Raw genomic sequence first — 72,089 nt, 5'->3', positions numbered from 1 at the left:
CAAGAAGTAACATCATGGCAAAAGAGAGAGTAGTTCAGCAGAGGTAAAGATCGAGCAGATCAAGGAAGATCGGACGATCGAGATATCATCGACCATCAGAGGAGTCATCTACTGGTTCATCGGGAGATCGGAGCAATGCATTTGTGGTCTTACCGATGGTCGATGGAGTAGTGGAGTAGAAACCAACTACGGGTGTGCACTCAAACTAGAGTCCAAAAGGTAAACACTTGGACACTGAAGATGGTCTTGTCGGTGTTTATGAATACGAACCAACTCGACGTCTTGGTGTATATGGGATATTGTGTTTCTCATTAAGGTAGACCATCGCAGAGGGTTAAACTTTAAACCATTGGTGCAGTTGCAAATGGAAACCATTGGTAACAAGATTTATCTCATCCAATAGGAGGAGTTCCAAATAGAGGATGTATGTATAAAAAGACCCAGTGGGCATCTGTAAGAGGAAAATGGTTAATCATGGATCTTTGATCATGGATCATTGATCGTTGTTTGTCGATTGCCTCGGAGAACACATTTTGTTTTTTTGAAATGCAATAGAGAAGTCCATTTTCTGGTTTTCAATTAGAGTTTCATTTCTGTTCATTCCACGTATGATGTTAATGTAATTGTTTCATTTCTCTGTTCTGTGAGTTGTTGGTTTGAACCCGTGAATAAATTCAGGATCTATAAATAAAGCTTTCCTTTTTAGTTTTTGTTCCCTGTTTGCAATAATTAAATGGCTCTGACTTGAAACTCCACAAGATCTTTGGAGATTGTCAAGCAGAGCTAGAAATGTACAGTAGATTTTCATTTGAGAGAGACCAAGAAATGGCAATCGCCTTTTCTACATATTGAGCTTAGGCGAGCTTGGTGATAGTCTGACTAGGTATCAGTAATTTGAAGGAGATAACTTGCAGGGGAAGGAAACTGCTGAGAACTGGGAAAAGATCCAGAAGGCTACAGGCTTGAAAATGAGACATTGTGTAACCATATGGAAAATTTTGCTAAACCAAACAAGATGGGGGTTTTCCAAAAAGATAGCAAAGGTGTGTGTGTCCTAAACCCCTGCAAGGATTTAGTGAACAAGCTTACTTTATGAGATTGAGGAAGGTGAGATAAGAAAATGAATGGTAGGGAAGCCCTTATAACTCTACAGGGGTAGACTTGGAACTCAGAAAGGGATAGAAGCAAACCATCAAAGAAACCAAATTGATGGTAAACTAGGTTGCCTCCCTAACATATTGGTATCAGAGCCAAGTTAGACTTGGAAAGAAAGTAGTTGATGTCAGGCACTGAATCAGGAGGAGAAAATAGTCTCATAATGGTGACCAATGCAAAGTTAGCCAAGAAGGTAGAAGATCGGGAGGAAGAAAATAGACTCCTGAAAGAAAGATTGCTACAATTGCAGAGAAAACTAGATGCAAATGAGGATAAAAATGAGAAAGTAATAATCCAATTCAGTGAAGGGAAGGGTAAGGAATCAGTGGAAGAGGATAGGATACCTGCCACAGACCCTGTCCTACTTGAAGAACCTTTCCTTAAAGAAATTACAACCTTAGGAGGAAAATTCCTAGAAGGAGTGCCACTTTTTAATGAGAAAATGGAGCCTGAAGTAGTTATGGAATGGATTGAAGGATTGGAGAATCACTTTGAGTGTGATGGAATTAGTGAAGCCCAAAAGGTGAAGGTAGATAAGTCTAGATTGAGAAGAGCAACCTTGACTTGGTGGAAATTTATCCAAGAAGAAAGGCAAAAAGAGGGTAAGAACCAAATAGCTAGTTGGAATGGAATGGTAGACAAGGTGAGGGAAGCCTATGTCCTTGAAGATTATGATATCCAACTGCAGAAAAGGAGACAAAACCTGAGATAAAGAGACTTGGATGTGAGTAGCTACACTGAGAAATTTTAGAAGTTGTGTCCGAGATCCAAGGTGGTAGAGGATGAGAGCATCAAGGTAGCTAGATACTTGAATAGCTTGAGATGGAATATTCAAGATGAGTTGAGTTTGTTATATCCTAACACTGTACATAAGTGCTATCAATTGGCATTGAAGGTGGAGGAAAAGAGTAAAAAGAAGCAAGAACAAAGAAATAGAGGAAGAGGAAAAGGAAAAGATGGTAGAGGCCAAAGAGGCAGTTTTGGTGGAAGAGGAGTAGATCAAAGGTCCCAAGGAGAGTCCAAAATTATAGAGAAAAGTGAGGATTCACATAGCAAGAGCAACTATAGAGGAAGGGGATCATCTAGCAACCCATGAAGAGGTAGATCTAGTGGACCAGGAAGAGGGTCATACTTCTCCACCATGAAATGTTACAATTGCCAAAAGTTGGGTCACCCTACCTATAGATGTATAGAGAAGTCCTCTTCATCTAAAGGAAGTGAAAGAAGAGTGACATATGCGCAAGAAGATGCAGAAAGCAACAAGACACAAGGTGTGATCTTAGCTCTTGAAGATGGAGAAAATTTAATGATGAGAAGAGCCTTGATTAAGGAACAAATCAAAGAAGAACCAACTCAAAGAAGAGATTTGTTTAGAATCAAATGCAAGGTCCTTGGTAAGTTTTGTAGAGCGGTGATAGACTCAGGGTCTACTGACAACATTATGTCAGAGGAAGTAGTAAGTAAACTGAAGTTGAAAAGAATTCCACATAGTAATCCATATAGGGTCACTTGGCTCAACAAGGAGCAACATGTGGTAGTGAATGAATAAACATGGGTTGAGTTCAACATAGGTAGTTATAAGGATAAAGTCTTGTGTGACATCCTGCCTATGGATGCTTGCCATCTACTTCTTGGTAGACCATGGCAGTTTGACAGAAAGGCCATTCACAACAAAGAGAAGAACTCTTATTCTTTTCAAAAGGATGGTGTTACATACCATATTCAGCCCCTAAGTGATGAAGGAGAGAGCATCAAAACTAAAGGCCCAAATGTGTTACTAGTAGGTGAAAAATAGTTCATTAGCACTCTCAAGGAAGGAGAAGGAGTGGGGTTTTCTCTTATAGTGAAACCAAAGGAAGCAAAGAAAGAAAAGAAGGTTCAAATACCTCATGAAGTGCAACAGATACTAGACAATTTCAAAGCGATCATAAGTGATGGAGTACCAGCAACACTGCCACCTATTAGAGCCATAAGCCATTAGATTGATTTCATTCCAAGAGCATCAACAAATCAGCCTATAAAATGACTCCCTAACAGAACAAGGAAGTGGCTAGACAAGTCCAAGAATTGTTGGACCAAGGGTTGATAAAAAAGAGCACAAGTCCTTGTGTTGTACCTACAATGTTAGCATCCAAGAAAGGAGGAACATGGAGGCTATGCATAGATTCAAGAGCCATAAATAGAATCACTATCAAGTATAGATTTCCTATCCCAAGAATTGAAGACTTGATGGATTACTTGGGAGGTGTGAAGTAGTTCACTAAGATTGATCTCAAGAATGGATACCATCGTATCAGGATAAAAGAAGGTGATGAATGGAAAACAACCTTCAAAACCAATGAAGGAATTTATGAGTGGCTTGTTATGCCATTCGGTCTTAGTAATTCTCCAAGTACATTCATGAGATTCATGAATGAAGTGCTGAAAAGTTTTATTGGTAAATTTGTTATTGTATACCTAGATGATATCTTGATTTTCAGTAGAATTAAAGAGGAACATCTAGAGCATCTTAGTATTGTATTACAAAAATTGTATGATGGGAAACTAACAATAAACTTGGAGAAGTGTGAGTTTATGAAGCAGGAACTTGTCTATCTTGGATTTGTAGTTTTAGGAGGAGATTTGAAGATGGACACATCAAAAGTGGAAGCCATCACAAATTGGCCAACACCAAAGACAACAAGTGAAGTAAGAAGTTTTCATGGTTTGGCATAGTTCTATAGGAAGTTTATCAGAGGGTTTAGTGAGGTTTGTGCACCCATGCTGGATACCATCAAAGGAGGAGTTAAGACTAAGTTTCAATGGACCAATGTAGCTAACAAAGGGTTTGAACTTTTGAAACAAAAGGTAGCTACACAACCAGTACTCATTCTTCCTAGTTTTGACAAGTTGTTCACAATTGAATGTGATGCAAGTAATATAGCAGTTGGTGTTGTTTTGAGTCAAGAGAATAGACCTATAGCTTTCTTTAGTGAGAAGGTCAATGATGCCAAGAAGAAGTATTCATCCTATGATCTCGAGCTGTATGCTCTTGTCCAAGCTCTTAGGAAGTGGAGGCACTACTTGTTACCTAAGGAGTTTGTTGTTTACACAGATAATCAAGCTTTAAGTTGTCTAAATCCACATATAAGTTGAGTCATAGGCACGTTAAATGGGTTGAGTATTTGGAGTCATAATACTTTTTATATTAAATATAAGAAAGGATAGTATAATAAAGTAGCATATGCTTTGAGTAGAAGGCTACTAATAGTGCAAGAAGTGCAGATTCAGAGTATTGGAGTTGATTACTTCAAGGATTTGTACCCAAATGATGAAGATTTTGCAGCCATTTACAAGGTTTGTCAAGAATTTTAGAATCACTTTCATAGTGAATATGTTGACTTTACTTTGTAGAATGGTTTGTTGTTTAAAGGTGGATAGTTGTGTGTTCCCAAAGGACTGTTGAGGGAAAATCTGATCCAAGAAAAGCACAATGGATGTTTGAGTGGTCATTTTGGCCTTAATAAGACATTGGAACTTGTTTAAAGGTTCTACTATTGGCCAAGAATGCAGAGGGATATCAGAAGGTATGTTGAGCAGTGTATGGTTTGTCAGAAAGCTAAAGGTACAACTACTAATGCTGGTCTTTATCAGCCATTACCTATTCCTACAAGGACATGGGAATGTGCAAGTATGGATTTTGTGGTTAGATTACCCAAAACAAAGCTTGGTTGTGATAGCATTTTTGTTGTTGTTGACAAATTCAGCAAGATGACACATTTTATTCCTTGTAAAACTACTCATGATGATAGTCACATTACACACTTGTTTTTGAAATAGATTATAAGAATTTATGGTTTGCCGGTTAGTATTGTTTAAGATAGAGATGTCAAATTCCTTGGACATTTTTGGAAAACTCTTTGGAAAAGATAGGGAACTAACTTGTCTTTTAGTTCCCCCTATCATCCCCAAACAGATGGTCAAACAGAGGTGGTTAATAGGACACTTCGAAACCTTTTAAGGTTCTTGAAAAAAGAGTATGGACAGAGGTAGGATCAAGTTCTTCACTAGACAGAGTTTGCGTACAATGACAATGTCAACAGATCTACTGGGAAGAGTCCTTTTGAGACAGTGTATGGTATGCACCCATGAGGTGTTATGGAATTACGAGATCTTGGTAATCTGTCACACAGAAGTGGTCAAGCTGGTGATGTCGCTCAATCTATGAAGGAGGTTCATGACCAAGTCAAGCGAGCTCTCCAAGATTCTTCACAAAAAGTTAAAGCCAGAGTTGATACCACCCGGAAAGATTGCAATTTTTAGTTGGAGATTTGGTGATGATGATACATATGAACAAGGCTCGACTTCAGAAAGGGGTTCCCAACAAGCTAAAAATGAGGAGAATAGGCCCATGTAAATTTTTAGCCAAGTATGGCTCTAATTCTTATAAGATTGATTTGCCATCTGATATTGCTTTGTCTCCCATTTTCAATGTCGTAGATTTGGTTGTCTACAAGGGACAACTTCCCAAGGAGGATGCGCGAGTTTCATATGTTCAACAGTCACTTGCTAACCTGCCATTACTTTCTCCTTCCATGCCTCAGGTTGAGAAAGTGTTGGATTCCCGGGTTCTCAAGAAGACTAGACAATAGGTCTACATGAAACATTTGGTCAAATGGATGCATAAACCTGATTCTGAAGCGACCTGGGTCCCTGAACAAAACTTTGTTAAGTTGGGAATTGATCTTTCCTTGCTGCTGAGTGCATTCACTTGACTTCTTTGTTTTGGGGGGAGTATGGTGTAGGAGAACCTAAGGGTTGAAATGCCCTTAACCAATTTTGTCTTGTGAGACCTTCTAGTGGTCATGTAAATACATAAGGACTAGCTCTAGTCCATTTGTATGGTTGACTAATTGCAGTTTTTATCATTTCTCTTATCGGCAAGACCTACCCTCGATCGACAAGTCTTACCCCGATGAGTTCGCCAGAGTTTGGAGTGGTTGTATCAGGTATCGGAAGGAGCAGTTTCACATTACCCAATGATTAACTTGACCTGTATTTGGATGGTGATCGCGGATGATCCAATGACTGTCGCTATACCACAATGGGAAGATGATTGCCAGATAATCCTCATGACTTGGCAATAAAGAACATGTAAAAAGAGATGAGTTAATGACCATGCAGGTTGAAGGTGGATCAACGACGGTCGCTAACCGCAATGGAGAGATGCACAAAATTTATTCCTTGCGACTTGGCGACCAAGTGGTGGGACTCGACAAGAGAGAAACTCAGGCGAGTTAACGGGTGAGAAATTCCAAGATGGTCGAATGATTGTCGCTATACTGCATGATGAAGATACTCACTAGTTATCCCCCGCAACATAGCGACTGGTGAGGTGGCGATCCAGTGGCAGGTCAGGTGGTGCCAAACTGGATGTGCAGACAAACTAGGAAGTAACTGATAGTTCTGATACTTAGTATAAGTACAGATCCAATAGCCTACAAGATGAGAGTGGGGGGGTGAATCATACAAACTTAATCATCCATAAAAACATCAGATTAAACCTTGGTAACATATATATCAGTAATATAACCAAAACTTTTAAACAAGCAAACTCAAAAGCATATGAACAGTATAAACCTCATAACACCAGATTTAACGTGGAAACCCAAATAGGGAAAAACTACTATGGGATTTCAGACCCACTAAGAAATATACTCTTCTAGAGTATGCTCGGTTAAAAGGAACTCCTGTTAAAGATTACAAACACATTGCTAGATGTGACCCAGTTAAGGGATTTCCCTCAGATCTGTTAGGATCGTCACTTTGTTAGAAGTGACCTTATTAAATGATTTCAAACACTCAATCAGAATGTTACCCTGCTAGAGGGTTTACATATAAGACTGTTAAGTCCACTCGGTTAAGAGATTTTCTGTCACTTTCACAAAATAACAGTAATAAAAATCTATCTGCAACTTCACATCTAAAATGCTAAAGCAGATTCCTATTTGTTCAATACAATCTAGACATAGAACTAATCTTGTCTATTTGCTGGGCTTCTATACTCTATTATTCTAATAGGTCTTCAAGATTCTGTGCTCGGTAATCACTATGTAGCATCCTTGTGCATACACTTGCCCACATGTATTGTTTATCAACAGTTTCCTATTTATAAACAATTAGGTAACTGCTTAATCTCCTTGATCACATTTCCCATGATCAATCATAGCCATCAGATCTTCAATCTTGTCCAGGTTCACTTTCGATCTGAAAACGTTTTACCCCACCTTGGAACTTGCATAATAGTCTTGGAACTTATGCCAGGGTATTGCAGTTCAATCTGAGCTGTAGATCTTCATGCCGACTTTCCGTTGCCTTAGATTCGTTAACAAACTTCTTCCATGACTCACCAATCATTTGATCCGCTCCAGCTCATTAGCTTCCTTCATTAAATACTGCATGTAAACATTTAATGCATTCTGTTATATCTTGGTTACAACTCGGTAACAACTCGGTGAATACTAAACTCCACTCGGTAGACATTCTGCCTTCATTAACCGATAGCGATAACCTTGGGGTTTACCGACTAGGTTCTTTGCTTGATAACATAGTATAGTATTAACCTTTACAATTTACAACATATGTATGATGTTAAAACAATCTAAAACATCATGATCTCATCATTGTCTGACTCGATAGTAGTTTCCCATTAAATACCGTATTCATCCCCTTATTCATCATATTATTTCTTGTGTCTTTTACTGACATCTTTATAATCTTCATATCATACTTCTCAAGATATGGCAACATCATACTGAATTAGAAAATCAATTTCTTGACATCAATGACAAAATAATAATATCAAGATAGTAAAACATCTTTAATCAGCTATATCCATAATCATCAACAACCTTCTCAATATCCTTAAGAAATGCCAACAATCTTTCATTGTCTGTTATAATGCAATATTGCCAACAATCTCCCCCTTTGGCATTGATGGAAAAACCAATTGATTTGACCTTAATAGATTAGAATTGCTGTGATTCTGAAATGCTAAAATGCTCTCCCCCATACATTAGACTTCTCCTCATTTCTTCAGTCTTCTTCCCAATCTGTAGTCTGCTCAGTTTTCTCTTAGTCTTCTCTCCTTTATAGTAGTCTTCTCCCCCTTTGTAGGTCTTCTCCCCCTTTGACAACAATGCCAAAAAAAATAAAGAACTAAAACATAATTTCTTTCTGTAAGAAGTGATTTCTTGCTGTTGTGTATCAACTAAGTCTCGGTCAGAGCATTTGTCTTCAATTCCTATTCCCTGTATAATTACTGTATTAATTCCTCTACACTTTTAGAAAACATCCTAAAGTGTATAACTCAGCATCAACTCCCAAAAGATATTCAATAGAGTCATCGGATTGATGCTTTCACCAAAATCGGTCAGTGAGTAGAAGATAGGGGTAGGACCCCTAACTTACTTCTGAGATATTCAAAAGTGTCCTTTGGTAGTGGCTTGGTGAAGATGTCTGCTATTTGCTCCTTTGTGCTAACATATTCCAACACCACTTTCTTCTCTTCAGCTTCTTCTCTAAGGTAATGATATTTGATAGATATGTTCTTTGTCTTAGAGTGCATAATAGGATTCTTTGAAATATTAATGGCACTAGTATTGTCACAGAATATAGTTACTGACTCAATAACTTTCTCATTTATACCTTCCAACAGTTGTTTGATCCATGCAATGTTGGTACAATTCAATGCTGCAGCAACGTATTCAGCTTCTGCTGTTGACTGTGAAACACATCCTTGTTTCTTGCTAAGCCAACTCACTAGTCTTTCTCCTAAAAAGAAAGCTCCTCCACTTGTATTTTTTCTGTCATCAATGTTGCCTACCCAATCAGCATCAGTATAAACTTTTAAATCAAAATCATTTCCTTTCTGATATACTAAGCCATAATCCTCTGTGCCTTTCAAGTATCTAAAAATTCTTTTGATTGTTGTCATGTGTGTTTCCTTAGGATCTGAAGAGAACCTTGCAACTATACCTACTACATGTGCTATGTCTGGTCTGCTATGAACAACATATTGTAGTTTTCCAATCATGGATCGGTAGAGTGTCTCATCAACAGATGCAGATTCATCATTCTTCGATAATTTATAGTTGGTAGTCATAGGAGTACTTACTGGTTTTGAATCCTCCATTCCAAATTTCTTCAAGATTTCCTTTATGTACTTGGATTGAGTAATGAAAATCTCATTTTTCATTTGTAGTATCTGTAAACCTATTAAATACTTTATCTCACAGATTAATGACATCTCAAATTCTTTGCTCATTTCATTTCCAAAGTTCTTGCATAAAGAGTCATTTCCACAAAATATAATATCATCAACAAATATTGCTGAGATCAGTATTCCATTTTCATCATTCTTCATGTACATGTTGCTGTTCTCACTTGTCCTTATAAAACCAATCTTAATCAAATAAGAGTGCAATCTTTCATACCATGCTCTTGGTGCTTGTTTCAAACCATATAAAGCTTTGTTCAATTTACATACCTGATCGTTATTATTGTCTTCAACAAATCCTTCAGGTTGTTCAATGAAAACTTCTTCTTCTAATATTCCATTCAGAAATGCAGATTTGACATCAATTTGATATACCTTGAAGTTCTTGAAAGTAGCATAGGCTAACAATGTTCTTACTCCTTCAAGTCTAGCAACAGATGCAAAAGTTTCACCATAATCAATTCCTTCTTCTTGAGCATAACCTTTGCAAACTAGTCTTGCTTTGTTTCGAATGACTTCTCCTTTTTCATTTAGCTTGTTTCTGAAAATCCACTTTGTACCGATTACATTTTTGTCCTTCGGTCTTGGGATTAGTGTCCATGTGTCATTCTTCTTGATTTGATCAATCTCTTCTATCATAGCATTTACCCAATCTTCACTGTTAAATGCCTCTTTCACTATTCTCGGTTCAAATTCAAATATCAAACATGTGTTCTGTCTCAGTTTGTTCCTTGTCATCACTGGATTATCCTTATCTCCTACAATCTGACTTGGTGCATGATGTCTTCTGACATACTTGGCTAATACAAGCTCGGTAGGCTCTGTATGATCTTCTTCATCACTCAGTAATTGGATATTCTCTACATTTTCTTCAACAGTCTTCTCAGTAGGACTTCTCGGTTGAACATAGACAAATTCATCATAGTCTTCTAGTTCCTTGGAATTTCCTTCATCATTTCTTTCTGCAAATTCATCAATTTTCACATTTGCACTTTCTACTATTTTGTTACATGATTTGATCAAACATTTAAATGCTTTTCTTCTGGAAGAATAACCTAGAAATGTTCCTTCTTCACTTTTTTGATCAAACTTGCCAATTCTATCATCTTTATGAACATAACATCTACTTCCAAAGATTTTAAAATAACTAACATTAGGTTTCTTATCATACCAAATTTCATATGGTGTCTTCAAAGTACCTTTCTTCAATTGAACTTGGTTCAAGGTGTAAACAACTGTGCTTATTGCTTCTCTCCAAAATGTTTGTGGCACCTTCTTTTCAATCATCAGTGTTCTAGCACAATCCACAATAGATCTATTTCTTCTCTCAACTATTCCATTCTGCTGTGGAGTTCTCAATGCAGAGACTTGTCTTTTAATACCATGATCATTGCAGAATAAGTTGAATTCATCAGATGTGAACTCTCCTCCTCTATCTGATCTAAAACATTTCAATTGTCTTCCTGTTTCATTTTCAACTCTTGCCTTGTACCATTTAAATATTTGAAAAGCTTCTGATTTTTCCTTTAAAAACATTACTGACATCATCCTTGAATAGTCATCCACAAATAATATGAAATACTTATCACCATAATAACTTTGAACTTTCATAGGACCACAAAGATCAGTGTGCACTAGATCTAAAATTCCCTTAGAAGTGTAAGACTTACTTGTAAATCTTGATCTTGTCATCTTACCCATCTGGCATCCTTGGCACATAGCATTCTCAGGTTTTTCAAGACTCGGTAGACCTCTTACTCTGTGCTTCTTACTTATTTTGATCAGATTATCAAAATTTACATGACGAAACCTTTTATGCCATAGCCAGGTATCATCAATCTTTGCATGCAAACACTTATTTCAAGTTGAGTCAAGGTGAAATGTATTACCTTTTGTTTGTGTCCCGGTAGCAGCTAACTCCATTCTTGTCATGAACTTTGACAATTCCTTTTTGAAATTCTATTCAGTAACCTGTGTTGTTTAGCTATGCTACACTCAACAAATTGTATTTCAAACCTTCAACCCAATAAACATCATTGCATCTTGCATTATCAAGAAGTGTTATAGATCCTTTACCTCTTACCGAACATGGTGCATCATTACCAAATCTAACATAGCCTCCATCATAATCTTCTAACATAACAAACTTGTGTTTATCTCCTGTCATATGATGTGAGCATCCACTATCTATAATCCAAGAATCATTAGTGTTTATGTGAGATATTAGGGATTTTTCTTCATACCTTTCTTCATCTGAGCCATCCTTGATAGCCACATAAACTACTTCCTCTGTATCAGTCTCATCTAATTTATCATCGTTAGATTCCTCATCAGCTATTAAGCATGTCTTTCTATCTCTTCTTCTGAAGTCTTGGTGTCCTCTGTAATGATTATCTTTCTGTCTGTCATCTTGGTAATCTCTCTTTTCAGTAAAATCTTTGTCAGGATATTTAGAAGCCATATGTCCTATCTTATCACAATTGAAACATTTCAAAGGTAGTTTTCTTTTATACTTACCTTTGCCTCTCGGTAACCTTTTGGTTAAGAGTGCTTCAAACTCTTCTTGATTTCTGATTTCCTCATACAGTTTGTATACTTCTTCCATGTTCTTCTGAAATCTTTCACTTGCTCCATTGTGATCTCCTTCAGAGTAGTTATACTTTCTTTCATTGTAATCATTATATTCATCAAGATGAAAAGAACTAAATGTAGATTCAACTTTATTTACCGAAGATCCACTGTTATCAAAATTACTTAACTCAAATGCATGTAGCTTACCAATAGTAGCATCCAAATAAACTGGCATATTAGGTATAGACCTCAATTCATTGATTACAGAAACTCGAATTGCATAAGCTGGTAGAAGGGTTCTCAACAACTTACTTGTTATATCCTTTTCTTCAATAGTTCCACCTGCTCCTTTGATTTGATTGACAATCTCCTTTAGTCTTGTACTATACTGAGTTATTCTTTCACCTTCATTCATCCTCATAGATTCAAGTTGTCCTCTCAGATTGTCTACTTTTTCTCTTTGAACATGTTCATCTCCTCCATATACTGATATGAGCTTATCCCACATTGCCTTTGCATCATTGCAGCCTTCTAGATCATTAAACTCTGAATCGGTCAATGCAGATGTTATTTCAATCATTGCTTGAATATGTTCTTGCTTTGCCTTTATCTCTTCCATAGTTAATGGATAGGTGCTCGATGTAACAAAATCATTCTCCAGATAGTATACAACATATTCTCCAACTCCTGATAGATGTAGCTTCATCCTTTTCTACCATGTAGAGAAACTTGACTTGTTCAGCTTCGGTGCATCCCTCTTATACATCTTTGGATCTTTAACTCAAGTGCCTTTAAGCTTTCCTTCTAGAGTCCAAAGCTCTGATACCAATTGATAGTTTTGATACTTAATATAAGTACAGATCCAATAGCCAACAAGATAAGAGGGGGGGGGGGGTGAATCATACAAACTTAATCATCCATAAAAACATTAGATTCAACCTCGGTAACATATATATCAGTAATATAACCAAAACTTTTAAACATGCAAACTCAAAATCATATGAACAATATAAACCTCATAACACCATATTTAACATGGAAACCCAAATAGGGAAAAACCACTATGGGATTTCGGACCCATTAAGAAATATACTCTTCTAGAGTATGCTCGGTTAAAAGGAAATCCTATTAAAGATTACAAACACATTGCTAGATGTGACCTGGTTAAGGGATTTCCCTCAGATCTGTTAGGATCTTCACTTTGTTAGAAGTTGTTAGGTCCCAGAGACAACTGAGAGGGGGGGGGGGGGTGAATCAGTTGTCTAATAAATTCAAATCAAAAACTTATTAACCAACTTAATACTTAATACTAGTAAACCAGTTTAGTATGCCCGTAGATAGTGTTAATAGTAAATTGCTCTACCGGTAAGAATTAATGCATGAAACATAAACATAAAGTCATCCACAACACATGACACCAATATTTGTACGTGGAAACCCTGTAAGGGGAAAAACCACGGTGGAAAACCTTACCCACAATCAGATGATACTACTGCAGATAGTGTTGGCATATGGACACTCCAATGAGACATTGTGTGTGATTGAAGGTTTTGTCATTGATGGCAACCTTGCAATCCTACGGCACCGGCAAGACATTCTACTGGCAAAGCATTATTCAAGCAAGACAGTGCACCGGCATATGCAAGACCACTCTACACCGGCATCGGCACCGGCACAAAAGAAAAGATGTATACCGGCATAGAGGCCGACATGATTTTTGATATGTAATATTTTGTTTATTATTGTAAGCCGACTTGGAAAATTGTAAAATGACTCTTGTATATAAGAAAGATCATTGTAGACATTTGTAGGAGATATATAGGAAGTAAAAAGAAATTTATTAGGAAGACCTAATGTGCGAATTATAGGTCAAGGGTATATGTAAAGAACAGAGCATGAACCGGTACTGAATCTGGCATTGAGGATGCTATTGTAAAGCAGTACAGAATATTGGATTAACTTAATCCTCATTGTAAGTTAGTGTGACTTCTTATTGAGCAGTGTGCTCTAGGCAGTTGGCCTTCCTGCATGTGCAGGCCCCTATTGTAAGTAATATTCTCTTATTGGCTAGTAAGTGAATATTGTGGGTCACAAATCCCACCGAGGTTTTTCCCACACCGGGTTTCCTCCTTAAACATCTTGTGTTATGGTGTTCTTTTCATGTGGATGTTTTTGATTCTGTTAATTACATTAATTCTTGCATACCGGTATACTGTTACATTATGTTCTGCATGTTTTATATTAATAAAATTACATTACCGGTCAGATACTGATTCACCCCCCCTCTCAGTATCTGTGGGAACCCTAACAAATGGTATCAGAGCTTGGTCCTCTATTTTTGGAAGCCTAACAGCTTGAGGAAGATCTTGACATCGGTAAAAATGGAAAATCTGATGAAACAACTTGAAGGAGCTCTTACTGACTATGATGCAGAGAAGTTGAAAAATATCAAATTAGAAGATGATTTAAAAGCAGCTTAGGATATCATTCAGGCACTTCAAGAAAATCTTACTGTTACAAGAAATAAGAGAAGAGAACTTTGTGAAAAATTGCAAAATGAGAATGATGAAAAGGAATCACTTAATGATATGATAAGCAAGTTGAAACAAGAGATCATGACAACAAAAAATGAAATGCAGGATATGACTATGAGATTTTGCAAAGAGATTGAGGACAGAAAGAAGAATGAAGAAGAATTGACCAGAAGACTAAGTGATGCAGCAAATGAGAACACAAGACTTAGCTATGAAAATGACATGTTGAAGATAGATCTAATGCATACTCAGAATGACTCAAATGAACTAATGAGACAAAAATAAATCTTGGAAAGGGAATTGGAAACTGCAAATCAACACAAAGAAAAATTCAAGAAAATCTCATAAGAACTTGGTACCTTATTGAAGAATCAAAAACCCAAAGGTGACACTTCTGGAATTGGATTTGAAGTTGGAGAAAGCTCCGGTACTGTAAATACTCAGGATCACAGCAAACCGGTAAGACCTCCTAATACTTATAAATTCAATGGAAAATGCTTTAACTGTAATAAATATGGTCATAGGGCAAACGAATGTAGATCTAGGAATTATCACAATATCAATCCTCCCACCGGTCAATGCTCCAAATGCAACAAAATTGGTCATAACTCTGAAAATTGCAGAATGAATGTAAGATCTTATGTTTGTGGAAGATTTGGACATTTATCAAATCAATGCAGAACACAAATCGGCATAGGTTATGGGAAAGCTATTCAGAAAAATAATGTAACTTGTTATGCATGTAACAAAATTGGTCATATTGATAAATTTTGTAGAAGTAAAGGTACACCGGTAGACAACAAAAGTACTAGCTTGAAAGGTAAAGAAAAGGTTGAAGAGGTTAAGCAAGAATTCTCAAAGCAATGGATTAGAAAAGCTGATCTAAATATTGGGGATACTCCACCAGTAGAACCAACAAATGCTCCACCGGCAGGACAATGTGATGCTCCACTGGTAGGACAGAGCAGTGCTCCACTGGCAGGAAGTTCTTCATCTAATTGAAGAAAATTATCTTGAGGGTTTGGCAATCTAATGGCACATGTGCTATTATTCCCTCGGTTAGAGAAAAGAGGTTGAAAATCACTCATTACCGGCAAATAAAGTTAAGTTAATACATTACCGACAAGCAATTAATATGGTAGGTAGCGGAAAAGACTTTATAAAATAAGGTTTTGGCTCCATTTCATTTCACCATGATTTCAAACTTTCAGAGAGTGCGAAGATTTCCGAGCTAAGGCATTTCAAGCAAGAAGCAAGCACACTCCAAGCAATCATTCATTCAAGACAGAAAAAAGGTATTTTATCATGGCATCCTCCTCTGCAATTGAATACATAGTGAACCCTATTACTGTGGAAGTAATTAAAAGACCTAGGCCTGTATTTTAGCTAGTTCCCGAGGTAGCTAAGAAAGATGACAATATAGGTGCTTTTTCCCAAATTCCAAAAGGAGTTGTTAATGCAGAAGATCCTAGAATCTATATCCATTGCAACATAGAGGAATTAGGAGATGAAGAAATTAAAAACATGTATAAGACTGTTATATGTGACAATTCTGAAAATGTAAAACCTGAATATAAAGTTGTTGAAACCCTAGGATTCACTGAAATCCTCTACATTCCTGAATTTCCCAAGGAAGTGATTAGGATAGTTTTAAGCAGGGTACATGGTTCATTCTTTTGGCTTGATTCAGTTCACAAAATTACAAAGGAAGCTGTGAAAGCAGTAACAGGGTTACCTTCCACCAGTAACAAACCCGACAAGACTAAGAAGGTCTCCAATGACCTAGTAATGAACTTAACTGGTGCAACATTAGATAGAAGGTCTCTAAGGGTTAATGATGTGACCGATATAAATGTTAGATTTGTTAGCATGATATTAGGTTACAAAGCCACTCATGCCAATAGACTCAACTCAGTTTCAAGTTTGTGCATCAAGAGTGCTTATGACATAGTAACAGAAAATGCAAAAATTGACACCTGTGAATGGCTAAAGGATGAACTGATAGAGAACCTTGGGAAGATAAAGAAGGATAAGAAAGGAACCTTCATATTTGGGAATTTGTTAGTGTGTCTAATGCTTCATATAACAAAAGAAGTTCCTGGTATAGGATATAAATATTTCGGATATGACATACCGGTAGGAAACCAACTGACAGAACTGTTCAATACCATGGGCAACAATAAGGAAAACATCATTCATGACTTTTTCCAAGCACTAAAAACAAAAATGAAGAAAAGGACAAGGTTATCACAGAAGATTGTGGACAAATACAAAGATGATATATGCTTTGTTATCAAAAAGGATGAAATATGGATGGAAGCAGTCATCCCCAGGACAATCTGGGTAACAGAAATAGGCTATGAAACAGATGACCACATAGTGGAAACTTATGCCAAAGCACTTCTGGAAGCCCCCAATGAACCTAAAGAAGAAATATTTGGTAGTGCTGAAACCATAGAAAGCCAAATTCAGTCAAAGAAAAGATTGAAAAAGGTTGAGGCATTTGTGAGAAAAGGATCCAGACAAGCAAAAGCCATAAAGGAAGATATATTAAAGAAAACTGACTTAACTGAAGATGAGTTGGTAGACCCACAACCTGAAGCTCATCTATCACCGGTAGGTACTTCCTTAGAAGGAGATATACCAGCAACTTTTAAAAGAGTTGTTAGGAAAAGAGATCCCTCACTGACAACCACTCCTTCACCTAGAAGGACAAGGCAAAAGCAACAAACTGTGAGATCTCCGGTCAGAAAGGTCACACCTAAAAAGAAGCTGACCCCTAAGAAAAAGAAAAAGACCACAACTGACTTGGCACCTCTAGAAATTTTGTTAAATGAAATCATAGAGGAAGGTAAATTGAAGCACATAGAGAAAATATATGACACTTTAACAACTGATGAGAAAGAACAAGTAGAAAATAGTGTTATATTACATATGGATATGTACAAGAAGTTTTTGATGGAAGTAGTCAGTGAAATTCCAGATGAATTATTTCAAAGACTAGAGGCAAGAAGACAGGCAGTGATAGAATTGGATAAGAAAATAAAAATTGAGAAATTACTTGCTGTATATCCGATAAACTCACCTAAAGAAATTGATGACCTAATTGCTCAAGCAAACCAGTTAGTATTCTCTATTGCACACTAGAAAATTTCACTAATGGCAGGAAGAGTTAATGAAGTGACAGAGGAAACAGAAGATGGATGGGATATATTCTTGGTTGAGAAAGAAGAACAAGAAGAGTTCAGGAACCCCAAACCTATAAAAGTTTATCAGAAAGATAGAGACAAGGGGAAAGGTAAATTTGGTGGACCACCAAGTATCAAGGTTAGAGACAACTTACCCCCACCTCCTTTAAATACTCCATCTATAAAATCAACAACTATTGAAGATCAACTGGCAACTAAGAGCATGGATACAGAGGATGGCAATACTAATCCTGAAGTCCTATATACTGTGAATGTTGATACTCAGAAGATCAACATAGTGGTAGATAAAGATACAACAGATAAATCAGATATAGCCAAAGAGCCTCCAGTAACAGGAAATACAGAGCAACCGACAACGGATACAGGGAAAAAGGTGGAATCTGAAGCACAAACAGAGAAATCAACAGAGCTAAAGGCTCCAGAACAGATGCCACCGATAAGAAATGAAGCAGGAAAACCAGTGCTTAAAGAAATGTAGACACAAACAGACCTACCAGAGGTCAATACAAGCATGGTCACTTCTACCGGTACTCAGTTTGTTGGGTCACCATCAAAGTCAACAAATGTGACTGAGGTATTACTTGAATCTATCAAGAAAATAACTGACTATAGCTCACAAGCTTACAAAGCAATAGATGATTCAATCCCATTTTTGAAATCAATAGCTCCTAATTGTAATATAGATAATAAAGATTCTTTAGGACAGTTGGATACACTATGTAAATATATTTCTGGAAATTTTGAGCAAATAAAGGTAGAATCTGTAAAGGACATTGTAGAAAAGAAGAAACATAAATTCTTTGAGGAAGGAATTAAGAAGTGTAACAGAGATTTTGACACACTTCTACCAGAACTGTGTAGTTTGTTAAAAGAGTACAAAAACCTGTACAAAGACACATGCAAAACAAACTTCCTGACTATAGATATAGACAAGAAGATAAGCAAGACACAGGAAGAGATAAACAAGCTTGCAGACAATTTTGTCAACTCACCAGATTCATTATCTATTTTTGAAGATAAGTTAGCAAATTTTAAGACAGAATTACTTAAACGGGAGAAAGAGAAAGAGGCAATAATAAATAAGGCAAAATACTTGAGATCTAAACTGAGTCCAAGACTAGATTATCTAGCATCTCTACGGAAGGAAATCTCAGAGGCATTAACATCGGGAAGTAAAACACCGATAGAGAAATTGCAGCATCTCATCGGCACTGTGAAGAGAACTGAAACCACAATTAAAGATAGCAAAAAGTTTATGGATAGTATAAATTTAATTTTGGGCGATCTTTTTTAGATAATAACTACCCAACTCAAGGTTGAGGTTATGGACTGGTATAATTACAAACTCTACTAACCTTTTTCATTGATGCCAAAGGGGGAGTAGTAGGATGAGAAAATTCAAAATACAGGGATCATATGCTCAGGGGGAGTCACTCACTTTTTTGGTAAATTTTTTGGTCTACACATTTTTGGATATCTTTTTGAAATTTCTCATGAGTGTTGCCATCAATGCCAAAGGGGGAGATTGTTGGCATATGGACACTCCAATGAGACATTATGTGTGATTGAAGGTTTTGTCATTGATGGCAACCTTACAATCCTATGGCACCGACAAGACATTCTACTGACAAAGCATTATTCAAGCAAGATAGTGCATCGGCATCAGCAAGACCACTCTACACCGACACCGGCACCGACACAGAAGAAAAGATGTATACTGGCACAGAGGCCGACAGGATTTTTGATATATAATATTTTGTTTATTATTGTAAGCCGACTTGGCAAATTGTAAAATGACTCTTGTATATAAAAGAGATCATTGTAGACATTTGTAAGAGATATATAGGAAGTAAAAAGAAATTTATTAGGAAGACCTAATGTGCGAATTATAGGTCAAGGATATATGTAAAGAACAGAGCAAGAACCCGTACTGAATCTGGCATTGAGGATGCTATTGTAAAGTAGTACAGAATATTGGATTAACTTAATCCTCATTGTAAGTCAGTGTGACTTCTTATTGAGCAGTGTGCTCTAGGATGTTGGCCTTCCTGTATGTGCAAGCGCCTATTGTAAGTAATATTCTCTTATTGGCCAGTAAGTGAATATTGTGGGTCACAAATCCCACTGAGGTTTTTCCCACACTAGGTTTCCTCGTTAAACATCTTGTGTTATGGTGTTCTTTTCATGTGGATGTTTTTGATTTTGTTAATTACATTAACTCTTGCATACCGGTATACTGTTACATTATGTTCTGCATGTTTTATATTAAGAAAATTACATTACCGGTTAGATACTGATTCACCTCCCCCTCTCAGTATCTGTGGGAACCCTAACAGATAGTAAGTGTACAAAAGGGGTCTACACATGCAGAAAGGCCAACAGCCTAGAGCTCACTACTCAATCACAAATGGGAGTCACACTGACTACAGTTGGATGGTTAAATCCAATAAGAATGTACTGCACAAAATCGCATCTTCATATGCTAAATTCAGTACCAGTGTAATGCTGATATGCTTCTACAAAAACCTAACTTCACCTTCAAATGATGTCTTCATGTATGCCTCTGCTTTATCTCGCATATACCTTCACTTGAATCTTTTTTGCATTCCACGCTTGATCTTACAAATAAGATCTTACATTTATACCATACCCTAAGACCAATTTTAGTAGGTCGGCTCTACATGATATTACAATAAAAACATTTTACAAATAATATAATATCCGATGCAATAACCGATTAATCATGTTGGCTTAATGCATTTACAACAATAATAAATCATCTCCATAGTGTGCCATGCTGATCTGGAAAAGATAAACCTGCCGGTGTAACCCTAGATAACCTGGACCTATTTGCCGGTAAAAGAAAATATGCAAATATGAATATACCAATGATTATTACTTCAAAATAAAGTGTCCACATGATGTCTTCGAAATTACCAAGTGTCTTCCATGTCATTCTAGGTACCGGTGAACATTATATCGTGCCGGTTAATCATATACCAGTAACTGTTGCACAGATTACTACTTGCCAGTGAATGTTGCTGGATTTCCAAAGTAGGTGTATTTAGTAGGTGTTGACATCAATGACAAAACCATACCAAAATACCAACAATCTCCCCCTTTGGCATTGATGGCAACACAAGATGGAAAAACCATCACAGTGCCAAAATAGAAATGCCAAAAACTAACAATCTCCATATCTCCCCCTGGGAGTAACAATCTTTCATAACAATTTCTTCTTAAATGTGTTTTTCAAAATTTCTCCCCTAAAATCTCTTTTACCAAAAAGATAATATGTTTTTCCATAGATATCTCTCCCCCTTTGACATCAAATGCAAAAGTTAGAAAGGGTCAAGTTCATACAAAATACCAACCAATTCAATATACCAACTACTCCCCCTTTGAAGTAGCTTCCTCATCAAATACCGGAATAAAGATTTGCCCATTTAATTCTGCTGGTTGATGACAATCATCAACTGTCTAAGTCTCTACCAGTGGTGGTATGACTCCAAACTAATCTCTAAGATACTCAAAAGTTTCCTTAGGCAAAGGTTTTGTGAAAATATCTACAGGTTGTTCTTTAGTATTCATATAAACCAGTTTTATCTCTTTTTTTTCAACTTTTTCCCTTAGAAAATTCAGTTTGATAGAAACATGTTTTGTTTTAGAATGTAATACTGGATTTTTAGATATATCAATTGCAGCAGTGTTATCACAGTATATAGTAATAGGTTCCTTGCATTTTACCTTTATGTCTTTCAACATTTGCTTAAGCCAAAGTACTTGTGTACAATTTGTTGCTGCTGCAACATATTCTGATTCTGCTGTTGATAAAGATGTACAACTCCATTTCTTACTCAACCAAGAGACTAATCTTTTTCCAACAAAGAATGCTCCTCCAGTGGTGCTTTTCCTATCATCCACATCTCCTACCCAATTTGCATCTGTATATGCACATAGATCAAAATTTTCATCTTTAGGATACCATAATCCAAGATTTGTTGTGCCTTGTAAGTACCAGAGAATCCTTTTTACTGCTGATTCATGATTTTCCCTAGGATTACTCTGAAATCTAGAAACTATACATACTGCATTCATAATATCAGGTCTGGTTTGTGTCAAATACAGTAAACCTCCTATCATAGATTTGTATCTAGTTGGATTAATAGGTATAGATTCATCCATTTGAGATAATTTGTCATTTGTAGTCATAGGTGTGCTTACTAGTTTAGAGTTCTCCATCCCAAATTTCTTTAGTAGTTCTTCCAAGTACTTAGATTGACTCAAAAATATACCTTTATCAGTCTATAAGATCTGCAATCCTAAAAAGATTTTTATTTCTCCAATCATAGATATTTCAAATTCTTGCTACATTTCAAGAGAAAATTCTTTGCATAATTCATCTTCTCCTCCAAAGATTATATCATCAACAAATACTTCAATAATCAAGATGTCATCATTAGTTACTTTGTAATATAAATTGTTATCTGCATTTCCTCTAGTAAAACCAATTTTTAAAAGATACTTATCCAATCTTGCATACCAAGCTCTTGGGGCTTGTTTTAATCCATACAGAGCTTTTCTTAATCTGCAAACCATATCATTGTCATCTGTCAAAGAAAATCCATCAAGTTGTTCAATATAGACTTCCTCTTCAAGATCTCCATTCAAAAATGCACATTTAATATCCATTAGATAAACTTTGTAATCCTTGTGAGCTGCAAAAGCCAAGAATAATCTAACTGCCTCAATTCTGGCTACCGGTGCAAAGGTTTCATTGTAATCAACTCCTTCTTTCTGAGAATATCCCTTACACACTAGTCTTGCTTTATTTTTGACAACCTTACCATCTTCATTAAGTTTGTTTCTAAATACCCATTTGGTTCCAATTACATTTTTATTTTTAGGCCGGGGAACTAATGTCCAAGTATTATTTTTCTCAATTTGTCCTAATTCTTCTTCCATAGCTTTAATCCAAAATTTAGCTTCACATGCCTGATTGATAGATAATGGTTCAATTTGAGAAATAAGACATACCTCTTCATTTGCCAATATTCCTCTTGTCATAACTCCTTTAAATTTGCTTCCAATTATCTGATCTTCAGAATGATTCAGTCTTACATACCGGGGTGTCTTAGTCTATTGTTGTTCTTCAATTACTGTGGAATCCTCTGATGATACCGGAGTAACTGGATCATCATTATGTACCGGTGGATTTATTGTAGGTTCATTTGTCATAATTTCTATTTTTGGTTCAGAGTCTATATCTTGAAGTTCCTCTGAATTGTTCATCAATCTTTACATTTGTACTCTCAACAATTTTTTGTAATCTTTTATTAAAACATCTATATGCCTTGCTCTTAGATGAATAACCAAGAAATATTCCTTCATCACTTCTAGGATCAAATTTGCCAATATACTCATCTTTTCTAATATAACATTTACTTCCAAAAATTCTGAAATACTTAAGAGTAGGAATATTACCAAACCATAGTTCATGAGGGGTCTTACCGATTTCAGCTTTGATGTGAACTTTGTTGAATGTATAGACAACAGTGCTTACTGCCTCTCTCTAGTACACATGTGGTAGATTTGCTTCTGATAACATACTTCTTGCTGCATCCAAGATAGTTCTGCTTTTCCTTTCAACAACTCCATTCTGTTGTGGTGTATGAGGTGCTGATAACTGTCTTTTGATTCCATTCACTTCACATAATGTATTAAAATCTTTAGATGTGAATTCTCCTCCTTGATCTAATCTTAAACATTTGATTTTCTTACCGGTTTCATTTTCAACCATGCTTTGAATAGTTTGAACTTCCCAAGTGCTTCTGATTTTTCTCTGAGAAAAGTAACCCAACACATTCTAGAGTAATCATCAATAATTAGCATGAAATATCTATCACCTTGTAAGCTTTTAGTTCTAGCTGGACCACATAAATCAATGTGAATTAAATCAAGAGCATTATTGGATTTTTCTAGAATACTTTTAAAACTAGCTCTAACTTGTTTTCCAAATTGACATTCCTTGCAAATTGTATTTTGAGGTTTCACAATTTTAGGTAGATCTCTAACTGCCTTAGAAGTACTGATTTTTACCATGCAATCATATTTACATGACATAGTCTTTTATGCCATAACCAACTTTCGTCTATATGTGCAATTAAGCATGCCTTTTCACTGTTATTCAAATGAAAGATATTACCTCTAGTCTGATTACCGGTTGCAATTTCCAAACCAGTTCTATTCATGATTTTGCATTTTCCATTTTTAAATTGTAACTGAAAACCTTTCTCAACTAATTGACCAACACTTAAAAGATTATGCTTTAATCCTTCAACATAGTAGACATTGTCAGTGTTATGTTTACCATCAAGAGATATGGAACCCTTACCTTTGATTGAACATGCTTTGTCATCTCCAAATCTTACTAAACCTCCATTGTATTCTTGAAAGTTCAAGAATTTACCTTTATCTCCAGTCATGTGATGTGAGCATCTTGAGTCAATAATCCATTCATCCTTTGATTCAACTTTAGCTACTCGGGCTTGTTCTACCGGTTGAGCAGTAGGTGCCGGTTGATCTTCTATTATAGCAACAAAAACCCATCCATTGTCTGCTAGATCCTCATCAGAATCATCAGTCACACCTTCATCAACAATGTAACAAGATTTATCTTTGTTCTTCTTAAATCTATATCTCTGATATTCAGGATTAGGCTTGTATGTTCTTCTAGCTTCTTCTCTTAGTCTAGCATGTCTATCAGGGCATCTTGAAGCCATATGACCAATCTTATTGCAGTTAAAACATTTAAAGGGTGCTTTACCTTCATACTTACTTCCAATTGGACCTTTTGGCATTTTTCTTGCAAATAGTGCTTCAAGTTCTTCAAGCTCTTCATTCTCCTTCCTGGTTTCTTCAAGTTCTCTTGCATAAAAAACTCTCCAGTTTGATTTGTCAAAAGATGGACCAGATGATGTTGATGCTTTGAAGGCCAAATCAGTCTTTATAGTAGCAACAAGACCAAATTCCTCAATTTCAAAAGCTGAAAGTTTTCCAATCAATGTATCCCTAGTTACTGATGTATTAGGCATTGTTCTCAACTCATTTATAGTAGTAACCTTCATTTTATATGCCGGTGGCAAACCTCTTAAGATTTTTGAAACAATCTCATCCTCACTCAAGGTTCCTCCACAACATTTGATACCCAAAACAATTTCATTTACTCTTTCCATAAAAGCAGAAATCCTTTCATCTTCTTCCATTTTCAGATGTTCATACCTGACTCGAAAGCTTTCAAGTTTTGTAATTTTGACTGTGGAATCTCCTTCATTCAGTGTTTCCAAATGATCCCAAATAGCTTTAGCAGTAGACCTATCTGATAATCCCATGATTTGTTGATCTGATAATGCACTCAAGAGTGCTTCTCTTGCTTTGCAATCATTTTCTTCATCTTTGGCTAAAGTAGTTGGAGTAGTCTGACCAGCTATAGTAGTAGTATAACCATTCTTAGTAACTTCCCAGATGTCTTTATCGATGCAATTCAGATGTGTCTCCATTCTTATCTTCCATATCCCATAGTTGGTTCCATCAAGCTTAGGACTATCCTTCCTGAAATAATTAGTAGACATTGGATCTCCTCAAGTTGTTAAACTTCTACAAAAAGAGAACTAGGCTCTGATACGAATTGTTAGGTCCCAGAGACAACTGAGAGTTGGGGGGGGGGGTGAATTAGTTGTCTAATAAATTCAAATCAAAAACTTATTAACCAACTTAATACTTAATACCGGTAAACCAGTTTAGTATGCCAGTAGACAGTGTTAATAGTAAATTGCTATACCGGTAAGAATTAATGCATGAAACATAAACACAAAGTCATCCACAACACATGACACCAATATTTGTACATGGAAACCCTGTAAGGGAAAAAACCACGGTGGGAAACCTTACCCACAATCAGATGATACTATTGTAGATAGTAAGTGTACAAAAGGGGTCCGCACATGCAGAAAGGCCAACAGCCTAGAGCTCACTGCTCAATCACAAATGGGAGTCACGCTGACTACAGTTGGATGGTTAAATCCAATAAGAATGTACTGCACAAAATCACATCTTCATATGTTGAATTTAGTACCGATGTAATGCTGATATGCTTCTAGAAAAACCTAACTTCACCTTCAAATGATGTCTTCGTGTATGCCTCTGCTTTATCTTGCATATACCTTCACTTGAATCTTTTTCACATTCCACGCTTGATCTTACAAATAAGATCTTACATTTATACTATACCCTAAGACCAATTTTAGTAGGTCGGCTCTACAAGATATTACAATAAAAACATTTTACAAATAATATAATATCCGATGCAATAACTGATTAATCATGTCATCTTAATGCATTTACAACAATAATAAATCATCTCCATAGCGTGCCATGCTGATCTGGAAAAGATAAACCTGCTGGTGTAACCCTAGATAACCTGGACCTATTTGTCGATAAAAGCAAATATGTAAATATGAATATACCAATGATTATTACTTCAAAATAAAGTGTCCACATGATGTCTTCAACATTACCAAGTGTCTTCCATGTCATTCCAGGTACTGGTGAACATTATATCCTGTCGGTTAATCATATACCAGTAACTGTTGCATAGATTACTGCTTGCTGGTGAATGTTGCTAGATCTCCAAAGTAGGTGTATTTAGTATGTGTTAACGTCAATGACAAAACCATACCAAGATACCAATAGAAGGGACCTTGTCAAAGGATTTCAAACACTCAATCAGAATGTTACCTTGATAGAGGGTTTACATATAAGACTGTTAAGTCCACTCAGTTAAGAGATTTTCTGTCACTTTCACAAAATAATAGTAATAAAAATCTATCTGCAACTTCACATCTAAAATGCTAAAGCAGATTCCTATTTGTTCAATACAATCTAGACATAGAACTAATCTTGTCTATCTGTTGGGCTTCTATACTCTATTATTCTAACAGGTCTTCAAGCTTCTATGCTCGGTAATCACTATGTAGCATCTTTGTGCATACACTTGCCTGCATGCATTGTTTATCAACAATTTCCTATTTATAAACAATTAGGTAACTGCTTAATCTCCTTGATCACATTTCCCATGATCAATCATAGCCATCAGATCTTCAATCTTGTCCAGGTTCAATGCATCTTTCGATCTGAAAATGTTTTACCCCACCTTGGAACTTGCATAATAGTCTTGGAAGTTGTGCCAGGGTATTGCGGTTCAATCTGAGCTGTAGATCTTCATGCCGACTTTCCATTGCCTTAGATTCGTTAACAAACTTCTTCCACAGCTCACCAATCATTTGATCCGCTCCAGCTCATCAGCTTCCTTCATTAAGTACCGCATGTAAACATTTAATGCATTCTATTATAGCTCGGTTACAACTCGGTAACAACTCAGTGAATACTAAACTCCACTCGGTAGACATTCCGCCTTCATTAACCGATAGCGATAAACTTAGGGTTTACCGACTAGGTTCCTTAGGGTTTACCGACTAGGTTCTTTGCTTGATAACATAGTATAGTATTAACCTTTACAATTTACAACATATGTATAATGTTAAAACAATCTAAAATATCATGATCTCATCATTGTCTGACTCGGTAGTAGTTTCCCATTAAATACCTTATTCATCCCCTTATTCATCATATTCTTTCCTGTGTCTTTTACCAACATCTTTATAATCTTCATATCATACTTCTCAAGATATGGCAACATCATACTGAATTAGAAAATCAATTTCTTGACATCAATGACAAAATAATAATATCAAGATAGTAAAACATCTTTAATCAGTTATATCCATAATCATCAACAACCTTCTCAATATCCTTAAGAAATGCCAACAATCTTTCATTGTCTGTTATAATGCAATATTGCCAATAGTAACACCATGGAAAAATAGAGAATAGTTTAGCTGAGGTAAAGATCGAGTAGATCATGGAAGATCAATGATCGGGATTTCATCAGCTATCAGAGGAGTCATCTACTGGTTCATCGGGAGATCGGAGCAACGCTTTTGTGGTCTTACCGATGGCCGATGGAGTAGAGACCGAATATGGGTGTGCGCTCGAACCAGAGTTTAAAAGGTAAACACTTGGACACTGAAGATGGTCTTGTCAGTGTTTATGAATATGAACTGACCTGATGTCTTGGTGCATGTGGGATATTGTTTTTCTCATGAAGGCAGACCATCACAGACAGTTAAACTTTAAACCGTTCGTGCAGTTCCAAATGGAAACCATTGGTAACGAGATTTATATCATTCAATAGGAGGAGTTCCAAATAGAGGATGTATGTATAAAAAGACCCAATGGGAATTTGTAAGAGGAAAATGGTTAATCATGGATCATTGATCGTTGTTTGTCGATTGCTCTGGAGAGCACATTTTGTTTTTTCTGAAATACAATAGAGAAATCCATTTTTTGGTTTTTAATTAGAGTTTCATTTCTATTCATTCCACGTATGTTGTTAATGTAATTGTTTCATTTCTCTGTTCTGTGAGTTGTTGGGTTGAACCCATGAATAAATTTAGGATCTGTAAATAAAGATTTCCTTTTTAGTTTTTGTTCCCTATTTGCAATAATCAAATGGCTCTGACTTGAAACTCCACAAGATCTTTGGAGATTATCAAGCAGAGCCAGAAATGTACAGTAGGTTTTCATTTGAGATAGACCAGGAAATGGCAATCACCTTTTCTGCATACTAAGCCTATGCGAGCTTGGTGATAGTCCAGCTAGGTATCAGTAATTTGAAGGAGATAACTTGCAGGGGAAGGAAACTGTTGAGAACTGGGAAAAGATCCAGAAGGCTGCAAGCCTGAAAATGAGAAATTGTGTAACCATAGGGAAAAGTTTGCTAAACCAAACAAGATGGGTGGTTTTGCAAAAAGAGAGTGAAGGTGTGTGTGTCCTAAACCCCTACAAGGATTTAGTGAACAAGCTTACTTTGTGAGCTTGAGGAAGGTGAGATATGAAAACAAATGGTAGGGAAGCCCTTATAAGTCTAGAGGGGTAGACTTGGAACCCAAAAAGGGATAGAATCAAACCATCAAAGGAACCAAATTGATGGTAAACTAGGTTGCCTCCCTAACACTTGTTGTTTAGAATATGGAGCTCTATAGCAACATTCTAATGTGTGTCCCTTTGTCTTAAAGCATGTATGCTATGTGCATTTTGTATTCCTTTAGATAATATTAACTAATGCTTCATAATTCAATGCAGGCTTAATGGCTTAAATTTGTGCAATTTCGGCCAAGCATGGATCATCTAGAAGAGGGTGATGTGCTCTATTTGCTCGCTTAACTTGGCTATGAGGATTCCAAGCAGAAACATATTCATCAAAGAATGTTTTAGCTATTTGGACTTCATAATTGTTGGTCCATTCAATGGTGTCCATATTGGGCACACTGGGAAGCCACAAGAAACCATGAATATGTGTTGAACCATGATGTTGCCATTCATACCTATATACCAGTGGTCTTTTGATTGGAACAACTTTTGGATTACTTATAACTGAGTATTGTGAATCTTTGATGTAAGGATAATGCTATTATGTGTGGATTGTGGACCACATTATCTAAAAATTAATTTCTTAAAGATTGTATATTTGGGCTATCAATGTGTGGGAGTAGTTAATGTAGGTTGGGCCATTTTGTATCAACTGAGCTCAATGTGAAAAATATGGTGGGGGTTCCCACTTGGTGGATCATTATGATGAGGTATTTTCAACATTTATTCCAATATTTTCGTGTGCCTCAGAGTGATGCTCCAAATTGCATTAGTTGATTCAACAATTGATCACCAGGAATGTCTTGTAACCGTTGGTGTAGGGCTTGTAAAGTGGTTGGGATACTTTCTTCTAAGTTATTTTTGATATAAACAACAACAATTTGCTGGAGCGATGTCTCATTATTATATTATAGAGGAAATAGTGAAATCTAACATGTTTTCCAAATCTATGATCATGGTATCTCATTAAATGCAGAGCATATTCATACAAATGAACATGTTTTCTACGTGGTTGGAGGGGAAGTGCAAATCCAGTTGGGAATAGTGTTGGAAAATCCATGCTTAGTAAACTTTCAGTAGTGTATTCATTTATTGGGAATGAGTTTATTTCAGGCCAAGGTATAGTATTATCCTCATTAGTGTCCAATTGTAGGATTTTTTTAATGGCCTCTAGTTCATGAGTTACATTTGGTAGTTTGGGAATAAATGATGATGAGTTCTCAAAGTCATATTCATTATTTGTATTAGAAGTTTATTGTGTTGTTGAAACAGTTGTTTCATCAACATTTGATTTTAAGTTATGCAGCATGTTTGATACATCAATGCTAGTATTTGGCAATAAATTGACAACATTGAAATCTATGGCAACATCGCCATAGTATTGATCATGTTGAATTTTATAGTTCAGTGCATCCATAACATGATATTTATTTAAATAAAAATCATACTATTTCCATTCTATGTTGGATCTATGAATAATGAGGACCTCAAGATCTTGCAATCTGTGTGGCAAAAGTCGTGCCATGCTTGAGATATCTTGAGGGAAACTTATGGTTTGGCCAGTGTATTTGTATTGGCCTCCTCTTGCATGAGTGAATTGCAGAACTAGATCAACCCTATCTATAAGCATCTCCTCTACTTGGGTAAATTTTTTTAGCACGAGAGGTTGCTCACCAGGGTCTAAGTTATTTGCTAGAGAAAAACAATGAATGCCTTTTTCAACAAAATGTAGATTGCACATATAATGTGTGTCTGGTTTGGCCGTATATGCATACCACTATATTTTCCTTAGAAATGGTGCATGTTTTCAAGATTGACAATGCATCAATGCACTCTCAGAAAGATTTCAATGATTCTATGTATTTTGGTGAATAAAAAGGGTTTGTCATTATTATTTATTGTTGCATCATGTAGTATGGTTTGATTGAGTAGAACTTTACCAACTGCAGGTTGCTCAATTTTTTATGTTGTGTTAACATTTAGTAGAGGTTGTTTCATTCTAGGCAAAGCCATGTTAGTGATTGCATATTCAGAAGTAGACATTTGTTCTACCATAGCTAGTTTTATGTTAGTCCCAACCGGTGCTGAGAGGGGAGGGGTGAATCAACACTTTACCAGTTTTACAGAATTAAAACCTTTTTACTCAAGTCTACATTAACTTAATCTTCATCAATACAAACAGTTATTGCAGGAGAACATGCATGCATGAAAAGATACACAATAACACCAAGATTTATCTCATGGAACCTAAATGGGAGAAAACCACGGTGTGAGTAGAAACTCACAAAATTTGCACTCTTCTAGAGTACGCCCAGTGAGGAGCCATCCCTATTAGGAGATTACAAAGACACTGTTAGGTGCCACTCGGTTAAGGGATTTTATTTAAGGCCTGTTAGTGCCTTTACCCTGTTAGAGGTAGCCTTCTTAAAGGACTTAGGATCATCAATTAAGATGTCACCTGATTAAGGGATTTTACAAAGAGACCCGTTAAAGCCCACCCAGTTAAGGGATTTTGAGTTGCAATGGTTAGAAAATAATAGGAAGTTGATCTATTGGAATAGCTAGTGATAGCTTTATCAGACCACAATGAATCTCATACTCTGTTTGCACTGGTTGTGTTTGCTCTGCACTACACCGGTTTTATGCTCAGACCCTCGACTCTTCACTCTGTCGGTCCTCTGCTCATACCCTCATCTCTGCACTCTGTCAGTCTACTTCACACACACTCTTCTCTACTAAATCACTTAGCACTTCCTCACTCTTCACTCTGCACTTTGGATCACATCTCATAGGATTTGCACTTTGCAAAAATTTTTATCAAAATGTTTTGCATGAACTCAAAACACTTTATACTCCCTCTGTCGTCACCTTCAGGTGTTTCCTTAATGAATGCAATCAAAAATATCCATAGATTTGAAATTAAAATCTTCCCTCTCTTTCTTTGCACGCCCTACAATAATTCCACCAATACTCATCCAAATCTATCACTGCATCCCCCCAAAATAGTAACTTCTGGGTCGAGTCAGTCTTTTAAATGCGAACCAAAAAATCCACAAGAAATCATGGCTTAACTGCATGATGACTGAGGTTGAATTCACTAACCTTTAGTTTGGTGTTATCACAAACTAACCAACTCAGCTTTTGCCATCACAACTTTGTAATCGATCACCACTCCTAGATTTATGGTGACCACCTATCTTCCTTGTGCTTCACTGGCCTATCAATATACCATTGCGCTCTTCACTACCGGTTCATCCTTTTCTACTAGTTTGCAGTACTTCCATCAAGCCTCTTTTTATATTTTCCAATGAGGTTTCGGTTCATAGGACCTCAAGCATTCTTGCCTAAGTCACCTTTTGTGACTACATCATCATTAGAATAGCCAACTTGAAGATCTGACCTTAACACAGATCTTCTTGAATGACAAACCGGTTAGCTTAGTTTGTCTTCCCTTGAGATGATTGAACCTTTATCATCTATCTCTGATTCTTCTTCCATGTTGTTTGCAAGCCATCACCTTTGCTACTGAGATACACCACTCCACTAGTCAGTGTTAGTCATCAATGAAAAATATCAGCTAATACACCGATTCATTGGATTAACCGGTTTACTCAATATCAGTGATGCCAACAATCTCCCCGTTTGGCATTGATGGGAAAAATTCAGAATCTATCTTATCAGTTTCTCCTGCATGTGCTTTCTTCATTTCTTTCTTTATTTCTGTACCGGTCATTACTTCTGCTCTGAGTAATGAGTATCTCCCCCTAACACTAGCAATACTCAGTTTCCAACAAACTACTCTAACCACTTCTAGCAACCCTCTAGTTCAGCAACTTCTGCTCAACACTACTTCACACATTTTGCCCACTACTCAACACTACTCTCTCAAACACTTTAATAATCTCCCCCTTTGACAACAATGTCAAAGGTGTATTCTAGACATCCTATTTCACAAACCGCACTTACTGCTCCCCCTAACAAGAGTAGTCCATAATCATCAATCCAAATAAATAGATTTTTTAAGAAAATCATACCGAATTGATGTTGTTCTGGTCTTTACTCACCTTAGAGTATGCAGGGGAATTACCCCTAGCTTACCTCTAAGATATTCAAAGGTATCCTTCGCTAGTGGCTTGGTGAAGATATTTGCCACCTATTCTTTTGTTGGTATATACTCCAACCTTACTTCCTTGTCTTGAACTTGTTCCCTGAGATAGTGGTATGTGATAGCTATATGATTTATCTTGGAATGCATCACCAAATTCTTGGATATGTTGATAGCACTGGTGTTGTCACATTGAATCACCACAGGTTCAATCACCTTTTCTTGGATACCTTCCAATATCTACTTGATCCATACTACATGTGCACAGTTGATTGTAGCAACCACATACTCTGCCTCAACTGTGGATTGAGAGATGCAATTATGTTTCTTGCTTATCCATGACACAATCCTATCTCTAAGAAAGAATGTACCTCCACTAGTGCTCTTTTTGTCATCAATGTTCCCTGCTCAATTTGCATCGATGAAGATACTTAAGTTGAAATCTCCCTTATATGGATACCAGAGACCATACTCATCAATCCCCTTAAGGTATCTGAATATTCTCTTAATCACCACCATATGAGTCTCTTTTGGATTTGCAACAAATCTAGCAACCAAGCCAACGACTTGTGCTATATCCAATCTACTGTGTACTACATACTGCAACTTACCGATCATAGATTAGTAAAGTGTCTCATTCACTTCATTAGACTCATCATTTTTGGAGAGCTTGCAACCTATAACCATTGGAGTTCCAATAGATTTGGAATCTTCCATTCCAAAAGTCTTCAAGATTTCCCTTATGTACTTGGTCTGGCTAATGAATATACCATTCTTTAGCTGAGATACTTGTAGACCGATGAAGAATTTTATTTCACCGATCATGGAAATTTCAAATTCTCGCTTCATTTCATCTGCAAAATCTTTGCTCATCTCATCACCTCCCCCAAAGATGATGTCATCTACAAAAATATCTACAATTAGATGTTTTCTATCTTCTCCAATTTTCAAGTACAAGTTACTATTGTCACTGGTTCTTATGAATCCTATACTTAGTAGGTATGAGTGTAGCCTCTCATAGCAGGATCTTGGTGCTTTCTTTAATCCATACAGAGCCTTCTTTACTTTACACACCATATCTTTTCCATAATCTGAAGAAAACCCTTCCAGTTGCTCTATGTACACTTCTTCTTCTAGAACACCATTCAAGAATGTTGATTTGACATCCATTTGGTAAACTTTTAACTTCTTGTAAGCAACATAAGCAAGCAGAATTTTGACCCCTTCCAATCTGGCCATCGGTGGAAAGGTCTCTCCATAATCCAAACCTTCTTCATGTGCATACCCTTTGTATACTAACCTTGCTTTGTTTCTTACTACTTGACCTGTTTCATCCATTTTGTTTCTAAACACCCATTTGGAGCCTATCACATTTTTGTTCTTCGGTCTAGGCATAAGAGCCCAAGTTTTATTTTTCTCAATCTACCCTAGTTCTTCCTCCATGGCTTTGAACCATTCTTCATCTTTTAGAGTCTACTTTTCTATTTTGGGCTCAATTTTGGAGATCAGACTAGTACTCTCTCTTTCTCTTCTTCTAGTCAAAACTCCAACATCTTTGTCACCAATGATATTGTCAGCAAAGTGATTTTTTCTGACATACCTTGCTAGTAATGGTTTGTTTCTTGGAGCTTCTTCTATCGGTTTTGCATTTTCTACTTCACATGCTTCCTCATTTGCCGCTACAATAGGATTCTCTTCAACAAGTTTGACCGGTACAGTGTACTCGAATCCTTGATAATCCTTTGGTTTACTCTTACTATCTTGTTCATTTTTCTTAGAGAACTCATCTACTTTGACATTGGCACTCTCCACATTCTTACCGGTCCTTTTGTTCAAACACCGACATGCTTTACTCTTTGTGGAGTAACCTAAGAAGGTTCCTTCATCACCCTTGGGATCGAACTTTCCAGAGTACTCATCCCTCTTGATATAACACCCGCTTCCAAATACTTTGAAATAGCTCACATTGAGTGAGTATCCACACCATAATTCATAGGGAGTTTTATTTGTCCCTTTCTTCACCTGTATCTGGTTCAAGGTATACACAACAGTGCTTAATAATTCTCTCTAAAAGATATGTGGAATATCCTTCTGTATCATCAGAGTCCTTGCACAATCAATCAGAGTTTTGTTTCTTCTTTCAACAACCCCATTTTGTTGAGGTTTATGGGTGCAGAAATCTGTCTCATAATCCCCTGTTCTTCACAGTAATTTATGAACTCTTGAGAGGTGAACTCTCCTCCTCTATTTGATCTCAAAAATTTCAGACTCTTACCAGTTCCTCTCTCCACTCGAGCCTTGAAGACCTTAAACATGTGAAAGGCTTCAAATTTTTCTTTCAAGAACACAACCCACATCATTCTTGAGAAATCATCTATAAACATCATGAAGTATCAATCCCCATAGAAACTCTTAGCTCTTATAGGACCACACAAATCTATATGCACTAAGTCTAGCACATTTTCAGATGAATAAGATTTGTTGTTGAAGCTAGATCTGGTCAACTTTCCTAGTTGACATTCTTTACACAGCATTCTCAAGGTTCATAATGTGAGGCATACCTCTGATAGACTTAATTTTACTAACCTTTGCTATACTATCAAAATTTACATGACACAATATTTTGTGCCACAACCAACTATCTTCTACCTTTTCCACTAGGCAACTTCCTACAATTGAGTCTAGGCATAACAAATTTCCTCTAGTGTGTTTACTGGTAGCAATCAGACTTCCTGATTTGTCATTTATTTTTCATATTCCTTCATTGAATTCTAACCGGTATCCCTTATTGTTAAGTTGTGTAACACTTAACAGATTGTATTTTAGCCTTTCTACCCAATAAACATCTTCAAAATTTGTTTTATCACTTAGGGCTACAGATCCCTTACCTTTTACTACACAAGGACCATCATTGCCGAATCTCACCATTCCTCCATTAGAGTCCTCCATGCTAAGGAATTTGTTTCTGTCACCAGTCATGTGGTGAGTGCAACCACTTTCAATTACCCAGTCTCCACACCGGTTTGAACTAGAGATCAATGCCATATCACTTTCCTCTATGTTATCTTCCTTTACCACTACAAATGCAATTCCATCTCCATCAGATCCTTCTGATTCTTCATCGATAACTCCTTCTACAAGATAGCAATCCTTCTTGCTCTTATCTTTTTAGCTTCTAAAATTATCCTTCCTATCACTGTCAGGACATCTAGATGCAATATGACCTATTCTATAACAAGAGAAACACTTCAAGGGAAGTTTACCTTTATACTTTCCTTTTCCTCTTGGCAAACTTCTTGCTAATAAAGCTTTGATCTCATCTTGTTCCTATTCTTTAGATAACAGGTTGTCACATTCATGAGAATGATCAGTTCTTGTAGTAGAATTGTTTTTGGTTTCTTTTCTTCTCCTTGTTGGTGCAAGTATCATGGAAGCTTTGAAGGCAACATTAATATTTGGTACACTATTATCATAGTTTCTCAGTTCAAAGGCAGTCAACCTACCGATCAATGAGTCAAGTGAAACACTAATTGTTCCCAAGGATCTAAGTTCCTCAATTGCAGAAACCCTTATGGCATATTGTGGTAGCAAGGTTCTTAAGATTTTGCTAACCACATCATCTTCTTCAAGCTTTCCTCCAACACTTCTGATAGAATTTACCACATCCTTTATTCTTTTGCTATACTGTTCTATATTTTCTCATTCTTGCATCCTCATCTCATCAAATCTGCCTCTTAAGCTATCCACCTTAGCCTTTTGCACATGAGGATCTCCTCCATAAACAGTCTTCAACTTATTCCACATCTCATAGGCTATTTTCAGATCTCATTATTAGATAGAGTGCTAGTAATCATATCCATAGTTGTAGTTTTGTCTTGCCTTTCTTTGATATGATATGCAATGAGAACCCCTGTAGGTTCATTATACTCTATGCTTACATGATTCCAGTATTGATCTCCTAGGGTTTTTAGGTAGAGTTTCAATCTACCACACCATAATGTATAATTCTCCTTAGAGAACTTGGGGCCTTCCTTTCACATCATCTTAGATCTTTCCTTAAGCTATTAAGCTCATCTGAATCTAAGGACCAAGGCTCTGGTACCAATTGTTAGTCCCAACCAGTGTTGAGAGGGGAGAGGTGAATCATCAGTTTATCGATTTTACAGAATTAAAACCTTTTTACTCAAGTCTGCAATAACTTAATATTCATCAATACAAACAATTATTGTAGGAGAACATGCATGCATGAAAAGATACACAATAACACCAAGATTTATCTCATGGAAACCCAAATGGGAGAAAACCACGATGTGAGTAAAAACTCACAAAATTTGCATTCTTCTGGAGTACGCCTGGTGAGGAGCCATCCCTATTAGGAGATTACAAAGACACTGCTAGGTGCCACCTGGTTAAGGGATTTTCTTTAAGGCCTATTAGTGCCTTTACCCTATTAGAGGTAGCCTTGTTAAAGGAATTAGGATCATCAATTAAGATGTCACCCGGTTAAGGGATTTTACAAAGGGACTTGTTAAAGTCCACCCAATTAAGGGATTTTGAGTTGCAATGGTTAGAAAGCAACATGAAGTTGATCTATTGGAATATCTCCTGATAGCTTTATCAGATCACAATGAATCTCATACTCTGTCTACACCAGTTGTGTCTACTCTGCACTACACCGGTTCTTTGCTCAAACCCTCGACTCTTCACTCTATCGGTCCTCTTCTCATACCCTTGGCTGTGCACTCTATCAGTCTACTTCACACACTCTCCTCTACTAAATCACTTAGCACTTCCTCACTCTTCACTCTACACTTTGAATTGCCTCTCACAGGATTTGCACTTTGCAAATTTTTTGATCAAAATGTTTTGCATGAATTCATTATACTTTATACTCCCTTTATTGTCACCTTCAAATGTTTCCTTAATCAATGCAATCACAAATCTTGGTAGATTTGAAATTCAAATCTTTTCTCTCTTTCTCTGTGTGCCCTGCAACAATTCCACCAACTACTCATCCAAATATATCACCGCATCCCCCAAAAATAGCAACTTCTGGTTCGAGTCAGTCTTTTAAATGTGAACCAAAAAATCCACAAGAAATCATGGCTTAACTGCATGATGACTAACGTTGACTTTACCAACCTTTAGTTTGGTGTTATCGCAAACTAACCAACTCACCTTTTGCCATCACAACTTTGTAACCGATCACCACTCCTAGATTTACGGTGACCACCTATCTTCCTTCTACTTCATCGTCCTACTGGTATACCATTGCACTCTTCACTACCGGTTCATCCCTTACTACCAGTTTGGAGTACTTCCATCAAGCCTCTTTTCCTTTTTTCCAATGAGGTTCCCATTTGCATAGGACCTCAAGCCTTCTTGCCTAAGTCACCTTTTGTGACTACATCATCATCATAATGGCCAACTTGAAGATCTGACCTTAACACCGATCTTCTTGAATGACAAACCGGTTAGCTTAGTCTATCTTCCCTTGAGCCAATTAAGCCTTGATCATATATCGATGATACTTCTTCCATGTTGTTTACAAGCCATCACCTTTGCTACTAAGATACACCACTCCACTAGTCAGTGTTAGTCATCAATGACAAATCTCAGCTAATATATTGGTTCACTGGATTAACCGGTTTACTCAATATCAGTGATGCCAACAGTTTTGTTCCCATCATTACTAGAGTTTTAGTGCTGACATAGATAGGGCCATTTTTTGGTTTAAGCATTGGAGGTGATAAATTTTGGAGATTTCTTGCACAACACAAGAAATAAAGTATGAGCTTTTAAAAAATGTTTACGTTCTTGGAATATAATGTATGTATTTGTATATGCACATACATAAGCATGAATTTAAAGATATGCATGTTCACATGCACATTTAAATGGACAGAAACAAAATATATGTGTATATGTGTTACCCCTATCTTTAATCTTTGCATCCCATCCTCCCTCGATTGATTTCTGACTATAGTCTGAAATGTCCTTCATGGCTTTCTCTAACTTTCCCATCGGATTTAGTTCCTTATCAATGAATGGAAAAATTCAAGAACTTGCATCCTTAATTCTTCAGTTTCCAAAGCTATCGATCACCCGATTGTTCTCCAACATCCTGAGGCTGAATGGTTCTTATCACCTTTATAGTCGACCAACCAGAGATTTTTCAAAACTTGGGAACCCATTGGCCAATATAGTTCAAAGGTTCTAAAATCACTCAATGATCCAACCTAAGGATCTCTCTGTCTCTCGAGGCATAGTCTTTTAAAGGTTTTTATATGTAAGGTGCATTAATGAATGATTAGATGGCAAAGACATATGGGTTTTTGGCACAATTTTAGAGATGAGATGGAAGTATTTTCATTGCCAAAAAATTAAATGAAGTTAATGTTGCCTCAGAAGTAATATCAGCTAGAACATGTGGAGAGTACTGACATAATATTTGAAAATGAATAACATTATTGCATTACTTTAGAAAATCAATGTTATTCGTCAGGTGGCAACATTCCTAGTTCTGTCCTTTTTTAGAAACTTAGCCAAAAAACGATTACTTGACAAGCTAGTGGCCCTGTATAGATGATTCTTATCTTTTGAAAAAGGATAGAAAAAGATTCACAACCATCTTTTACAAGAAGAAAATAATTATACTCTGAAAATCCATCGCCCAAAAATAGACTCATCCTGCAGTAAGTCTTCAACATAATGGTACTTCCAAGGGATGGCCTCATTCCAGTTATGCAACAGGGCGAAAACATGATGGAAACCCCATAGGAAGATATTCTTCTCGGGCTCACCATTTTAGCCTAGAAATATCACTATAGTGATAGATAATTCATGATGGTGACTATAGTGCCAATCGAAGAAGAAGAGAAAGATGAAATGATTGATGCCCATATCCAACAAATGATTGTGGAATCTAGAAAACTTGCACCTTGAAACAATTGAGATATTGTATCTTATCGATGCTACAAGTTATGCTTTTGTAAGGTCTAAAATAAAGTAATTTGTCGGTTTTCTTTTGAAGAACGGTCATTTTCAAATACTGTTATTTCCAGGAATAGTTACAAACTTTATATGTATACACACACACACACATACACACACACATATGCAGAGAATCAATTAGTTAGCAATTGTGTGTTGTTTTTAAGTTAAGTTTTAGGATTTGACAATATGTTTTCCTTTTCAGAAACATAATTTTATATGCAGAAAATGGAGACTTTGTGCTTTTGAATGTGATTCTAAGGATGGGAATTTGTTTGAGGATTTATATTCATGCATGTTCTTCTGGTTAGCATTTACTTTGAGATTTGCAATTAGTAATTTGAATTCATCTACATATTATGTTATGGATGTATATGTTTATATAAGTTTGAGTCATAATGCATTTACATTATCTGAGAAGAATATCTATCAGTTTTCCATGGCTGTTTGTCACGTGTAACAAATGGGTGGTCTTTGAGTCATCTATTTGTGTTCTTATCAGCCCTGTTCCTTCCTTTATTTTTCTTTTGTGTTTTCCTTTCTTACTTTCTAGTTAAAAGCATACCCCGTAAAAATCTAAATGATATCATAAGAGGGAGTTGTACCTCTAAAATTTAGAGGAAATATGCTAACTCAATTAGCCACTTCTCCAATTGTTTGTTGCATGTTTGTCTCTATCATAGGGTGCAAAGGGTTTTGTTTTATATTTTAAAAGGGATAAATCTATACACGAACAATATGTATAGACTTATACATGTGCATATGCATATGTATATCTACACACACATACAGACAAAAAAACACACACACAAATGTCTGTGTGTATATTTATAAATTTGTAAAGTGTGAGGACAATCAATTTAATTATAGGTTCAATCTTATTTGCTTTCGCAAGAAAAGAGATATACATATACATTCATATACATAGATACATGCATACATACATACACATATATATATAGACATACATGCATATATGTGTGTGTGTATATATATGTGTATTATGTATATCTATGTATGTATGCATGCATATATGTAGGTGTGTGTGTGTGTGTGTTGTTATCAGTGTTTAAGAAATGGGTTTTCTTTCCCCATGATTGGCTAGGTTTTTTGAAATTTTGAGTCAGGTATGCTTTTAACTACTTCAAAGATGTGTTAGGTCTTTAAGGGTTAAGGGTTTTAGTTTTAAATCGCTCAAATGTCTGATCAAAACCCTCTGGTTTCTATTCCTGCGTTACTTTATTCACTTAAGTAATGGGTCTTGGGGTCATGTGAAGTGTCCCCCCTTGTTATCTACCTAGGCGGTTGTTAAATAATCATAAAAAGTCTATGCCTTATGTCTTTTGCCTTCTAATGTTGTCGGGTCTAGTAAGTGTTGCGCAACTTCCAGATGAATCTAAGACTTTGGCCATTTTGTTAGGCGAAGTTGCGGGTGTGTTAAGCTATGCGAAATAGCGAAAGGAAAAAGCATGTTCAACTGTGTACATTTGATCTGGTTTAACAAGACTCCATCTCGCTCAAGATCTAACTGCTGGCGTTGATTCACAGCTGAAATGAGCAAGTAAATTACCTTTCGCAAAATGGTGAAAAGGTTTGGTGGGACCCAACGATGAAGACTTTTCCATGGCTAAAAGGTGATCAAGTTCAAAAGAAATCAACGGCTCTCATTGTTTCATGGCTGATAGATGCTCACATGTTATGCCCTGCGAAACAACGAAATTTTTTTTGGCCTGGGCAAAAGAGGTTTATAAGAAGCATAACAGATGCGCAGGTTCTCAAAGATCTAATGGCTAATGCAGTTTCACAGGAGAAAGATGCTCGAAAGATAGCTTTCGTGAAACAGTGAAATGACATGGCGTTCCAAGCAAGCAGTCCAGCTGGTTGAGATAGCAAGTAAGATAATGACACGTGGCCGAAAATCAAAGTGGTCAGTGAATTGGATTTAAGGACTAACGGGTGGGTCCAAGAGGATGAGTCATGTTGTGGGATAAGAAGTGACCTGGCAAATATAGGTGGCAAGGATGAGGTGGATCTTGATGTTTTCTCTCAGCGAATAAAAAGTTGACATGTCAGTTCGGGAATGACTAGACACCAGGTGGATAAAGCTAAGTTAGATGACCCATGTCTGCCGGATTCAAGTAGGTTGTTAAGAATCAAACAAGTTTGATATAATCTAACGGTCCGTGTGTGTTCGTGAAGGTAAGATGCTTGTGTTTTAAAGCCTGCGAAATGGCGAAAGAGCTAGTGGGCCCAAAGAATAGGTAAAGCATAGAGGTAAAAGAGGATCAACTCTGTTTTGATCCAAGGGTTCTCGTCGTTTCATGGCTACAAATCAAACGAGGATTAAGGCCTGTGAAATAGCGAAAGAGAAAAAGAGGTTCTTCTCGACATGACATGGAGTGACATCTGTTACTTCTTGTAAAGCTTGATGGTGATGTGTCGATTTACGCGTAATTCAAAAGGTGATTAAGGGCTCACCAAGGTGTAGCCGGTGGTTATGCAGGAAGTAAGACACGTGGTTGACTCTGAACTAAACCCGAAGAGTTTTCTAGGGCTAATGGTCAAGTGCCACGTGGCCTTTGTTAACCGGTAAATAATTGGGGTAAACAATGTCCGGATAAAGGTCTCACTTAAAAGATGGTCATCTCAAGATTGATCCAACGCTTCTCGTTGTTTCGTGGCCTGAAGATGTAAGCGGATTAACCTCTGCAAAATAGCAAAAAATCGTTAGCCATCAGGATGAGGCACGGTTAGTGAAAAGTTGATGGCCCCGGTAGGAGTTAAAGGCCAGGCAGTTAGAATTCTATCTAATGCTTGGCATAGCTTCACGAAAGGAAAGTGCTCACGAGATAAAGCTTGCGAAATGGCGAAAAGGAGGTAGGGCCCGATGCAAAGGCAAAGAGGTTAAAACAGTGTAAAGACCGATCAAGTCTCATCTGATCGGACGGCTAGCGTGATTTCATTTGGCAAAATTGCTAGAATGTTATGCTCTGTGAAATGGAGAAAGAGCGAAAAGAAAATATATAGGCATGTTGTGACCCGTTGGAGCAAAATTTTCAAATTCTTCTATGAATTCAATTCTGAAAGGATGGCCGAAGCATGCAATATCAATGTCACAGTTAAGAGCCTGACTACCATAGATGATCTCGGATCAATTGAATGAAGGCATCATTTTGAAAAGTTGTTGCAGAGAAGCAGTTGCAGAGCAAATTTCTTCACTTGCAAAGCAAATTTCTGTAGTTGCAGAGCAGATTTCTTCAAGCAAAAAATAGGTTCTCTTGTACTCCTATCTGGCAATTACTTAACAGTGTGTTTTAATTGGGGTCTTGATTTGTCACAGAATAGTTGGGGCTAGTAATTAAATTGCTTGCATAGTAATGGTATTCATGTTATTGTTGATATTGTTGTTTTTGATATTGGCTAGTATCCGGTTTGAAGAGCTTTGTGGAAGATGTTGTAAACCGGTATGTAAATTTTGTGAGTTGAACCGGTGAATTGGTATAAAGGGTTAAAACTTTCTAAGAAATGTAACCAGTAAACCCTATCAGCCATTGAACCCTAACCCATCAGTTTGATGGTTTATTATCTAATAAGTGATAATGATTAAGACATGTGTGATCATTGTATGAGGATATGTTCAAATTGTTTTGGCACATTTGTTTTTGTCTAGGGAAGGAGCAAAGTGGATTGCATCTAATGCACAATGCGTGATGAGTTACAAAGTCCGATGAAGTGGTGATCATGGAGCAGTTGGAATTTTCTTGAAGAATGTGAAGAGATTGTCATGATTTCTAATGGTCAAGATTGTACCGACTTGTTTGTAATCTCGATGATGAGAATTAGGTTTTTGTTGTGTTACTGACCTAATTGATTTGTATTTAAGGTTGATGAAGTTGTTTGTAAAGGTTGTTGGCAAGATTGATTGAAATTAGTTGAGTGTGTAATTGCATAACTGATGAATTGATTTGCACATTGAGTGAAGGCAGATTGAAGCTTAGAAGGATCTGATCAAACAAATGTAGTGCTACTTAGACAGATCAAGAAAACCTGTTGTTTTCTAACAATTGCAGTAGAAGTGAAATCCCTTAACTAGGTAAGCTCTAACAAGCTTGGTTAGTCATTAAATCCTCTAACAAGGTGGTCCATTAGATTGGATTCTTAAATCCTCCAGCGAGGTTACTCCTAATAGGGTATTGTGCTTTTCATCAAGGCATATTTGTAAATCCCTTAACCGGGTGATTCCTAACCAAAATTAATTCTTAACAGGACTTATTGTAAAGCTTTAACAGGCTTGGCTTGTAACACAGTGAACTTCAAAAGAGTTCAGATAGCTATCCTTGTGAGTCTCATCTCACCGTAGTTTTTACCTATTTGGGTTTTCCACGTATAAACATTTGTGTCAAGTGGTAAATGCTTTTGTGGTTGTGATCTTATTTGTTGATTTGGTTAACTTCTGATAAGGCATGATAAGTAGAAGAATTGAGAGATGAATATGTTGGGTTATGATTAAGCATTGTTGATGTTTACAAGTTTGAAGTTGTATATTGTTAAGTTGTTATAACAGTTAAACCGGTTGATGTTAAGTATTCTTATGAATATTGATCTTGATTGAGATATGTTTACTTTGTTTGACTGAGTTTGAGTTTGGGAACTTTGTATCAGTTTTTTGATATACTAATTCACCCCCCCTCTCAATAGCTTACCAGATACTTATTCTTTCATCATACCATCAATTGGTATCAGAGCATCTCAGGTACTCTTAATCTAAAAGCCTAACATCTTGAGGAAAAGATCTTGTAGATCATGATGAAGAAAGAACATCCGAAGTTCAACAAAGATAACTATATAATATGGAGTGACAGAAGGAAGATTTATTTTAAGAGTCTTGTTAGTCAGTATTGGGATCATATAGAAAATAAGTATATTACACCTACTGAACCCCTGACTGATGATCAGAAGAAAGAACAACAAGAAAATCACCAAGCATTAGAGGCTATTATTAGTTCCCTGTCTGATGTTGAATATGTAGATGTTCATGGTCTTGAAACTGCATATGAAGTATGAAAAAAATTAGAAGAGATTTATAGTGGTGATGAACATGTTAAGATTGCCAAAGAGGAGAGTTTAAGAGGAAAATTTGATGACATGAGAATGTCTGAAGGTGAGAATATCCAGCAGTACGATCAAAGGATTAAAGAGATAGTTGGTGAGATAAAGAGTGCAGAATGGAAAGTGGAAGATGCCACAGTAATCAATAAGGTACTGAGAACCCTTCTACCAGTCTATGCTATCCGAGTTGTAGCTATTCAAGAGCTAAAATACATTGACAAGATAACGATAACTCTTGACTCTATTATTGGCAAACTTACTGCTTTTGAACTAAATGGCTATGATGGTACTGTACAAAAATCAGAATTTGCATTCAAAGCTTTTGTCTATAACCCATCTATGAGAAGAAGTAGAGATACCTGCCATAGCTATGAATCTAGATCCAGTTGAGATGCTGAAGATGAAGACAACTTAGTGGAACTTGAAGCATTGTTGGCAAAATGAATACCTAGAGGCACCGGTAAATATAGAGCTAAGCTACCTTTAAAATGTTTTGCATGCAACAAGATTGGTCATATAGCAGCAAATTCCCTAATGGTGAAAATAAATATAAGAAAGACAAATTTAAGAAGTATAAGGGTAAAGGAAAGAGAGATTGTCTTGTAGCTATTGACAATGGTATTACTGATGAAGAATCTGATGATGATGCTAGTGAAGATATTGTGTTTGTAGATATTAAGGAAGAAATATCATATCAGAAGGCACTAGTATCTAGAATGGATAACTCTGATGATTGAATCATCGATAGTGGTTGTTCACATCACATGACCTGTGATCAGAGCAAATTTGTTTTCTTAAAGGAATTTGATGGCGGTGCTGTCAGATTTGGCAATGACTCACCCTGTATGGTTAAAGGTAAGGGAGTTATTTCTCTTAATGGGAAGAGTAGTATTGATGATGTCTATTGGGTTGAAGGCCTAAAGCACAATCTTTTAAGTGTGGCACAACTTAATGACAGAGGATACCCACTAGAGTTTAGAAATGGAAATTGAAAAATATTTGACAACAAAGGTGAATTGATTGCAATCGGGAAACAAACCAGAGGTAATCTATTTCATCTCAATCCTAAAGTTAGCAACTGTTTGATTGCAAAAATAGATGATAGCTGGCTTTGGCATAGGAGATTTTGTCATATAAATTTTGACAATATTGTTAAAGTAAGAAAGTCTAAGACAGTGAGAGGTCTGCCTCAGCTAGACAAACTGGTTAATGCTCTTTGTAAAGAATGTCAGCTAGGAAAGTTGACTTCTTCAACTTTCAAGAGCAAGTCCTTCTCAGCAGAGCACTTGTTAGATTTGGTTCATACATATTTATGTGGACCAATAAGAACAAGAAGCATTCAAGGTGACAAATACTTCATGATCTTCACTTATGATTATTCAAGGATGATGTGGGTCACATTCTTGAATTATAAGAATGGATCTTTTGGTAAATTCAAGGAATTCAGAGCCTTAGCTTAGAAAGAGAGTGGCAAAAAGATAAAATGTCTAAGAACAGATCGAGGTGGTGAATTCACTTCTATGGAGTTCACTAAGTATTGTGATGATAATGGTATCAAGCGGCAGCTTTCTGCACCAAGGACACCACAACAGAATGGTATATCAGAGAGGAACAATCGGTTAGTGGTTGAAGCTGCTAGGACTATGTTGATACAAGGAGGTGTAGCAAAAACATATTGGAAATAAGCTATAAGTACAACTATCTACACAATGAGTTGAGTTCTGGTGAAAAGAGGTAAGGACAAGACCCCATATGAGTATTGGTATGGGAGATCACCTCTTGCTAGCTATTTTAAGATATTTGGAAGCAAATGTTTTATTAAAAGAGGTGATTACATAAGAAAGTTTGAAGCTAAGAGTGATGAAGGCATATTTCTTGGTTATTCCCACCAAGAGTAAGGCCTATAAATGCCTCAACAACCAGACATGGAGAATTATTGAGAGTGTTGATGTTCGAGTAGATGAATGTCTTGAAGTTACAGAAGGAAACAATTCAGACAAAAAGGATGAAGATCCTTGCATTTTGCTTTTGGAACCTGAAACTGTTAAATTAGAAAGTGGTAAAGCAAATCCTGATGTACTTGTTCAACCAGAACAAATAAATTCAGAGGAAGATGATAATGAAGAAGTTGAACCTGAAGAGAATGATCATGTTATTCCCAGGTATGTGAGATTGAATCACAGTCCTGAACAGATAATTGGGGATAAAGATGCCAGTGTAATAACTAGAAGGAGAATAAGAGAGAACTCTTGCATGATCTCCACCTTTGAACCTAGAAGTGCTAAGGAGGCATTTGGTGATGATCAATGGGTGAAAACTATGGAGGAGGAGTTGGATCAAATTGGGAAGAACAACACTTGGACCCTGGTACCCCAACCAGTAAACAAGAATGTTATAAGTACTAAATGGGTGTTCAAAAACAAGTTAAATGAAGATGGTGTTGTAGTTTGCAATAAGGCAAGTTTAGTATGCAAAGGTTATGCGCAAGAAGGAGAAGATTATGGAGAAACTTTTGCACCAGTAGCAAGACTAGAAGGTGTAAGAATGTTACTTACATTTGCAGCTCATAAGAAGTTCAAGGTATACCAGATTGATGTTAAGTCAACATTCTTGAATGGGATAACGGAAGAAGAGGTTTATATAGAGCACCCTAATGGTTATGCATTGACAGATAAGGAAGACATGGTATGAAAATTGCATAAACCTTTGTATGGATTGAAGTAGGCACCCAGAGCATGGTATGAACAGATTCTTACTCATCTGATGAAGATAGGATTTGCTAGAACCAATGATGACAACAACATTTATCTCAAGTCTTAAGGAGATGAAATACTGGTCAGTGAAGTATTTGTAGATGACATTATATTTGGAGGTAATGATGACATGAGTAATTGTTTTGTAGATGAAACGAAGAATGAATTTGAGATGTCATTAGTAGGGGAAATAAAAAATTTCATAGGCTTACAAATACAATAGATGAAGAATGGTATTTTCATTACTCAATCCAAGTATGTGAAAGAGGTTTTGAAGACTTTCGGTATGAGTGTCTGTAAACCAGTTGGAACCCCAATGGTTACAGGTTGTAAATTGTCCAAGGAAGATGCATCTAAGTCTATAGATGAAAAGGAATACAGGTCAATGATTGGAAAATTACACTATGTTGTTCACAGTCGACTGGATATTGCCCATGCAATTGGTATTGTTGCTAGATTTCAGAAGAATCCAAAGGAGGCACATCTAATGGAAACCAAGAGAATTTTTAGATATCTGAAAGGTACTATTGACTATGGGTTATGGTATCCATATGGTGGAAATTTTGATTTGAAAGCATACATAGATGCTGATTGGGTAGGAAATATTGATGACCGAAAGAGTACTACTGGTGGAGCATTCTTTCTAGGAGGAAGGATAGTTTCATAGAGTAGTAAAAAGCAGAGTTGTACTTCACAATCTACTGTTGAAGCTGAGTATGTAGTAGCTTATATGAATTGCACACAAGCTATGTGGATGAGGCACATTTTGGAAGGTTTGAAGATGGAAATCTCATAACCAATAAAGATTTTGTGTGATAATACAAGTGCAATAAACATTTCTAAAAATTTTGTTTTGCACACAATGACTAAGCAAATTGAATTGAAATATCACTTCTTGAGGGAAAAAGTTCAAAGTAAAGATGTTATCTTGGAGCATGTTTCTACCCAGGAGCAGCTTGCAGATATCTTTACCAAACCTCTACCTAAGACCACTTTCGAGTATCTTAGAAGTCAATTGGGGGTTGTCCCTCTTCATGAAGTTAGTTTAGCATGATGTTGATCGCATCAGTCCCTGAACCACTTGCAGAATTTTACATGGATTGATGAAGAAGTGGATTTATTCCACAAGGGGAACATCAAGTTGCAGAATGATGCTGATGCACAGTGAGAGAAAAATTACATGTTTTAATTTCACTTTGGCATTGCAATCAAAGGGTGAGAAGAATTATGTGAATGAGGAGAAGAATTATGTGTCTGATTAGGTGAACCAATGGCAAGATGAAAACAGAAAGAGCAAGGTGAATACTTGGTAATGTAAACGAGGATTCCTATTCACCAATCTCAGCATCAATCAGAGGCATTGATATTTGTATTGCCATCAATGTCAACAAAAGAGATTGTTGGCATTTTGAGTTTGTTGGCATTTTTCATAGAGATTGCATTAATGATATGTTGTCATTGATGTCAATTGAATCGGTAATGGTATTCATGTTATTGATGAAATTGTTGTTTTTGATATTGGCTAGTAACCGGTAAGAAGAGCTTTGTGGAAGATGTTGTAAACCGGTACGTAGAGTTTGTGAGTTGAACTGGTGAACTGGTGTAAAGGGTTAAACCTTTCTAAGAAATGTAACCGGTAAACCCTATCAGATGTTAAACCCTAACCAATCAATTTTGATGGTTTATTATCTGATAAGCAGTAATGATGAAGACACCAGTGATCATTGTATGAGGATATGTTCAAATTGTTTTGGCGTGTTTGTTTTTGTCTAGGGAAGGAGCAAAATGGATTGCATCTAATGCACAATGCGTAATGAGTTACAAAGTCCGATGAAGTGGTGATCATGGAAAAGTTGCATTTTTTTTGAAGAATGTGAAGAGATTGTCATGATTTCTAATGATAAAGATTGTACTAACTTGTTTGTAATATCGATGATGAGAATTAGGTTTTTGTTGTGTTACTGACCTAATTGATTTGTATTTAAGGTCGATGAAGTTGTTTGTAAATGTTGTTGGCAAGATTGATTGAAATAAGTTGAGTGTGTAGTTGCCTAACCGATGAATGGATCTGCACTTTGAGTGAAGGCAGATTGAAGCTTAGAAGGATCTGATCAAGCAAATGTAGTGCTACTCAGACAAATCAAGAAAACATGTTGTTTTCTAACAATTATAGCAGAAGTGAAATCCCTTAACTGGGCAATCTCTAACAAGCTTGGTTAGTCATTAAATCCTCTAACAAGGTGGTCCATTAGCTTGGATTCTTAAATCCTCCAATGAGGTTACTCCTAACAGGGTATTGTGTTTTTCATCAAGGCATATTTGTAAATCCCTTAACCGGGTGATTCCTAACCGAAAGTAGTTCTTAATAGGACTTATTGTAAAGCTTTAACAGGCTTGGCTCCTAATAGGGCGAACTTCAGAAGATTTCAGATAACTATCCTTGTGAGTCTCATCTCATCGTGGTTTTTACCTATTTGTGTTTTCCACGTATAAACATTTGTGTCAAGTGGTAAATGTTTTTGTGGTTGTGATCTTATTTGTTGATTTGGTTAACTTCTGATAAGGCATGATAAGTAGAAGCATTGAGAGATGAATATGTTGGGTTATGATTACACATTGTTGATGTTTACAAGTTTGAAGTTGTTTACTATTAGGTTGTCATAACAGTTAAAACGGTTGATGTTAAGTATTCTTATGAATATTTATCTTGACTAATATATGTTTACTTTGTTTGACTGAGTTTGAGTTTGGGAACTTTGTATCAGTTTTTCAATATACTGATTCAGCCCCCCCCTCTTAGTATTCTACCGGATACTTATTCTTTCATCATACCATCAATTGGTATCGGAGCTTCTCAGGTCCTTTTAATCTAAATGCCTAACAGCTTGAGGAAAAAAATTTGTAGATCATGATGAAGAAAAAAAGTCCAATGTTCAACAAAGATAACTATAGAATATGGAGTTACAGAATGAAGATTTATATTAAGAGTCTTGGTAGTCAGTATTGGGATCATATAGAAAATAAGTATATTACATCTACTGAACCCCTGACTGATGATCAGAAAAAAGAACAACAAGAAAATCACCAAGCATTAGAGGTTATTATCAGTTCCATGTCTGATGTTGAATATGTAGATGTTCATGGTCTTGAAAGTGCATATGAAGTATGGAAAAAATTAGACGAGATTTATAGTGGTGATGAACATGTTAAGATTGCCAAAGAGGAGAGTTTAAGAGGAAAATTTGATGACATGAGAATGTCTAAAGGTGAGAATATCCAGGAGTATGGGCAAAGGATTAAAGAGATAGTTGGTGAGATAAAGAGTGCAGAAGGGAAAGTGGAAGATGCCACAGTAATCAGTAAGGTACTGAGAACCCTACTACTGGTCTATGCTATCCGAGTTGTAGCTATTCAGGAGCTGAAATCCATTGACAAGAGAAAGGTAACTCTTGACTCTATTATTGGCAAACTTACTGCTTTTGAACTAAATGGCTATGATGGTAGTGTACAGAAATTAGAATCTGCATTCAAAGCTTCTATCTCTAACCCATCTATGAGAAGAAGTAGAGATGTTGGCCATAGCTATGAATCTAGATCCAACAAAGATGCTGAAGATGAAGACAACTTAGTGGAACTTGAAGCATTGTTGGAAAAACGACTGCCTAGAGGCACTGTTGGAACCCTAAAATTTTTAAATTTTAGAGTTCCAGATTCATGCAAAAAAGCATATTTCTATGTTCAATCATGTGTCACATCTATAATCAAGCAGGTTCTTCCATTTCCAACTCTAAGAAACTAAGTTTTGTGCATGAACAAGGTGGTCGATTTTCAAGTATGTATGTGGTTGCAAAGGCAAAATCATTCTAGGTACGCCTTTTTGAATCATAATTTCTTCTCACCTAAGCACTATTATGTCAATTTAATTGTTCATATACATTTTATATATCATAAATATGTTCTATGCCAAATTGTAGATCCTCTTGATAACAGTTCTTGTTTCTCTTGAGTCTAATCTATGTGCATTTTCTTAGAATGTATAAATCACAAATTGAAAAGTCATATTCAAGCATTGATAGCTCTTTCCCATTAAACCCTTATGTCAAACTATCTATTTGTGCATATTATCTTCATCTTAACGAAGCCCAATGCTGAATTTAAAAGTGTTGTGAATCTATTTGCTATTTTCATTGGCTAAAACCAAATGGAGTTTTTTAAGAATTGTTGTTTGCAGGATTACAATGTTGACCAAGTGCTCTCTTTGGATTTTAACATCTATTGGCCGGATAGATATCTTATCAAATAAAGTGGTCCACATGATTCCCTGTATGGAAATAAAACTATTTTCCAGGTTTCAGATCTTTGTTAGCCCATTTCTCATATTTTGAAGGCAAAAGTAAAGATAGTTTTCAGATGTTTGTCAGTGAAATTTTTAGGATTAAAAAGTTGTCAACTTTGGTGATTAAAATCTTCGCGCTCAAAAAATATCTTGGAAAACCGTTTAGTGAAAGTTTCTTTGGTATATGGGACTATGTGCCTGTAAGATTTCATGATAATCAGAGAAGTTCTAACCTACCTTTTAATTGTTTTCTGATTGATCCCGACATAAAAATGTGTCTGAAATTTTTTTTGAATTTGAACAATCAGAGGACAACCCACTTAATATTCTGATGTCAAATGCTTCTATTTTAATTTTCACAGAGATCGAAGCTCGTTTGATATGTTATTTTAAAATTTATATTGCCCGCGACTAGCTCTGGCAAGCCATTTTACAAAGCAAGTATCAAAATTTGATGAGCTACTTGAAATTTGAAATAAAACCCATGTTTTATTTCAATTATCATAACTTTGGGCCAATTTTCATGGCATTTGGATACCTAGTTAGTCGGCAATGAAATTACTCCAAAATAGGCCGCAAGAGAAATTAAATTTTTTATTTTCTTGCATAGTTTGAAGCATTGACAAAGCCAAAGGAGAAGTCTTCATTGCCATCGGGTATCAGTGTAGGATATAATGTGCTAATCCCGAGAGATGAGGTTACAAAGATAATATTGTTTTAATTTTTGACAAGGGTAAGTATATTAGTTTAACAGTTTATTAGAGGTAGAATGATTATAAAATATCATTTTTACTTTTTAATCTTAAAAGTAATTATTTCTCAAATGATTTTTAAATATCTTTACATTTTGAGAATTTATTTTAAGTGATTTTATTTCTTAGTTCATTTCTAAGAAAAATCACTTAATGATTTGAGAAATGACACTATAATCTTTTGCCCTAAAATTATGAACAAAAAGATAAATAGATTTCTATTAGGGCAAAATTATTTTTTGCATAAGGGATCATATCATTAAAGATTTTATTTTTCTAATTATCCCTAATATTATTTTTTTCATCAGTAAAATGATTATGCCATTTTGTGTGCAGAAAGGTTATACTTATTTCCAACCGGGCAGTAAGTATTTCTCACTTGAGGTTTATTGTAATGATTTTCTATTTTTTAATATTTTAAATCATTATCTTGAAATGGCATTATTACATTTAAACTTGCTGTGTAAATAATATTCCAATATTATTTATTTTTTGATATCTTTTGAAAATTGAAAAGGAAATGTTTTGCTAATAGGATGAAAGATATTTATTTCGAAACTGCTTTAAGTAAAATCACGGATAACATTGGATTTTAGTATTATAATTTTTTTTATCCTCTTGTAAATATTTTTACCTTTAATCAATAAATTTAATATTTTAGGGTAAATTATATTTATTGAAATGAATAAATATCTAATTATGTTTTTTATTGTGCAGAAAGTTTTCATTATTTCTTCCATGGGATAGGAAGTATTCCTTACCCTAAGAACTTCATATAATCAATATCATACAGAGAGGCATAATGATTTTTATTTTTTACAATAACACTTTGATAAGGATTTAAATATTATTTTATTTCTTGCCTTTGAAAAGTTATAATTGTAATATTTTTATCAAAAGGGAAAAGTGTAAGTGGTGTATGATGACCTAAATAGGTTTTGATACATTATTATGTCATCTTATATTCCCTTGATGTCCTTTTCACCCTAGGTAAATAAATTGAACATATTCATTAGGGTAAATTATTTACATCATATGATAATTTTTGATTGATTTTTGCAAAGTATTTATCCTATATGATAAAATATTCCCAAGAAAGATGAAGTTGCCCTAAAAGGATGAAAAGGTATTGCAAAGTTGGAATATTTATCCATGGATGTCATTTTCCAAGGGAAGTATTATTATTTAGTATAAAGTATTTTACCATCTGTTATTATTTGGAAATATATACTAGGGTAAATATTTTGTTTTATTATATGAATTAATGTTTTTAAAGTCCCAAGTATAAATATCACTTTGCAAAATATCCTCTTGATGATATACTTTGATTAAGGAGGATTAATCTTGCATTAGGAAAAGGGATTATTAATCTTTCATAAGAAAAACCTAATCGAGAGTAATTAATTTTTTAATCAATGAATTTGATTGGCTTATCTTGTGTGCAGGAGATATTGAGAAGATGATGAATATTTATCGAGGAATTTTATCAAGGTAGAGAATAAAAGAAACATTATTAAAGCATCATTTAGTATTTTTTAGGATTCTCATTTGTAATTATTTATTAAACCAAAGGGTGTGTCCTTTGGAATGCAACTGTCTGTAACTCCCTTCTGTGTATGAAAGGGTCTGTCCTTTCATATATGTCTATTGATTCACATACTTATAGTGAGTCATTTTGTATGAAGAAGGCATCTAGGATAGAGAATTTTAGAAGAATTACAAAAAAAATAACAACAATCATTGTTGTCGGTAAGGGCTTGAGTCATATGTATTAGGGAAGTCTATAGGAAGAAGAAGTATCTTTTTGTGCAAACAAACTGTAATGGAGTATCTTCAAGTGCAGCTTATGTATGCAATCATTTTCTAAAGATTAATATACAAGGTTCACTGTTTCTTTTTCTAAAAATTGTGCATACTTTTGTGTTGATGAGTTATCTTTGTCCTCTTGATAAATCTGTCATTTGATTTGATATGATGTTCCATTACATGTTGTTCCATTAAATGTGAGTCTGGGTTTTCATTGTTTGTGTAGCACATACTGAAACCTTCATAGTTGATGATTAATATTGTCTCTAGAGTTGATAAGATCTCTTGTCCACAAAGTGTCATAAATATCCCTGGATAGAGGCACTGGTCTATTATTTATCGTTTTAGGTCCTGGTTTGCTATGCATTTAAGGTCCTTGATAGAAAAACACTCTTTTCAAATCCTATATGAACCGATCTCTGCATATTTCTTTTAAGTCCTGAAAGCATCTTATTCTCAAGATACAATCATAATCATTTTCATTTCTTTTCAAAAGCATTCACTTAAAGCACATAATAAAGCATAATTGCAGAACAATCATTTGCCAGTTTTGCATTTGCTAGTCATAAGGCTTAAATCCACTTTAAATAACCTCTTTAGTGCTTGAGAGAGAAAGGTATACCCACCTAGGTTCAGTGGAGCCTTAAGTGCAGAGGGATTTGGTCTTTGACCATCTCTGTTCATTGGCCAAGGCTGGCTGGACTAGTTGAGGATTTGGCAAACCCTTAAGTTTTCCAATCTATGGTTTTGGAAACCAACACCCCTGCCCTAATCAGATTCTAATCTCGGTTTGACCTTGGTTAGTTTATCATGTTATAATGTTATAGTCATATTTTTTGATTATTCTGTGTACCTGTTAATGTGGTTTTTGCATCAATTTGTATGTAAGTTTATTAGTTCTCCTGATTCATGTTATTAATCTCGGGCTAACACTTTCATTATATATATATATAGGAGATTGTAGGTACAGTACCGCATAGGTACGAGGTTCATCTCCATCTGGTTTTACAGGTTTGAGTGTTCCTCTTTGGTCCTTAGAGATTGGATTAGGTGGTCGTAAGACCCTCGTTTAACCATAGTCTTGCTCAAGTGAGCGTTGTCAGTATCCCCTTTGGTGGGGTATGTAGGTCGTCTGTCTATTTGGCTTTCTTGGGTTGTGTGTTTTTTGTGGTATTAAATTGAGTATTTAATCCTTAGTATTTAATTTGATGTAATGTGTGTTTATGCATTAGTGTTTTAGGGACTAAATTAAATAGGTTCCCTTTTATGCGATTAATTGTCAATTAGAATTGTTCAATTCAAGTTGGTAGCAAGTTTGATTAAATGGTTAATTTTAAATGATAAATTTATTCAGTTTATGCTTTTGGAAAAGAAAGATTTAAATTTATTCGAAATAGAAATAATTTAATGTCTTCGGCATTTTGGAATAGAAAGGTTAATTTTAATTATTTGAGAAAATCAATTTATTATATAAGCAAGTTTGATTAATAGTTTTTTTCAAAATTGTAAATTAAAACATTTGAATGCATTTTGGGAGAAAGGTTAAATAGAATTGGAAAATTGAAAATATTTTGCCCTCATTAACATTTTGAAATATAAATGTTAGTTTTTGTTAGAATTGAGAAAATTAAAATTAAATGAGAGAGAGAATCATTTTGATTTTTAATTAGAAATGGATTTTTAATTGTGTAAAAATAATTTTACCCTAAAATGAGTCTTGGCCAAAAAATGATTTTTTATAACCTATTTTCTTCATGGGTTTTGGAGAGTTATTTTTTTGGATGGAAAATTTGGGGAAGAATTTGGGGCATTTTTGTGGAAGGATTTTGGGTATTTTGTAGGTGGAGCTCATCTTCAACACCTCCAAGATAGCATTCAAGGTTGGCATTTTGGTTAACCCTTTGTTTTTGTTGAAATTTGCTTGAATTAAAAGGAGCTTCCTGTGTGTGTGTGGCTGACTTTTTCTTTAAGAAAACTCCTTCATTTTGGATATGAATTCAGGAATTAATTTAGCATTGAATCCTTTGTTTCATGGATGCAAATCCATTTCTTCATTTTGGGAAAGAAATGATGTGTTTAAATTTAAATTTTTGTGTGTATATGGGATTTGGGAAGAAATCCGAAATTCCTTTATGAATCTTACAATTTGTTTTGTAGATTGTTAAATTAGTTAGATTTCATGCTTTTCGATTGAGTAATTTTGCTAATTTTACCCCTGAGAGGGGTTATGCTAGCAAAATTTTGCCAAAATGGGTTGCTTGGGAATGAAAATATTTTTTAAAAATTAACTAGATCCATTCTCTTTTTGTCTCCGAAAATTTTTGAGTCTATTTTTCATTGGGGGTTTCGTTTGAGATTAAAAATAATAAAGATATAAATTTTCTCGATATGAGAATACCCAGAAACTGGGGTGTTGTTTTTAATTAATTTTAATATGATAAAAAATATACATATATTACAAACAAGGATATTGTTTGGGTCTTTGGGGGGAGAGCCATGGTCTCGACCCATGGCTGGGGAGAGCCGTGGCTTCCCCAAGCCATGGGGAGAGCCATGGCGTGGAGACCATGGCATGGTCTCCACACAGCCGTGGTTGTGGGGAGACCATGTCATGGTCCCCACAACCCCTTCCCAAAGGGAAAGGGAACCACGTGGTGGGGCCTGTGGGTTTCCCAAGGGTTACTCTTTAAAAAAATATATTAAGTTCTTTTTTTTATTTGTTAAAAAAGTTTTTTTTTGTTAATAAATTTTATTTTATTTAAAAAAAGAAGTTTTTAACATAGTTTTTTATTATTAATTATTATTTAATATATTTTGTAAATTTTATTATTAATTATTAATTGTATATAATATTTTATTAATCACAGATTAATATATATATATATATATATATATTCATATTCAATTTGTACTTTTCTCTATATATGCAATGGAGTATCGGTTTAGTTAGGAAATGACTATCGATTTTAATTTTCCTTTGTAATGTATATTTCCATTTTTGGAAAGTATGAAATTGTGTCGCATGAGATAAGACTAGATTGTTGATTTCGAACAAGTCTAAGAATGATGTTTTATTTGGAAAAATGAATATCATATTATAGCTAATTAATGAATATTTGATTTTATACCATTGTGTATACTGCATAGATTATAATTGTTATCATGTGATTTTGGTTTGAAAACACACGATGAAGTATTTAAATTATTGTATGATGTAAATGAACTTCAGTGAGTTAGTAAACCATGAACGACCTATACCTAGATAAGGTAGACAAACTGCAATTAAACTTAGATCCATTAGAAAACTGGATCGATTTAAATGTTTAATCAATATGGATAAAGGTTGTCTTTTCCGATCTATGCCTTTACATGCTTAATTTTTTGTATTCGCATTTGCTTAAGAAAAGGCAAGTCCTTGAGTGTGATTGTTGGATATTGTCGCATGTTGATTTGGGTACCTGTTTATGTCCTCGATCTCGAGTTTTGACTGTTTTGTTGTGATGATTTTGTATCCGGTCATGTCCTTTATGCGAGTGTTGAATGTTGGTGTTGGCATTTTTTATGTTTATGTTGTGATTGTCATTGATGCACACACACTTGCTTTGAGATCACTTTTTGTATGTATAAGTTATGCTCAACCGGTATTTGTTCCAAACCGGTATTGCATTATAGTCTATAGGCTATTGGTGTTTTGCAGAAAGTGTTTTACCGATCTCAAGCAGTATGGAGACCTCAAGCAGTTCGAGGATCTCAAGCAGAGCGAAGAAACTGAAGTGGCAGTTATCATTTTCCCAGTCTTCATTTTTTGGACAACCGGTAATCGGTTTAATGTTTGAACCGGTATTACTCTGTGATGAGTTACCAACCGGTATTTATGTGATGAGTTACCATCCACCAACACTTTGACGGTGATTTGTGCCGTGTTATCAAATGTGTCTAGATGCAATGAACCTAGAAACTTGCAATGCAATCCTATTGGACTGACATGAAATCAGATTCTTTTTTAAGGACATCATGTCTAGGGTTTTGTAGTGAGTAGCTTTAAGGGTTTTTGGTGGTTGATGAGTTTTTGTATGTGCGATCTTAGAAGAGAAGATCAAGTCTGTGTGCTATAATAGAGTGTGGATTTACTGAAGACTGAAGTAATACCAAAATGCATTAGCAATGAGCTATCATGGATCTAACCAAGCAGAATGTGCTATTTGCTAGATCATTCACTTGTTGATTACTCACATCTTCGACAAGTCTGAAACCCTTAACCGGGTAGGCCCAGAAAAGTCTTTGTAAATCCTCTAACAAGGTGGTTCACATCTGTGGATCTGAAATCCTCTCACAAGGTAGTCTTTAATCTGACTTATCTCCTAACAGAGATTGAGATTCCTAATAGGATCTATTCTGGTAAACAACATTGTATGACCTTAACTGATCTGACCTTAACCGGTCTGGTTGCTATTCTGCAGATAGTTACTTGTGAGTTTCATCTCACTGTGGTTTTTCCCATTTGGGTTTCCACATCAAAATATCCTGTGTTATGGTGATTGTGCTTCTATGGGTGAATGCCTTATTTGCTGTTTGGTTTGCATTTGTGTTAACCGGTTTGTTAGTTAAAATGTCATACCAGTTTACTGCTAAACTGTTAAAGTGTTTAAGTTCAGTATTTTTTGGTATACTAATTCACCCCCCCTCTTAGTATTCAACAATTGGTATCAAAGCCAACCTTTCTATAAGTTTAACCACTTGGAAAGAGATATGGGGGAATACACTGTGAGGGAACTTACTCATCGCCTCACTTAGTCTGAGAAAGCCTATGATGAACTCAAAGTCAAGTATAAGGCCTCTCTGGCAAAAAGGAGAGAGCATGCTGAGAAACTAATGGAGCTAACTTAAAACAACTCTTCTGATGAAGCGAATATGGATGCCCTAGTTGGAGAAGTTGAAAAACTGAATGAGTCTAATGCCATTCTAAGAAGGGAATTGGAAGGACTAACTATCAAGATGTGTCAAGAGCTTGAGAACTGGAGGAAAGCTGAAGATCTGGTAAAAGACAAAGATCATGAGATCTCCAAGCTGAAGTAAGAAATCAGTGCACTTACAGCTCATCTCCAAGAAAGCAAAGTGGAAAAAGAAGAAATGCAAGGTGAACTAAACTTGGCTATTTATGAGAATGCAACCTTGAAGGAGTTCAATGCTGCTATTACCAAAGAACTCACTGAGTCAAAGGAAATACTTGTCAAATTCAATAAGATCACTATTAAGTTAGAACATAAGCTTGAATCAACAAAACCATAAAGAATACCACTGGGCTTGGTTTCTCTGAGTATGAAGAAGGTGAGACCTCTAGAGAAAAAGATGTAGCATCAAAGAAGCAACCAACATCAAAGGATAAAGGTAAGAAAAAGTTCAAACCTGTTTGTTTTAATTGCCTCAAGGAAGGACACACTGCCAATATATGTAGAAACAAGGCTTACAATAATTTTCCTTACTTTTTAAACAATAAGCCTAGATCTAATAGATTCAATGGAACTTGTTATGCATGCAACAAGTTTGGGCATAGAGCATCTGAATGCAGGTCTGTCATGCACAACACTGGAAGGTATCCTCAAAGGAGTCAAGGAGTTTTTCCTGAACCCTCTGGGAACCGGAATCCTAACCAGTTTAATACCTACAATTATCAGTCAAGAATCAATAGCTATCAAGCAGCAATTGGATGGAGAGAAACCTGTTTGATTTGTCATTGTAGTGGTCACACTACTACAACATGCAGAAGGACAAATGGAAACATGAATAATGGACCTTGGAGAGCACCTGGAATGATTTGCTATCATTGCAACAAATCGGGTCATACAACAAGATTCTATAGAATGAGAAATAATATATCGGATGATATACCGGTCACTTTGGAAGGAAAGATTGATGTTGAAACTATTCAAATAGATATGAAGAAAACTTGGAAGAAGAAGCTAGAAGAAATGTCTCAAGAAGAACCGATTTCCGCACCTAGTGTGGAAGTCGTTGAACTGGCAAACTAAGCTAAAGAAAGGCTTAGGGGGAACAAATCGGTGAAATGTTTTGAACCCCCAGTTTACATCGGTAAAAGACCTTAACCGGTATGCGATACCTGTCAATTGGCAGAAGACCGGAAATGGTAAAAGGCAAATTAGGGTTTACGCCCTAATAGTGGAGCATTTATTGTGGTAGGTGAAGAAATCATTTAAAAAGGGATTTTCAAGTCATTTTCACTTATTAGTTTTCGAGCGAAGGAGTTTTCAAGTGTAGAGTGACAAAAGGCGATTTGTCTTGCAATTCGAAGAGATTTCAAAACCTTGAAGAAGAATCTGAAGATTTCATCAATCGGTCAAGTGTGGAACTCAAAGCGGTAATCCAACAACTAAAGTAGTGAGTGACGAAGTGTAATTTGCAAGCCCTAAATCTTGACTTTCGAAGGTATTTTTTGAGTTTATTTATTTATCATGGCTTCAGCATCGCACTCTAGTTCTAGTGCACCCTTTGATTGAATTGATTTCATACAACAGAAGGCAAAATATAATGCCCTATCCCAAATACCCGCTCATGTTATAGTGGAGGAAGGTATTTTAGATTACATTGACTATAAAATTGAAGACCTAGGATCTCTGGTGATCCATTCTTAGTTGAGTTTGTTCTGCAGGAAGGACAAGAAGATCAAACCGAAATTTAGCATCTTGGAAAAGAAGCTTCACAATGTGGTCTATTTCCTTGAAGAATTCATAGATGATCACATCCACATCATTCTAAGCAGAGTGCATGGTGAAAAAATGTATTTGGAGTGGACACATGACATCACACCGGAAGCAATTCATGTCGTCACCGGTTTTTGTAAGATTGGAGAAGTGCCAGCCCTAAGGAAGATCGGCAAGACCAATATGACCAAGCTCACTAGTTCTGTGAGCGACCAATAGGGAATGACCATCAATACCATCAAGGATGATCTGGTCAAATATGCCTACATGGTGATAGGTTACTGGACATTCTATGCTAGCAGGATCAACTTTGTCTCCGCTGCAGTGGTAAATGCTGGGTACAGGATGATTATGGAAGATGCCTCATTTGATTTATGCACTTGTATGCAAAGGCAACTCCTGGTGAACTTGAAGTCAATAAAACAAGACAATGCCTTGAGATTTAAATTCGGACAACTATTGGTTGGATTGTTCTTCTACTTCCAAGGCTACTTTCTAGGAGTCGGTGATATTCAGTGGTCTGCTGACCAATCGGTTTCAAAGCAAATCAGGGAAAGTCTACAAGCGGTTGGAACCGGTTACCTTGAAGTTTTGAGCAAATACTTTGATGAGTTCAGACACAAGATGAGCCAAAGAGTGAGAATATCCAATGATATTGTCAAGAAATATAAAGAGGACATCTGTTTTATCATCAAAGTAGATGAGTCCATAATGGAAGCTATTGAGCCCAAAAAGGAAGAAGTGGAGCCTATGGGTTATGAGGTAATGTATGACATGTTGGACGGGTATGCTTCTACCCTACTTGCCTCACCGCTTGATCCTAGAAAGAAGAGAACCGACACTTATCTGGAAAGGGTTACACTGGTTGAGGAGCCCTCAGTAAAGAAAGGAAAGGCAGTGCCATCTGTATGAGCACCGGTTACTCCAGTGAGTCCTAAAGTGACCAAGTGGTCACCGGCAAAGAAGAAACCGGAAGTTGCTCCTGCCAAAGTCTTTGAGAGAAAGCGAAAAACAAAAAGCAACACACCAGACTTAGAAGACATTGTATCTGAAGAACCACCTAAGAAGACTAGGCAAATGAGGAAGAAGACAACGACAACCAGCAGTGAACTGGCATCATCAGCACCGGTAAATATTGATATCTCCTCTTACAAACCTTTGACACATTTTTAAAGAACCATTAAGAATATTAAGAGGAAAGTGTTGAGTGACTTAGTAGATTATTTTGATGATTTCAATGATAATGAGAAGGAGGAAGTAGAACAGGCAGTCATTCAATATTTATGTATGAATGACCGGTCGCCATCAGAAATTAAATCTGTGACACCAGATTCTTTATATAATTCTTTGGACAACAAATGGCGCATTGCCATAGAAAAAGAACAGGAAATAAGAGAGGGAATATTTGCACAATATTTTCCTGATGTGTCCAATTCCGAACTCTATGAAGTTATGGAAAAATATAAAGGCCTCTTCTTTATGCAAAGAAGGAGACTCTTGTTGCTAGAAGGGAAAGTCCCTGAGGTGGTCAAAGATACTCACTCTCATGCTCAAGCTACTCTGAGACTGCATCAAGTGTCTGAAGGCAACAAAAAGGCTGATCAAGAATCGGAAATTACAAAACCGGATGAAGTGTATAACAGTGAGGGAGAATAGGTCACTGAGCAAATGGACCCCATTGATGTTGATGCCTTGAATGGTGAAGATGTTACCCCTGATACACCATCAGAAATGGTAGGACAGGAGAAACAAGATGAGGAGAAGAGAAAGGAGGAAGAGAAGAGGAAACATGTAGAAGATGAGAAGAAGCAAAAGGAAGAAAAGAAGCAAAATGAAGAAGAGAAGAAGAAGGAAGAAGAGAAGAAACATGAAGCAGAGAAGAAGAAGAAGGAAGAAGAGAAGAAATAGGAAGAAGAGAAGAAATAGGAAGCACAAAAGAAGAAGAAGGAAGAAGAAAGGAAAGAGGAAGAGAAGTAGAAAGAAGAAGAAAGAAAGAAGGAAGAAGAGAAAAGAAAGAAAGAAGTTGAGGATCAGAAGAAGGCAGAAGAAGTTAAGTAAAAAGACAAGGAAAAGGAGGAAGTGGCAAAAAGTTTACATGCAGAGACCCCAAAGGCAACCGATGGTAAAGCCAAACTAGCTGACATCACTAGTCCCATTGACCTCCAGTCTACAAATGAAACGGAGCTACTACAAAGCATTAAGCTTTCTCAAGAGCGATTGGATGCACTACAGAGGAAAAAGGAGGAAGATGTGAATCAAACTGCAGTGGAAACTCTCACCAGTTTGATTCCTGGTACTAGTCTCCCAAGTACCGATTCCACTCTAGCTCAATTGAATCTCTTACGCACGGTTGTAGAGGACCAAGTGCAATGTCTGGAAGATGTTGTTAGTTCTGATACTTAATATAAGTACAAATCCAATAGCCAACAAGATGAGAGGGGGGGGGTGAATCATATAAACTTAATCATCATTGAAAACATCAGATTCAACCTCGGTAACATATATCAATCATAGAATAAAAACTGTCAAACATGCAAACTCAAAAGCATATGAACAATATAAACCTCATAACACTAGATTTAACATGGCAACCCAAATAGGGAAAAACCACTGTGGGATTTCGGACCCACTAAGAAATATACTCTTCTAGAGTATGCTCGGTTAAAAGCCAATCCTGTTAAAGATTACAAAACACATTGCTAGATGTGACCCAGTTAAGGGATTTCCCTCAGATCTGTTAGGATCTTCACTTTGTTAGAAGTGACCTTGTCAAAGGATTTCAAACACTCATTTAGAATGTCACCTTGTTAGAGGATTTACTTATAAGACTGTTAAGTCCACTCGGTTAAGATATTTCCTATTACTTTCATAAGCTAACAGTAATACAATCTATCTGCACCTTTACATCTAAAATGCTAAAATAGATTCTTATTTGTTCAACACAATCTAGACATAGAACTATTCTTATCTATCTGTTGCGCATCAATACTCTGTTATTCCAATAGGTCTTCAAGCTTTTGTGCTCGGTGATCACTATGTAGCATCCCTGTGCATACACTTGCCCACATCCACTATTTATCAACAGTTCCTTATTTATAAACAATCATCTAACCGCTTAATCTCCTTGATCACATTTCCCATGATCAATCATAGCCATCAGATCTTCAATCTTGTCCAGGTTCATTGTATCTTACGATCTGAAAAATGTTTTACCCTACCTCGGAACTTGTACAATCATCTTGGAACTTGTGTTAGGGTAATGCGGTTCAATCTGAGCTGTAGATCTTCTTGCCGACTTTCCATTGCCTTAGATTTGTTAACAAACTTCTTCCACGGCTTGCCAATCATTGATCCACTCCAGCTCATCAGCTTCTTTCATTAAATATCACATGTAAACATTTAATGCATTCTGTTATAGCTCAGTTACAACTCGGTGAATACTAAACTTTACTCGGTAGACATTCTATCTTCATTAACCGACTGTGATAACCTTAGGGTTTACCGACTAGGTTCTTTGCCTGATAACATAGTGTAGTACTAACCTTTACATTTTACAACATATGTATGATGTTAAAACAATCTAAAACATCAAGATCTCATCATTGTCTAACTCGGTAGAGTTTCCCATTGAATAACTTATCCCTTTATTCATCATATTCTTTCTTGTGTCTTTACCGACTTCTTTATAATCTTCATAGCATATTTCTTAAGATATGGCAACATCATACTGAATTAGAAAATCAATTTCTTGACATCAATGACAAAATAATAATATCAAGACAGTAAAACATCTTTAATCAGTTATGTCCATAATCATCAACAACCTTCTCAATATCCTTGTTATATTGCCAACAATCTCCCCCTTTGTTATTGATGGCAAAACCAATTGATTTGACTGTTAAGAATTTGGATTGTTGTGATTCTGAAATGTTGAAATGCTCTCCCCCATACATCAGACTTCTCTTCTAGTTTTCTCTCAATCTTCTCAGGGCTTCTCCTCCTGGTAGTCTTCTCCTCCTTGGGTAGGTCTTCTCCCCCTGGTAGTCTTCTCCCCCTTTGACAACAATGCCAAAAAGAAAAGAACTAAAACATAAGTTGTTTCTGTAAGAAGTTATTTCCTGCTGATGTGTATCAACTGAGTCTCAGTCAAAGCATTTGTTTACAATCCCTGTTCCCTGTATCATTGTCTGTATTATCCCAATATTGTTCCTGTACACTTTCAGAAAAGCATTCTTAAAGTGTATCATTCCAGCATCAGCTCCCTAAAAGATATTCAATAGATTCATTGAAGTGATGCTTTCATCGTACTCGGTTAGTGAGTAAGAGATAGGGGTAGGACCCCTAACTTACTTCTGAGAAATTCAAAAGTGTCCTTTGGTAGTGGCTTGGTGAAGATATCAGCTATTTGTTCCTTTGTGTTAACATATTCCAACACCACTTTCTTTTCATGAGCTTCTTCTCTAAGATAATGATATTTGATAGATATGTGCTTTGTCTCAGAGTGCATAACAGGGTTCTTTGAAATATTAATGGCACTAGTATTGTTATAGAATATAGTTACTGGCTCGGTAACTTTCTCATTTATACCTTCCAAAAATTGTTTGATCCATGCAATGTTGGTACAATTCAGTGCTGCAGCAACATATTCAGCTTTGGTTGTTGACTGAGAAACACATCCTTGTTTCTTGCTAATCCAACTCACTAGTCTTTCTCCTAAGAAGAAAGCTCCTCCACTTGTACTTTTCCTGTCATCAATTTTGCCTGCCCAATCAGCATCAGTATAGACTTTCAAATCAAAATCATTTCCTTTCTGATATACTAAGCCATAATCTTCAGTGCCTTTCAAGTATCTGAAAATTCTTTTGATTGCTGTCATGTGTATTTCCTTAGGATCTGTAGAGAATCTTGCAACAATACGTACTGCATGTGCTATATCAGGCCTGCTATGAACAACATATTGTAATTTTCCAATCATGGATCGGTAGAGTGTCTCATCAACAAATGTAGATTCATCGTTCTTTGATAGTTTGCAGTTTGTAGTCATAGGAGTACTAACTGGCTTTGAATCCTCCATTCCAAATTTCTTCAATATTTCCTTTATGTATTTGGATTGAGTAATGAAAATTTCATTTTTCATTTGCAGTATCTGTAAGCCTATAAAATACTTTATCTCACCGATTAATGACATCTCAAATTCTTTGCTCATTTCATTACCAAAGTTCTTGCATAAAGAGTCATTTCCACAAAATATAATATCATCAACAAATATGGCTGAGATTAGTATTCTATTTTCATCATTCTTCATGTACATGTTGTTGTTCTCACTTGTCCTTATAAAACCAATCTTAATCAAATAAGAGTGTAGTCTTTCATACCATGCTCTAGGTGCTTGTTTCAGACCATATAAAGCTTTGTTCAATTTACATACCTGATCTTTATTATTGTCTTCAACAAATCCTTCAGGTTGTTCAATGAAAACTTCTTCTTCTAATATTCCATTCAGAAATGCAGATTTGACATCCATTTGATATACCTTGAAGTTTTTGAAAGCAGCATATGCCAACAATGTTCTAACTCCTTCAAGTCTCGAAACAGGTGCAAAAGTCTGGCATAACCTTTGCAAACCAATCTTGCTTTGTTCGGAATGACCTCTCCTTTCTCATTTAGCTTGTTTCTGAAGATCCACTTTGTACCGATTACATTTTTGTCCTTAGGTCTTGGGACTAGTGTCCATGTGTCATTCTTCTTGATTTGATCAATCTCTTCAGTCATAGCATTTATCCAATCTTCACTGTTGAATGCCTCTTTTACTATTCTTGGTTCGAATTCAGATATCAAACATGTGTTATGTCTCAGTTTGTTCCTTGTCATCATTGGATCATCCTTATCTCCTATAAACTGACTTGGTGCATGATGTCTTCTGACATATTTGGCTAATACAGGCTTAGTAGGCTCTGTATGATCCTCTTCATCACTCAGTAACTGGATATCTTCCTCATTTCCTTCAACAGTTATCTCGGTAGGACTTTTTGGTTGCACGTAGATAGACTCATCATAGTCTTCTAGTTCTTTGGAATTCCTGTCATTAGTTCTTTTTGCAAATTCATCAATTTTCACATTTGCACTTTCTACTATTTTGTTAGATGATTTGATCAGACATTTAAATGCTTTGCTTCTAAAAGAATATCCTAGAAATGTTCCTTCTTCACTTTTCTGATCAAACTTGCCATTTCTATCATCTTTATGAACATAGTATATGCTTCCAAAGATCTTAAAATAACTTATGTTAGGTTTCTTGTCATACCAAATTTCATAAGGTGTCTTCAAAGTACCTTTCTTTAATTGAACCCAGTTCAAGGTGTAAACAACTGTGCTTATTGCTTCTCTCCAAAATGTTTGTGGAACCTTCTTCTCAATCATCAGTGTTCTAGCACAATCCACAATAGATCTGTTTCTTCTTTCAGCTATTCGATTCTGCTGTGGAGTCCTCGGTGCAGAGACTTGTCTTTTAATACCATGATCATTGCAAAATAGGTTGAACTCATCAGATGTGAAGTCTCCTCCTCTATCTGATCTAAGACATTTTAGTTGTCTTCCTGTTTCATTTTCAACTCTACCCTTGTACCACTTAAACATTTGAAAAGCTTCTGATTTTTCTTTTAAAAACATTACTAACATCATCCTTGAATAATCATCCACAAATAATATGAAATACTTATCACCATAATAACTTTGAACTTTCATAGGACCACAAAGATTAGTGTGTACAAGATATAAAATTCCCTTAGAAGTGTAGGACTTACTTGTAAAGTTGGATCTTTTCATCTTTCCCATTTGGCATCCTCGACACATAGTATTCTCAGGTTTTCCAAGACTTGGTAGACCTCTTACTCTATGCTTCTTACTTATCTTGATCAGATTATCAAAATTAACATGACAAAACCTTTTATGCCATAACTAGGTGTTATCAATCTTTGCATGCAAGCACTTGTTGTGAGTAGAGTCAAGGTGAAATGTATTACCTTTTGTTTGTGTCCCGGTAGCAGCTAACTTTCCATTTTTGTCATGAACTTTGACAATTCCTTTCTGAAATTCTATTCGGTAACCTATGTTGTTTAGCTATGCTACACTCAACAAATTATATTTCAAACCTTCAACCTAATAAACATCATTGCATCTTGCTTTATCAAGAAGTGTTATGGATCCTTTACCTCTTACCGGACATGGTGCATCATTACCAAATCTAACATAGCCTCCATCATAATCTTCTAACATAACAAACTTGTGTTTATCTCTTGTCATATGATGTGAGAATCCACTATCTATAATCCAAGAATCATTAGTGTTTATGTGAGATATTAGGGCTTTTTCTTCATACCTGTCTTCATCTGATCCATCCTTGATAGCCACATAAATAACTTCCTCTGTATTAGTCTCATCTGATTTATCATCTTCAGATTCCTCATTAGCAATTAAGAAGGTCTTTCTATCTCTTCTTCTGAAGTCTCGGTGACCTCTGTAGTGATTATCTTTCTGTATGTCATCTCGGTAATCTCTCTTTTCAGTGAAATATTTGTCAGGACAGTTAGAAGCCATATGTCCAATCTTATCACAATTGAAACATTTCAAGGGTAGTTTTCCCTTATAATCACCTTTGCCTCTTGGTAACCTTTTGGCCAATAGTGCTTCAAACTCTTCTTGCTTTCTAATTTCTTCATACAGTTTGTGTACCTCCTCCATGTTCTTCCGAAATCTTTCACTTGCTCCACTATGATCTCCTCCAGAGTACTTATACTTTCTTTCATTGTAATCATTAGATTCATTCAGATGAAAAGAACTAAATGCAGATTCAACTTTATTTACCGATGACCCACTATTATCAAAATTACTTAACTCAAATGCATGTCGCTTACCAATAGTAGCATCCAAGGAAACTAGCATATTAGGTATAGACCTCAATTCATTGATTGCAGAGACTCGGATTGCATAGGTAGGTAGAAGGGTTCTTAACAACTTACTTGTCACATCCTTTTCTTCAATAGTTCTACCTGCTCCCTTGATTTGATTTACAATCTCCTTTAGTCTTGTACTATACTAGGTTATGTTCTTACCTTCATTCATCCTCATAGATTCAAGTTGTCCTCTTAGACTATCAACTTTTTCTCTTTGAACATGTTCATCTCCTCCATATACAGATATGAGCTTAGTCCACATAGCCTTCACATCATTGCAGCCTTCTAGATCATTAAACTCAGAATCAGTCAATGCAGATGTTATTTCAATCATTGCTTGAATGTGTTCTTGCTTTGCCTTTATCTCTTCCATAGTCAATGGATAGGTGCTCGGTGTAATAAAATCATTCTCTAGATAGTATATAGCATATTCTCCAACTCCTGATAGATGTAGCTTCATCCTTTTCTGCCATCTAGAGAAACTTGACTTATTCAGCTTAGGTGCATCCCTCTTATACATCTTTGGATCTTTAACTCAAGTGCCTTTAAACTTTCCTTTCAGAGTCCAAGGCTCTAATACCAATTGATAGTTCTAATACTTAATATAAGTACAGATCCGCTAGCCAACAAGATGATAGGGGGGGGGTGAATCATACAAACTTAATCATCAATGAAAACATCAGATTCAACCTCGGTAACATATATCAGTCATAGAATAAAAACTGTCAAACATGCAAACTCAAAAGCATATGAACAATATAAACCTCATAACACTAGATTTAACGTGGAAACCCAAATAGGGAAAAACCACTATGGTATTTTGGACCCACTAAGAAATATACTCTTCTAGAGTATGCTCGGTTAAAAGCCAATCCTGTTAAAGATTACAAAACACATTGCTAGATGTGACCCGGTTAAGGGATTTCCCTCAGATCTGTTAGCATCTTCACTTTGTTAGAAGTGACCTTGTCAAAGGATTTCAAACACTCATTTAGAATGTCACCTTGTTAGAGGATTTACTTATAAGATTGTTAAGTCCACTCGGTTAAGAGATTTCCTATTACTTTCTGTGTGAGGGAAAAAAGTGAGACTAGGCTAACATGTCCTAATCCTACCTTTTGTCACACATTACAGAATACGAAAGAGCCTAGAGGTATCACACAATTGGCTACTTCTTTTTGATGAAAGAGAGAGCCACGGGCTACCTATTACGGTTTCTATTCCTTTGTTGTAATTGAAAGGTAAGATTATGCAAGTTCAATTCCTAACCCCAAAATGCAAGTATGAACTAATAACCAGATTGTAGAATTGAACTTAAACAATGGAAAGCTGCAAACACAAGGACAAGACAAGAATGCAGATGCGTACTCAAAGTCAAAATCTGAGTGGAAATGTTCGGGACGGGGGCGCGGGCGCCACTGTCTTGATTCTGCACCTGAAACTACACCTGAAACTGCTGTTTTGCACTCTGGAAAACTGTCAGAAATGTTGTCTGTCAGGAGGACCAGGGCGCCCAGTGCCCCTGTCCCAGGGACCAGGGCACCTAGCGCCCTTGTCCTGGCAGGACCAGGGTGCCCCATGCCCCTGTCCTGGTCTTCTGCTCTGAAACTTGGTGTGTGGTTCCATCTCCGTCTGCTTCTTTCGGATCTGCAACTTGCGGCGTCGTCTGAATCCCAAAATCTGCACTTATATCTGAGAAAGGTGTTTGGGCGGCTATATAGGGTTTTGCCTTAGTCAAACCCCCACTTCGATGATTTCCACCTCCACGAATAGCCAAGTTGTATTGTAAAAGTAATGTGTGTGCAGACCTTGTGTGTGTGCAAGATCTAAAATGCAAGTAAGCAAACTAGAGCAACCTAGATAGTAAACCCTAATTGCTTGTAAATGACAATGTAAATGCTCCAAATCAAGATGCCAAGTGATCTAAAGCATGAATGTAAGTGACATAATGAGGCTTATGCAAAGACATGAAAACAACATGAAATCATACCCAACCCCAAGGGAGGGGTACAAGCCAATCTTCAGTCGGTGATCCCTTATTGCTCTTCAATGCCTTCAAAGCCCTAAGTGAATGAATGGATTTGATGAATGCTTGGAGGATGAATCTTGAGTGTTGTTGAAGTCTTCAAAGATCTACTCTTTCGCTGCATATGAGGTTCCTGAAAACAAAATTCCAATCCTTTCCAATGAAGAAAGAGAGCTCTTATGTATGAAACCCTAGGTCTTAATTCCAACTTTTGGCCGACCTAGAGATTGAATATCCCACCAATTTCTTAGGGTTAAGCTTTATTTTATGATTGAATCGTGCTCCTAAAATTTCGGGAAAAATGTCCGGGACCGTGTGCACTCCGGGTGCCATGGTCCTGGCAACTTTTCACCAAATTTTCAGGGCCGTCAGATATGATGATTTTAGAGAGAATCCCGAAGTTATAGGTGATTTCGAGATGTTTTGACCCCCGAAATCAAGCCCCCAAGCTCAGAATAGGGCCTAATTAGGGTTTTTGATTAAATGATGTATTGGAGGAATAAAATGAAAAGGGCACGTTTTAACGAAAGGGCCCAACTTTATGATGTGGAGAATGGTGAAATAGGACCTTAGACCTAATTAATTTGATTAATTAAGTGCTAAAGGAGAAATGCAATGCAAAATGTAAATGCGCCAAGGCGGGTGCTAAACTAGGTGTGAAATTGTACTACTTTAGCAAGTGCGTACAATTTACGACTCTACATTTAGCCCCCACTTTAGCGGTCATATGAGTACTACGTGCATATGCAAGCTAAAGTATAGA

This window comes from Cryptomeria japonica, chromosome 2 (assembly GCF_030272615.1).
Source record: "Cryptomeria japonica chromosome 2, Sugi_1.0, whole genome shotgun sequence".
Taxonomy (NCBI): domain Eukaryota; kingdom Viridiplantae; phylum Streptophyta; class Pinopsida; order Cupressales; family Cupressaceae; genus Cryptomeria; species Cryptomeria japonica.
Note: the sequence above shows the minus strand (reverse complement) of the source record.